Raw genomic sequence first — 60,948 nt, 5'->3', positions numbered from 1 at the left:
ATCTGACAAAGGCAGGGATTAGTAACATTCTGTTCATCCAATGTAATAAAATCAGATAAATAAATAATATTTTTAGCATGAATAACTACAGCAGCTACAGCAGGATTTGTGCTCCTTTTTTTACTCGGATTGTTGCTTGGAAATAAAACATATGAGCAGCAGTTACATGACATTATGTTAGAAAAAAAAATCTCACTTAAAAATGTGTGGTTAACCATAACCTGTGTGGAGAATAAATGGATGGAATGATAAACTGCATGTTGATTGGGCAAATATATATATATATATATGTATATATATATATATATATATAACTTTTCCTAAATAAATTAAGATAGCAAAATATGCAAACAGGAATTCTGTTCATGTTGTCTTACTGTGTTAACAGCTACTTGGTGAGAGCTACATATGTCGAAATAAAAATATAATGTAACATGCTAACTCTAGAGATTGTTATGAATTGCAATAGTGTAACTTAAACTTCTACCATCATACCATCCTAAATCGACACAGTTGTGATTAAGGCTGTCTTTTAAAAGAATGTTTCTAGCAGGATTATATAGATAGACACTAAAATTGTGACCCAGTCTTCTTTGAAAATTGGATTAAGCTCAAAAATAAATAGCTAAGTAACAAATTATTAACTATATCAAGTGTATTCTAAAACATTATCTAAACCATTCATTGCACATACAACTGTTTCCCAGGTTCTTCATCAGTCAAAGCTATAAGGAAGAGTGGCAAAGAGAAAGTCACTGTTAAAGGTAACTTGACTAGAGTTTTCCAAAGGGCATGTAGAAGACTCCATAACTAATAGGAAAAAGGTTCTTTGGTGTGATGAGACTAAAATCGATCATTTTGGCCATCAGACCAAAGGCAAATGCAAGATGCAATGTTTAGTAGACACTAAACACTGCACATCACCCCAAACGCACTACCCCAACTGTGAAGCATGGTGGTGGAGACAATTTTTTCCATCTGCAAGAGAGCTACAGCTTCAGAGAATACTTATTTTCCAGCTACATCATTTTCCAATGACGCAAAGAATAAAGCTAAAGCTCCGAAGAAATGGTTTGAAGACAAAGTGGATGTTCTGGAAAAGCCAAGTCAAAGCCCAGACCTCAATTCAATAGAGAGAAAAAAAAGAGTATTCTACTACAAGTTGCCGTGTCCCTGAATGGCTTGCAGCAAACTAAGGAGACTTATGTTCTCTAACAAATCTCTAAGAGCCTCACACAAGAGCTGTATTTATACTTAGATTTACTATTTCCCTTCTACTTCTAAATTAGGAAAACCTTCATGTTGATCTATCGAAGAAAAAAAAATCCACATAAGACATATTTAAGTTAAGTTTGTGGTAGTGATATGACAAGATTTGGAAGAGGGTAATTAATACTACTTGTTAAAATGACTGAGAGAGATGAAAACAATACATTAAACCAATAATCTAACAATAAATAACTAATAGAAGACTTGCTTATATAAATGCCCTTTCAGCAGATTTTAAATAAGTCCCTGGTGTTTGTGGAGTGAAAGGACAGAGGAAGTGCATTCCAACATCTTGTGCTACTCTAAGCACTTTTCCAAGGCACTGCATAAATATGCTTAACTTACAGCTGGAACAGAAAACTCCAGTGAGTTCTAACATTTATGGAGCAATTTATTTTGTAAATGTCTCTTGTTCTCCCCTTTCAATATTGGGCCAGTCTTTTTTTGTTATCATCTAATGAGCTTATATATTTCAGTATCTTTCAGATACCATCATACAAATATGATTCCTAGTTTTCAGTTAAAAACTTGGAACTTCATTTTGCAGTAAGAAACCTGACTTTATTTAAAAGATTGTTATAATATGTCTGTCAGCTGATTACTCTTTAGACTCTGATTTGTGTCACTGCAGCCAATCATTAAATCAAAGAATCATTAGGAAGCCATAAGGATGGAGCCTATTGGGATGAGTGAGGAAAAGTGGGCATTGATGTGAGCCTGAGTGATCAGGCTGAGTGATCAGGTTCAGGCCGCCAGGCGAAGCAGCGAGGATAAAGACAAACGAAACTTCCTAACATCCTAATACCAGAAAAAGAAGAACTAAATTCCCTGTCTTAGCTTGATAGTAAAACCTCTTTGGAAGATAGTTTGGTGCAGGCTTCATTATTTGGGATTTTGGTGTTTTTCAATATCGTCATTTGATACATGATTAGAGCAAAAAGTAACAAAAAATCTCAAATGCTTTTGAATAATTTATCAGTAGAAAACCTACTGCATGAAGCTTGAAAACAATTTCTGTCACGATGAGTGTAGCAGTTGGACTAACAATGCAGGTAGAGTAGGAGGCAGAGGTGAGTTTGAGCCTTTTTAATATTGATAGGATAAATTTACAGGCAAGCAAACACAAGCAGCAATTCAGGAGGAATAAAGAAACAATGACAGGAACAAACAGGTCCAATGCTGAATAACAGAAAAATAGGAGCTTATAGGCTGAGAACTTGATTAGGTCAGGCTGATTGGGAAAAAGTCTGCAGCCGAGAGTAGAAACCAGAGAGGCAAGCTGAGTGAGAAACAGAGAGATGGGATGGGAGTGGCAACGGAGAAGAATCACTAACTTGCAAGCAGGAAAAAGATAATTCCAACAATAACAAAGAATAAAGTAAATACAACAGAATAAAGTTTCACTGTGAAATTTAAACACAAGTAGATAAACAGCTAGGGAAAAAAAATCAAAAGCAAAGAAAAACTGACAGAAACACAAAAACAAAGAATAAGGATGAGCACAATAAAACAAGAAATTGACACAAAAAAAAACACAAATTCTGAAAAAGACCCAAAACCTAAATAACCTGGGATTCTTCTGACACTTTCAGAATAATGTAAGCCATGTACAGGAATTTGAAAGGGTTTCCCCACAGACTGAACAGCACACGCTGTGGAAGGGAAGGGGCTGGGCTTTGATCAATAGAGCTTGAACCTCAGGAGGGGAAATGATGATGACATCCTCCTTAATCTGAACAGCTCAGTTCCATGATGGGGCTCATCAAACAGAGAATCCATGCAGGTGATGCTTGAATTTTTATTTTTAAGATGGTTAAAGCGTGTGATAATTGACATGAGTGTGATTCTAGCCCAGAGCTCTTATTCCTAAGCCAGTCACAGAGATCATCCTTTTTGCAGCCTTAATACTCGAGGTTCTGTAATCCAGTGTGATCACATCCACAGGGGCTGGAGGCTGATGAAAGAAGAAGCAGATCCCTGCAGTGTCACCGTGCTTTTAGCTGCTGGAGTACATGCAATAGAGAAGAACCCGAGGGAGGACTGCAAAGTCATAAATCACAATCCAGGAAGCACATGAAGCAACTTCTGGTAGTAAACGGTCAAATTGTCTTGTAATCTGACCATTTACTTCATTCATTATCATTTTTATGTATATATTTTTAAACATGTGTCTACCTGCTGAACATTGTTAAGTATCCATGATGCCATCTTATCCATCTACCATATTGCCATACAAAAGAATTCAACATTTTGAAAACAGCTGATTAAATTGAATATATGAAGAATAAATGATCCCACAGAGTCTCTTTTGTTTCTATGCTGGATTAATTTGCTATGAGTTCCATCATAGCTTGGAGAGCATACTCATCATCATCATGATGAATGACTTTATTGTTTTGTGAGGAACTGCAGTTAGAGTTCTGGAAATAATTTGAGATAAACTAACATGGCAGGTGATTTGAGCAAAGCAATTGAGCAATTAGCGCAATGTTCCTCCTTCCTCATATTGAGGAAGATGTAGTCTTCCACTTTCAGGAAGAAAAAAATTCCCTTGAAAGTATTGATAGTACATTCTTCAAACTATAAAAAAATAGTATAGTAAGTGATTAAACAGATTTAAATTTCATTAATAACCCAATTAATAATTAATTTTTGCCTCTAAGCTGTAGATCTCTGAAGTTCCTTCAGTTGTCATGTGACGCTTTACTTCTCTGATCTCGTTGTTTGACTTGTCAGTTTGGGTGCAAATAAGGCCTTCAACTCATGTTCTCATATTTGTAAAATCTAAGTTGTGATGTTTTCTGTACAATAAAGATCTTTCTCTGCCATTGGTTAGTTAATTTCTTGCTGGTTAGGTTTTTATTAATTTCTGGTTTTCTGTTTCTACATTTAGTTTATTTCTAATATTAGAGTTTTTTCTCCTTTGTGTTTAGTTCACCTCCCCTTGCGCCATCTGTGTCAATTAGTCTCTTTTCTCAGTTTCTGTGCTTAGTGGTTTCCCCAGCTGGAGGAGCAGGATGGGAATCCCTTATCGGACTCACCTGGTTCCCATGATCCCATTCAGCAGTTCTCCATGGATATAAGCTTACTTATCATTATTCTTTATTCCTGGTTTCTTCTGTTGTTGCCTGCCCAGTTCAAATCATCATGCTGCTCCCAAGCTCTGGTCTTCATTTCTGTCCTGCTTCAAACTCACAGTAAATCAAAGTGGTAATGGCAGCAGCAGCTCCTTAACTGGCCTCATCTATGTGAGAAACACAGCAAAACAGATCAGCTCTAAGTAGTGAAACCTACTAAATGAAAATGGGCACATATTTGATGGCAGCAGTAGCTGCTTTAGTTTATTTGTCTAGCCAGAGACTTAGGAAGGGGCTGTTGCTGATTTTGCTCATTAACTATTGAAGATGGAAATTTGTGACACAAATAGAGCTGTTGTCAGTACTTTAATAACCCCCATGTGTCCTGAGTTAGATTTTGAAAACAGGCTGTGTCTTTAGAGTTAGAAGAAAATTTGGATTTTTTTTTTTTTTTGTGACATTCACGCAAGAACTTTGCAGTAAACTTATAATATGACATTTTGAATTCGCTTTCCTCTTTTCTTTATGTTTATCCTGTTTCACTTTTTTTCCTCCCCTTCTTCTTTTCTCCGTTTATATATTTTTTTTCACTCTTGCACCCCGGAGGCTTTAATTCAACTGCAGTTTTAGTGCAACTGATTATGCCAGCCTCCTCTTTAACACAGTTTTTTTCCTTTTTTTCCTGTCTGCAGTATCAAAACACACATACATATTCATCCCTTATTCACATCATGAACCATGTACTTGACTTTTTTTTGACAGATTTCTGTAAGCCTTTGCAATAGGAAGAAAAAGGCACACACAAAGTTCAAATCCTGAAAGACAAGGGTGGGAAATGTGAGAATATCAGAGAAAAAAAAAACCAGCTTATAACATCCTTCACATCTTCTCTCCTATCCACTCTCCCTTTCTCACTGTCTCTCTCTTGCTCTCTCTATTACTCTCTCACTCTCCCTCACACACACGAACACAGACCCCCCTCTAGCACAGAAGTAGACAGAGAGCAGTGAAGAGCAGAAGGAGCTGGGTGGCAGGAGGGAGGCAGGAGGGCTGTTGTTGATTGAACAAAGCCAGGGAAGGAGCGCACAGTCGTGGGGTGAAGAGCAGCTTTGAAATGCCTTGAAGGGAGCCTGCCAGTTACTCCTGCAGAGACCTGAAGGTAAGCCTCTACTGTTGAAGGAAAAGAAAGAGGATAAAACAGAAGGGCAATATAAAATACGAAAGGGAAGGTTTTTAAAGCTGCTGATGCATGATATGACTGTGGCACCACATCCAAGCTCCCCCCACCTATACATTTGACTGCAGTTGGCATCGCATGCTGCGTTTCATCTCTCCAATCCCTTCTCCAGTGACTTGTCGGATGAAAAGTGTGCATCTCCTTATGAGGGACCCAAAGCTGTGCGCGCCAAACAAGACGGTGATAAATAGCAAGAGGGAGAATGAGGGATACCAGGTAGTTGTGAAACAGGAGAGCTGGAAAGCAAAAAAAAGTGTTGATGAGAAAAGTACACAAATTCCCCTCCTCCAGCGCTCGTCACATCTTGCCCTTTTTATATTATGCCACTGCAGAGCTACATAGATCATCTCTATGCATCCACTCGCTCTCGTGGCGGGGGCAGGGTAATCAAAAAGGCAATGAATCTCTGACGCAAGCGGAGAGGAGCCTGTCAACAGTCCTGCTGTTTGTTCCTGCTCGGATTCTGCTCTGTAGTTCTTTCAGTGCAATGCAGGAGTTTCACGAGCGCAGCATCAGGAACAAGAGTAAACCCGAAGCGAACGTCGATGTGTGTGTTGCTTCAAATCATTCTGTGTGCCTCTGTGTGATGCAGCAGGAATGGGGGGATCTTCCACTTTCCCATCACAAAGCACAGCATGTTTTATTTATTTTGGTTTTTTTCACCGTGTTTTCATAGATTTTACAAAAGCAGAAAATAAAGTAACACTTTTCATGATAGCTGTTGGCAGTTTTCATGAATATGCCAAACTGCATTTAGAGACATTTTTCATAATTCAAATCAATCTCTTTAGCATGTTGGCTTACAAAATTTCTGCCTCATAAGAGGGGTTGCTTGGAGCATTTGTACATGGTTAATGTCTAACATGCAAAGATATGCATGCAGTCAGAGCAAACAAATTTTTAGAAAACGGTGAAAAGGGAATTGCTGCTCAGAGGTGGGTCAATTCAAATGTTAACTCTTGCCATATAAAACAAAATTAAATCACATGTCTGTGGTTCTGTGAAGAAACTTTTAGAACAAGCTAAAAAGACAGAAAAAGACAACTCCTAGCGCACCCAGCTAATCGTTATGGGGATTCTTCAGCCTCTCTGTGCAGTTAGCATGCAATTAGCATATGGTTCTGCATGTGAGAACATAAATTCTGTCTGGTGTGAAAGTGATGAGGCATAGAAAGAAATAGCATTGCTCTATTTCAAACTGTTTAGAAAATCCGTTATAAGGTGGAAGCTAAATATTGAATGGACCTACTCTAAGTAGCTATTAGTGTACTTACTCCATGATAAGTACATGGAGTAAGTACACTACTGTTTCTATATGGTAAAAATCAGCCCCTTCTTCTAGACTATTTGCTCCATACAGAGTGTCTGGACTCTCGGTTTCAAGAAGCAATTGCTTCCTGAAGGTTTGGCATGTGTTGAAGTTTTAAATGTTATCCAATTACTAATGTTTGCCTGTGACGTATGTAATTCGAAGTTCCACATTATGAAGCTTAGCAGAAATTGCCTGAGCCGCTGCAAAGAGAGAAGCTGAACAAGGCGGCTGTTAATGTTAGTTCAATGTTTGGAAGCGTGTTCAACGTGGACTGAACACTGACGTTGCTAAAACTACAGGCAGTTGAACAGGAAGGCAATGGCCGGGCTACTGTTTCTGCAGTTCAGAAATGGGAAATGTAAATTCAGTGGAACCTATTGATTTATATCTCTCCTAAGTACAGTATGGATTGAAGGAGGAAAAATCAAAGAACTTTAAGGGTTTATGGTTATTATCTATTTGTTTATTCTTGTAGACAAAGCAATGTTTGTAAACTTTGTTTGTAAACGTTTATTTAAACAGGAAGAGAAAAACTCATTGAAAATAAATATATATATATATATTTACAAGAGTGTCCTGGGCTATTCAGCAACAACTTTCTGTAAGGTTAAAACATAAAATTGTTTTGCGCAGAACACGCGCCTCATGTGAAAGGATGTGCTCAGTTCTGTGATAGGAGTATGGGGCTCAGCATTCTTACAAAAACCCCCCCGTACATATGTTACCATCATTGACTATTCTTTTGTGGTTTTAAAAGAAACATTATGCAATAACAGTTTTCCAATTACTGCTGTTCATGCTGTGTTTTTAAAGGGAATGTCAGAGGAGTTTCATTGTTTCACTCACGCTGTGTGGTCTCCTCATCTCTTTCCATCTTTGTCCTCACTATTAAAAACTTGACTTATCCACATTCTCAAACTAATAAAGAAAAGATAGAAGGTCAAACGGGCTGAAGGATTTCTTAATCATCGTCCCTGTCATAAAATCTGTCCATTTCCCAAAGTTACTTTTATCACTTTAATCTCCCCAGAGCCTCCTCACAGCTGGTTGAGCCCTGATTGGGTGTCCCAGGGAAGACAGTGAGTTGGTGAGATCTAATGCTTTTTGATGGATTACCCTTTTAACCTACCAGTCATATAACTGTAGAGATAGCTCATGGTTGTGTACGTAGGTCCAGCTCCTTCTTCCTTGTCTTCCAAGCCCTGATCACCCAAATGGATGAGCAAAACAGGGCAAAAGGCCAGATATAATTCTCGCCTGGGTCAGAGGAGATTCTCAAGAAGGAAGATACCGTGAATAATTAATTGGATCTGTTTTCTTAGTCAACAATATGTGTCTCCAGAGGGTATGCAGAATGCTCTGTTTTTTTAGACAGATCTACATTTTCACATACCGCAGCAGCGTATTTGTGTCAAGAGCTTAGCCAGGCGTGAAGATTTTGTATTTATTTATTTATTTTTGTTTGTTCATAAAGCTCTGGAAAGTGTGTGCGCGTAACAGAGTGCTGCACAAAGAAAGAGTTGTTTTTTTTCTAATACTGTTGAAAAATCTAAATGGTAATCTGTATTTGCAGCTCTAGCATTCTGATAGCAAGAACCCCCAACACTTGATACTTAGCTGAATTTAAAAGTCACAGTCTTGCACTTTGTGGGATGATTGTGTATTTAATTCATTCCTGTGCTGTTTAATAAAACAGGCAGCATAAAATTTCCCTCACAATTTTTTCCCTACCAAAGAAATATTTGAGTGTTTACACTCTCATAAATCTGCAGCAAATACAAGTCTGTCGACTCTATTGTCACCTGTGACGCCAATGCACAAGATTTGTAGTATAAAGCTTTGCTATTTCATATGCAGCCTCACAATACTTCCATAATAACTACAGCTTTATGACGCATAAGGTTTTAACAATATACGGGCCGTCCCTTCAGCCCACACGCAGAACAAAACAAAGCTTCACCTTCTGCCTGGTTAAAAAAACAAACAAAAAAAAAACAACTGCATTAAGGATGATCATTTTCTACTCTGGTTTGCTCTGGACCTCTATTTTAACACAAATATACATTTAAATAGACAGTCGCAAAAATGAGGGTGACATCTGGTTTCTCTTCTTGCCTGGATTCTGCAAGAAAATGTATTTAATGATTATAAGTTGATCTGTGGTACATATTGAAGAGATGGTTGAATTTTTTGTGTGGTATCAGTAATTCCATTGCCTGTAGCACAGACTTCACATTGCAGTGAGATTTTACTAAATCATTTTAGCTGCTGCGAATAATTTCATAAAAGTAAACAGTTCACATCTATCTGATACAATTGCAAGTTATATTTTCTGTTCGTATTTCTGCAGTGAAGGTGGTGCATTTCTTTGTTCCTTGAGGCTTTTTGGGTATGATGCTGGTAAACTCTACGAACATAGTCTTAGCATGGTAAAATGAAAGTTGCTTGTTGCTATCTGTTTCTATCCAATGGTAATGTGGAATTTAAGCTGGCTTGGAGTGAATCAACCAGGCTACACACAGCATTATTCCAGCAGAGTTTGCTGCTATGCAGGAAGTGTTAAACAAGATAAAGTAGTTGCAAACTCCCATGGACTTCAAAAATAGAGAGTGTTCTATAGACTACAATTCTAAAACAGAGCAGAAAATTTACATCATTGTTCACAACTTCACCTTCTGTTCGCTGATTAGCCTCGTAGGAAATTCTACCAGAGGCAATCCTTGTAAACAGGAGAAGGCCCAGGCTCTGCTATAAGCCAGATTTGAATCAAGCAATGGCCAGGCTATCTTCCATGTGACTTTGCTAATGCTGTTTTGGTTGTATCAATCCTATTCAACTCATCTGCCTCGACAGCTGATTGTGAGTCAACCAGAATAATAAGCATCATGTCAAGTCCAGGAAAAGCCCAGTAATGCGATGTCTTGGATGTCATTCTTCAAATGACTCCAAAATCCCAAAGTTTTCTCCTCTAGACAATCTCTGATACAGTTAGCAGTGTTGACCGACTTAAAAGTATAATAAGATCATGAAAGATGCTTGGCTGAAAAAACAGTGACAGCCTTTTTATTGTTACTTGTACAGACTGGTATGCCATGGATAAAACCGCTTTCTGCTTGAGTTCCTTTGAACACGCTCACTTCAATATGACATCTGTTTCAAAAGTAGAGGAACTTTTAGCTACTTATAACATCACAGAATCAAATGGAAATAAGTCTCTTTATGATGAGATTATGGTTAAGCATTGAGCCTGCATTATCCAACTTATCACCGCAGAGTGTTTTTATTTATTTATTTATTTATTTTTAAATTCTGCTGCAGTGATCGATTCACCTACTTAACAGTAGGAGGTGCAACTAAGAAATTCTACAGCTCCTCAACAGGAAGTGCCATAAAATGAATATTACAGGGTAGCTACAGATTTCAACTCTAAGTTGATTTTTTGTGATTTTTGAAGTTTAGGTAACATTTAAAATGAATATAATTTTTTTTACCTTCTTGCAGCCGTACAGCTTCCTGTAGATTACCACTTGTCTGACACTTGTCCACTTGTCCTAGTTAACAGAATAGAATAAGACAGATTCCATCAGACCCTGAATACATTTTCAATCACTGTGTATTTTGTTAGATCAAAAATTATGTTAGCAGTCACTGTTAAAAGGTGTATGACTGTGAGAACAAAGGATCTCTGAATCGCTCAGTCCTGCATCACTGCAACGAGCCTCTCACTTCAGTTGCTCTTCTGTCCAGTCAGAATTATGCACAGAGGATGTTTATTGTTCATTATAAAACATAAAGTAACTTCCTCTTCATTTGCGGCTCAACCACAATTCTCAGAGTCCACCTCCTTGCCTATTACAAAGCACTTTTTACACATTTGTCAAGATACCAAGAGGTTTGTCTTTTACTTTTACTCCAGCAGACATCAGCACAGAACAGTAAACTTTCAATCACAGTGTGACTACAAAAAAAACCAAAAAAAAAACTGCACAGCTTGTCACTGCCATCATTGAAGTACAGGAAGAGACTGAGCCATTTCTTACTGTGATGGCTCAGTTTCTCTTCAGTATTTTGTTGTGAATAAATTGCAAGAAAACATTTATCTCTGAGCTGAAACCAATGACCAGCATGGTCATTGACCAATGGTCAGTGTGACACACTCAGAATTTATGAAAACCAACTTACAACTTTCCACAGCTGTCTAGTTTCATTCATCTTTTAACTTTTTTAGAGTCTAACTGCAATTTTCTTTGTCAGACTGATATTTCTGTCTGTTGCGATTCTCCTATGGTATATTTCATTTTTTAAAATTATATCATGTTGACCTTACACAGTGAGACACGGTCAGGTCCAGCACGAGAATGACCAAGAACAGCTTGCACAAAGCAAACTTTACTATTTGAGAGAGTCAGTGTGACCGATGGTTGCTTTGTTCATGTTTAAAGTGTGGATCCATTTGCAAAAATGCATTCCAGCACTTGAAGCATTTTATGCCTTGGTTAGTGTTTTACGAGACCACATAATTAAAATTTGGTCTTGTTGCTGGCTTTGTGAACAAGAGTGATATATTTAATTTAATGAAAGTGTGATTCCTCTTATTGTTCCCTTTAAACTTTGCAAATTATTGCAAACAATATCACAGAGCCATAATGTGAGCAAATAAGAGTTCAGGTCTGGTCAGTGAGGGTTAGAGTTAGTTCCTCTGGGTATTTGGTTGTTCAATGTTTTATATTCATAGCATGTATGCACTTAAGACATCATCTTATCATTGTTTGCTTTATGTTTATTAAAATGAGACTTCAACTCCTTTAACTGCAACTGTCTGGTATAACAATTGATTGATGCTTTGAAACATCTATCCATTCACACAGTGGCAGCTATATTAATATGTCAGTTTGTAGTGGTTCATACTTAGAAATAATTTTATTCTGTTGTGTTATCAAAAATGCTTATTGATCCACATCATTAAAAATGTGTACGTTCTTCCTCACAAAGCGTGCATCTGGGGAATTTCCATTTCTTTGCGTATAAACAAAAAGTTTTCCTATTGCAGAAGAATCAATAACATTCATAAAGAAGCATATGAAAGTCAAATTGATATAGATACTTCCATATCAAACCTTCTTTCAGAATTGTGAAAACAACAAAAACATTCTAAAGGCACACTGGACTTTTTAATTTACTTTAACTTATTCTTGTAGTAAAACATGACATCTTAGTTGTGGAAAAAAACAAACTATCTTAAATCTAAATAAAGGAATATAACTATTTCTTAATGGGTGAATGACTGAATGTAGTGTGAAGCCCTTTGGAGTCCTATGGATTTGACAAGGCACTATGCAAGTACAAAGTCATTTACTGTTTACCCTAATACAATATTTGGCAACACCTTCATAGCCCATATGCGGGAAAATAAGGAAACACGACCACCTGACATGATACGTGCCCAAAATGTAGCTCTGTAATACTCTCTCTCTGTGATATCTAATTCATCTACAATGCATTGTGGTGAAGTTCCTCGCTGCCATGATTGACTTCAGATGTCTCACTAACTGGTAATTAATGCTTCATATATGAATCAACCCCTTATGTCCTCTGGTAACAGTTCTAAATGTACCAGTATGTAAACAATTGACATAGCCATTGACCATCAAATTATGTCCAAAACAGAACATTTTGCTTGGCACTTCTCTCTTTGCACTGGAGGATGGTTGTTTACAACATAAGCTTCGTAGTGTCAAATTGGCACATTACATACATCACGGGCAAACTTTTGCAATTGGATACAGTTTAAAACTTCAACAAAGTCCACGCTTCCTGGAAGCCATCATTTCCCAAAGTTGAGAGCCCAGACCCTCTGTACAAAGCAAAAAGCATAGAACAAGGGGCTGATTTTTACAAGGCTAGCTTATCACCTACACTTCAGTGGAAAATATGCTGCATTACTCAGCTGAAAAATACAGCAGCTGAAATTGTTCAACACATAAGTGACAGGTCCTAATCTAATTTCATTCTCAGATGATATGTACTGACTATCGGAAGGAGAAGGAGGATGCTCAATGGGACAAGTATGGAAACACAACAACGCAATGAGAATTTTAATAGGGATCAATTGACCTTTGGGTCCCCCAGTATTCAGTGTGTACCACCTGACTCAGCAGCTCCATCCTGTCAGATTTAAACCAAGCCTTTCTGTTCTACTGTTCTCACTTGTCCTTCTGCCCTTTGCAACAAGAAGCATTGGATTTAGCAACTACAAAACTGTACTTTAAATGAGATTAAATCCAGGGTAACTTTCGTCCATTTAAACCTTGACAAGGTGAAATGCAGTTTGCGAAAGTATGTGCACCAACTGAGTTTCACACATTTCAAGTCTTTTTTATCTCCATGTCGTCTCTCACACTACAGGTCAGCGTGGTTGAAGAGGGTGCTATTTGGCTCCTGTAGGTGTTGGAGTTTTAATAATTCTCCTCCCACTTAAGCAGCAATGTAAAATAATCCTTATCTTAAAAGAAGGGCTTTTGCAAGCTGTGGTGCCTAGCCCCACTGATGTATGAAATGTACTGCAAGGAGAGAGAGAGAGATGAAACAGGGAAGAGTGAGGAAGATACATGTCAGTGTGTGCATGAGAAAGAGGAGAGACATAGAGGTATCATTAGGGAGATTGTTTTTTCACTGTGATTCGAGCTTCTTGATGCAGTGTCATGCCATTCAGAAGGTCACCCCATGAGAAGGACACACCACACACTCAGCTCACTATCAGGCATAATAGGAAAATGGTTTAGTGATGTAAGTGTGAGTGTGCATGTGGATCTATGGGTGCATGAGAATTTGATTGTGTGTTTGTTGGGCCAAGAGCCACACTAGCTGGGGATGAATTTAGTCTTTTGACCAAGCGACCTCATAGTGTCATAAGTGAGCAGAGATAGCTGAGGAAATATTCATAGCAGGTCTGGTAACAATGGCTCAAGGGGAGGAATGGAGGAAGGGATAGGGCCGAGTAAGAAAGTTTCATTGCCTCCATGAACATGAAGAACAGAGAAACTATAATGACCCCAATACTGTAGGTAGCTATCACACGCAGTGGCTCTGCAGATACTTACAACCTCAACAGCCACAAAAATATTTCTACTGAACCTACAGTAAAAAAAAAAAAGAATAATGAAAAATGCTGAAGAACTTTTCCACCATCTTTATTGTTATCACAGTGCAACTGCCATTTGGAAGTGTGGATTTTCTTTTTTTTTTACAAGGAGTTGTGTTAAGTACTTATGAGTATTCCACATCTCACCCTCATCAGATTAGCTTTTTGACAAAGAGCCAAGCAAATATAAAGAATACTCAGAAGGCAGCTATGAGTAAAGTCAGTTTTCTTAATCTAAAACAAGTCTGACTTCAAACCTCAGTAGTATTGAATTCTATATTTGAAGTTGCACATTATTGGTAATATTGAGGTCATATTACTATCTTGACAGCAGTAGGGTTTTCCATTCTTTGAATTTCAGAAAATATTACATTAAAATGTAATTTAAGCATTAACCTAAAGATTCTACTTGGAATTCTTCTTACCATTAAAGCATAGAAACGTGGAGTAGGATTTTTTTGTCACACATTAGCAAACTGAACATTTAAACCTCCGTGTAAAATGCTATTTTGTGCAAAACTGATGATGCACATTACAAGGAGAACAACATCTCCAAATGAAACATGAACATGTTGGCGGAAGCATATTGCTATGGGGAAGGCTTTTCTTCAGCAGGGACTGGGTCAGAGTAAAACAGAGGATACAGGTAGCTAAATGCAGGATGGATCTGAGAAAACCTGTTTGAAAGTGCAGAAGACTTGAGACTGGGACAGATTTTACCCTTTCATTGGGAAAAATGCTAAAAATACAACCAGAGTTACAGAATAAAAAAATTAAAAAACATGTTGTACTTTTCAGGTTTTTGTTTCTAAAAGCCATTATGTTCTTCTTTGTTGGTCTATTGTGTAAAACCTAAACAAAAATACATTGAACAGTCCTTATAATATAGTTAATTAATTTTGAATTAAGACTAGAGAAAATATGTTTAAAGAAAAATAAAATATTTTACAGCATCAAATTATGTCCAATTATGCTGATAAAGCAAGGATAATAACTAATGAATGTGTTTCCTAGTGTTTTAGTGTCGTCATAATTAGAAAAATAAATAAAACAAAACTAGCTAGATTAATTATAAAACAGCTCACCATGCACTGGAGTTTTGCTAATGTAAAAAATGTAAATGACCAAGACAGCATTACAGACCCCAGGGAAAAATCATAGCACTTGTCAATGGTTAGAAGGAAGAAAAGGTTTTCTGCTGAAGCATGCTGTTCTCTGTTCAGATGATGGCTTACTGCATGCTCTGTCAGCAAATATGGAAGAAATATGTAGTGAAGTTATCCTTCAAGAAACAAGTTCTGCGATTTGTTTGTACCAACTGGCTTTAAGCACAATGAGTGCTTTTGTTATCAGGATACAAACACAATTCAGCTAAAGCATCCTGTCACCCATCTGGTAACAAGATAAATGCTTGTTACCCTCTTAAGGGGTGGAGATAAAACATCCCATCTGGTATCTCTATACGAACACCTCTCATTTGGGCTTGTCAAGTGTATCTCAAACAGACACAGCAATTACAGCCTTATTGAAAACACACATCAGTTGGAAAGTTCACAAATCCCCCAGTGAGCTATATTTAATTTGTGAGAAGACGTAAAATGAGCTCAATTCAGAGACTCCGCAACCCCGGCGATCTATTCAGGGAGAGTTTTATGATAACTTCTTGCGTGTCTCATGTCTCTGCTGTCCGTTTGTCCCTTTGTCTGTCCCTGCCCTGCTCGGATGCTCGTCACGTCGCTTTGCCCTTTGCTTTGGACCATCAATGTCAACATTACATTCCTGTGTGGAGCTCAGCTGTGACGTGTTTTCTCCCACCTCTGCAAGCTTTTGCATTCACTCTCCTTGCCTGTCGGAGATCAAATAGAATAACATCAAAGAAACATGACAGAGAAATGTCAGAAGTTGTTGAGGTCAGGACACAGCCATGAAAGTATCTATTTGCTTACTTCATCACAAGGTTGCGTGTATCCATCTGTTTGGTTGGCAAATTTGCGAGATGATTTTAACACAGAGTCCAGGAGCTCTCTAAATTAATCACCTCTTGTGGGGCTCCGGAGGTGTTCAGATGCTAAAATTAGGGTTTTATCTGACACCTTCAGACACACACATACTCATACCTCCTCACTTTATTTTAGTTTAATTTATTAAAAAAAAAAAAAAATCACATGAATGAGATGACCCTTTTTACTTCTGCTTTTACACATGAAAGGTGCCTAAAAATACACTTTAGAAAAAAAAAAATAGAAAAGAGAAATAATCCCACTACAGAGCAAATTGTCAGCACATCATCTCATCGCTCCATCGGAGCTAAAAACAACCACAAAGACGAATATCCAGACTCATGATTTCATGCAACTCTAAATGTAAAGCACCTGAATTCTCAGCAAGAGAGATTATTAATATTTACGTCAACAGTAATTGCTGTCGCTGAGTTGAGAAACATATGGGAGCTGAGTGAGAGGTGTGCAGAGACTTGTGCATCTGTATCTGTACATGTGTGCACATGTACTTGAAAGGACTGACAAGGCTGCCAATGAGGAGCCAGTGCTTTGGGAATATTACATCATTAAAAACAGTGCAGCTGAGCCTGCCTCATCATCCCAGCAAATTAGCCAGCAGTGGATGCCAGGTCATCTCCCATGTGATGCAATACTTAGGTTATGCAGAGTATTGTGATAAGATGGTCATAACAAGCTTAACTTTGGACATCTTTGGTTCATCATTTTCATGTTGTGTGGGTGTTTTACTACAAAGATTTTGAGGTAAATCCTTTTTTTTCCCCTTGTGAGGTTAGGATCTGATAACAAAAGTCCTAACCGTGTCTAATGAGACATCCAAACACTAGAAGGATAATTCCAGAGCTTGTTAGGGAACTAGTGCATTCCAAATGTAGGCAAGTACAGCAAATTGTCAGTGATTATTTTGACATTTTCAGTGTAAACATTTTGTAACTTATGTGTGAAGCTCATTAACAAGACTAGCAGCATAGCACACTTTGGTAATTGCTCTGTCAGGGTAGAGGGGCATTATGAAGAATATGTTTGAGGTACTATTTTCTAACACTGTCGATTCATTCATCCTCCATATGCCATTTAACATGATCAAGTCTTCTTGATGTTTAAGGGTGATTTTATTTCTAGTGAAACAATTGCTTCAACTAAACAAAAAATACAGTCCAAGGTAAACTCTCTGCCTAAATACTTAGTTTTTCATATAACTGCATAGACCTACTAATTGGCAACAAAGTCTTTTGACATTAAAGTGTTTTGTAGGAAGCTAAAGTAAACAGAGGCATAGTGCATAATTCCAGTGAGTGTGGCAAAGGAGTGTCAGTACATACAGAGATTAATTTAAAATTTGGTGTTTATCCCAAATGAGTGGACCAATATAATCATCAATCACCTGAAACCTAGCATACCTGTGTTCTGTCAACAGAGGTTCTCATAGATAATCTAATCTAGCTAACAATTGTAGTTTTTTGGCTAATTCTAGCTAACAAACTCAGTATTCCTTTATAAGAGTATGTTTAAATTGGGACACAATATTCTCTGGGAGATTCTTAAATCTGTGCATAAGGTGGATCAAAATCATTGGTCTTCAGAGGACATTATTGCAGATCCTCAACTCCTCTGTTCTCCAGTTTGAAGGTGGTAATTGAGAACACAGCACTTACAACTTTTTTTGATAAATACAGATTATGTCTGTGGTTAATGGCATTTCAAGAATCAAAAACAAATCCATCTGGAAACTTTGTTGAAACTGTTTTATGCCAAAGCAACTTGTTTTCATAAAAGTACTTTCACTTTCTTTTGAAATAATGAAAATAATGAAATAATGTCAAACCTCACTTATTCTCACACCTGCTGAGAATAAATAAATTCCTGTAACTTGCTGTTACAAATATAGCTCATCTTTGGACAGATGTTTAAGACTAGGTGGCTTAGTTTGTTTGTACTGTACGGTGCATAAATGACACATCAAGTTGATTGTGTTATACAAGCACACATAGATCTCAAACTATGTATGCCTCCATTTGTGTTTGAGAACAAAAATGGAGGCATTGCTAGTTATGGAGATTTGAGAGGTGGAGCTCAAGAAAATAGGTTATGTATGTGATGGTGGGTGGTAGTTTCCTGGCCCACATGCAAAGTTACCCTAGAGATATCAGAGGAAAGTTTTAGTCACAAACAAAATGTAATGGGCAACAGTTGGGGTCACTCTGGAGAAGTTGGGGTCATCCAGAGAGAAGAGAGGGAAGTTAGGAAGTTATTTTAGGAATCATGAACAGAGCGTTGGGAAGGGCAAGTCAGGTTATGGTGTGAGAAAGCATGCATTCCTGAGGGGAGTTTGGAAGGTGCTGTGGTCGTCTGATGGTAGAGCGCTTGTTGCCGGACTGTCAGGCGAGGGGCTGAAGGCATCAAAGCTGCTGCGGATTGTTCAACAGGAGAATCTTGAGATGGCAGGAGAACATAATTAAACCTTTACAGCATAAAGACTGAATGACTCAAGAATCATATACTCTCACAAAAAGATCCACTAGAGAAACTCACAGGAAAAAAAATGCATAAGGTCACAAGAACTTTCTGAAGAGCTACATTCTACCATCGAGATTAATCATCGAGCAAGGAGTGAAGGTCCTGCAGCTCCTTTATTCACCAGAGTCCTGATGAGGTGATTAACCCCAGGTGTGCAGGCCAGTATAGCTCTCCAGCAAAGATCCTCTCCAAAAGGCTACATTCACACAGTATTGATGCTCAATTACAATTTTTTTGCTGAAATCCGTTTTGGTTTGTTTGGTTTTTTATGTGGTCGTTCACACTGCTAATTAAACCAAATGGCAACGAGACTTCTGTGTGAAAGGTTTTTGTCCCCAAAGTGACCCAGTATGAGCAGCAGAAAAATGTTGATGTCACACACCAACATGTTTAGTAAAGTAATAATGGATGCAGCCATTTATGGATCAATTTTAAAGTTTATTCAGCAATGGAAGCCATCAGTATTGTCAGAGGACTATAACAACACAAAGAAAAGTAATAAAAAGGAAGCAAAGCTAATAACGATTACCACATATGGAAGTGGCACAGATTGGATGTTTTTGGTTGGTGAAAAGATCAGGATTGGGTAACTGTTCTAACAGCCAGATATACATGTAGGTCGCATATGGGCAAAGATGGTGGATTTGGGTCACATTTGCTTTCTTTGTAAATGTAGCCAAAGTGAAGTCACACTCTCAGAAAAATGCACAACAGAATCCTGTCAGGGTGTGTCAGAGGTGGCTTGTTACTCAATATTTTCTAAACACTGCAGATTTTTTTTACATATTTAATAAATCCAACCCTAATTATTCAATTGACTCTATAGCGACTTGGTTTTCACTGAAATATGTAAACATGTTTAATGTCTTATAGTAAGGATACTAAGGTTTGGGACAAAATAATAACCTATAAGTTATACAAACAAGTAAAATGAATATTCTGGCTTATCCCTTACAAGTGCAGTGGTGCCAACTTCCATTGGAGGGAGATACAAAGATCACCCTTATGCAAAATGCATTAAGGATGCCAAAGAGACAGATTTTGCTAAATTTGTCTCTTGTCTGTCCTCCAACACATTGACATTTTTTGGGTTATTTATAGTCACCAATTAACCTAATGTGTTTGGTTTTGGACTGTGGGAAGAATCTGGGGAGAACCTGTGCAAATACAGACAAAATCTTCAAATGCCACAAACAAAACAAAAAAAAAGTTACTCATGGAAACTAGACCCATCTTTTTGTAAGGCAACAAATGAAATGTGTTGGCTAATTGGCAAAAAGGTCAAAGGGATAAATATCCAGTCAGAAAATTATTTGATAAGACTTAAGTTCTTTGTGTTGGTTTAAATAGAATTAAGCAAAAAACTTATAAAAGTAATTACACACACACACACACACACACACGCCGTACAGACCAAAAGTTTGGACACACAGTTGTGTCCAAACCTTTGGTCTGTACTGTATATATATATTCAGTAATTATATCTTCAGAAATACTACAAACTAGAAAAGTTTATGTCTAAGGTAATTAACCTATTTGATGTTCCACAGGTGTGCTTCAGCTGAGGATGGCAGGAGATTCACGAGTCCTCATGGACCACAACATGGAGATAGGGGTAACACCTGCACAGGTAAACTGCAAATCCACCATTTTTCGCTGAAAAGTTGATGTTTGCTAAACTGCAGTAAATACGATGGAGAAGAATAAGAGGAAAGGAAACCAGGCTGGCAATCGTTGCAGAAGCTTAACAGTAGGCAAAATAAAACAGCTATTAAATATGCAACTGGTGTGCTGTAAAGATTTGTTTCTGTTTTTGAGAAGTGCTGACAAACAAAATATAATTAAATTTCCTCAATACTCAGATCAATGCATAATTCAGTTTTGCTAGCACTGAGAATGATAAAGAAAAGACATCCAACACTTGCTCATAACAGATGGTGGAGTCATGCTTGTTATCTGCACTCATTCCCCAGCTGACTGGAACTTTTGGCGGTTACTCAAGCCTGACTAAAAAAGGCTCAATAAGGAAAAGAAAAAAAAAAAATCTTCCACTTACTGCTGCCATTCTGAGGCTGCTAATTAATTTGTTTATGGACCATCAACCCCAGGTACTGACTACAAAAGGCAGTACTGGTTGAGACAGCTACTTCTATGACTCAATTAGACCATACAAGATAAAATGAATGAGCTTGTTTTCATGAGCGATGTAAAAGAATGGCTTTCTACACAAGCTACAAGCTTTAAAAATTGACTACTAAAGAAACACTTTAAATTGTGGGGCATGCTGCTTGTACATTGCCATAATAGGCTATATAAAAGTGTGGCAGATGCATCTTAAGGTTGGAGCGTATAAGGTTAACTGATTGTTTACTGTAATATCAGCACATGCTGCCACAGTTCAAAATCTCCTGCCCCCTCTTAGGGTAAGTTAAAAAGTTGCAAGTAGTGAACTCATTGGCCCTGAATTTATAACTTTTACCTTGTGTTAACATGCTTTAATAACATTTCATCCAAACTGGTCAAGTTGCTACAGGTCAATAAGCATCGTCTCTCAGTTCTTCATTGATATGTTCCTTAAACAAGGATGACCTCAAATCAATATGAAGAAAGTCATTACAGTACACCCACATCTGACTAAAAGTGCATAATTAAACATAGGAGAGCAGTGAAAGTTCCCCTGACACATCAATGATACTACCTTTAATAAACCTCTCTGGCAGACTTTAATTGTAGGCTCTGTAATCAAAGGCACTGCAAGGACATTGTAGTGCTTTTGATTCATTTCTTAGCCAGCTAAACTGAGTGGAAAGCTCATAAAGGCGAGCATGAACACAACAGGATGAAAATCTCTCAATGATATCTGCATAATACTGGACAACTATAGACTACAGGTGTTCAATTAGCAGCAATGTATATTGAGACAACTACACATCATATTTGAAAATTCCACTTTGTCACAAGTCATAGGTTTGTTTGAAAGCTGGACATGGCTTTGTCTTGATGTATGTTTGTTATTACTTCACTGCTATATGCTTGTGTGACTCAAAAGCAAAATAAGGTCAGCCTTTGTTGAAATACATCACCGAAGTGTGAAGCTGTAGTGCTATTTTCATTAACCCTTGTGGAAAATGACATTCAATTCAACCACAATAAAACAATAAAACAACAATAAAAGAAGCTTGTGTCAATGATAACATAAGGATCTGTTAGAAAATGATGGAACATCTGCTCAAGCTAGCATCCCTTAGCGTGCAAAAGTAGAGAACACGAGGGACATAGAGGGAGACAGGACATAGCTGTGGAGCCAGACCGCCTTGCTGGAGCAGGGCCAGCACAGACAAAGACCCCGTTGTCCTTGTGCTCTTTTGTCCTTAGTCTCTGTTTCTGTTCGGGTCTGGTCCATATGCACACATAGACTGGCACCTGCAATGTCAGTGGCAACCAGAGCACAGGAGGCAACGTTATGATGCAGCTATTGATTGCATTGGTGTTGCTGCCAGACAGTCAGATGTAATGTGTGTTGGTCTTTCTAGTATCTGAGCAAATTCCATAAAACAAGTTCACTTCTAAAACTTTACCCCAATAATTCTAAAACCTTTTTACTAGAAAAAGTACGTTAATCTGTATGCATTTTCAGGAATTTCATTATCTTGAGAGACATTTTTGAAATATAGACTGAACCATGTAACATTTGTTGTGCCACAAAGAGAACATTAGCTACATTTAATTATGTTTCCATTTTTACTTGAAGGTTGAGATTTCAGGCAGCACAACAACTACCCATAGTGCATGTACTATACTTTGACAACCAAATACTTACAAAACATAAAGGATGTAAAGTAAATTTGAAACGGAAAATAAGTAAATGTTCAGTAAGAACTTCTTTCAAGCTGTTTGTGCATGCTTATTTTGTTTTACCCTCTGTTTTTTTCTCTCTGTTTTTGTCCATCCTAGGTTAAGAAACTCCCAAAACATCTGCGGGAGCCTCAGATCTCAACCGAGCGAACCCACTTGATTTCAGAACCTGTAAAAAAGCCACGTCAGCGGTATGTGCAGAAGGATGGCAAGTGCAACGTTCATCACGGAAATGTGCAAGAGACCTATCGTTACCTCAGTGACTTATTTACAACTCTGGTGGATCTGCGGTGGCGCTTCAGTCTATTAATTTTTACCTTGGTTTATGTGGTCAACTGGCTTTTCTTTGGGTTTCTCTGGTGGCTTATTGCACTGGTCCGTGGAGATCTGGTGCATGGAGATGAAGAGGGCTGGACCCCATGTGTGGAAAACCTCAACAGTTTTGTCTCAGCTTTCCTCTTCTCTATTGAGACAGAGACCACCATTGGGTATGGCTATCGCGTCATTACAGAACGATGCCCTGAAGGTATTGTACTGCTCTTGGTGCAAGCCATCTTGGGATCCATTGTTAACGCAATTATGGTGGGGTGCATGTTTGTCAAGATTTCACAGCCAAAGAACCGCGCCGAGACCCTCATGTTTTCAACCAATGCTGTCATTTCGGTGCGGGACAACAAGATGTGCCTGATGTTTCGAGTGGGGGACTTGAGGAACTCTCACATTGTGGAGGCGTCAATTAGAGCAAAGCTCATCCGCTCACAGCAGACCAAAGAGGGGGAGTTCATCCCACTCAACCAGACTGACATAAACATCGGCTTTGACACAGGGGATGATCGGTTGTTCCTGGTGTCACCACTCATCATTTCCCATGAGATCAATGAAAAGAGCCCTTTCTGGGAAATGTCCATGGCACAAATGGAGAAAGAGGAATTCGAAATCGTCGTTATCCTTGAGGGCATGGTTGAAGCCACAGGTATGAAGAAGGAAACAAATGAAAAAGTAGAATTGGAGGATATGCCAAGATTTAATAATATATTTTGTTTACAAAGATTAAGAGTACGAAGTGACATTAATAATGGATGGATGAATAGAGGGAATGGAGAGGAAATAATGAGAGGAAAACGTTAAATCTGTTCTACAGATTTAATGTTGTAATTTATAAAATGATGAAAGGCTAATTGACTTTTCTTGGAGCCTCAAAAATACTAAGACATTTAGATCAGTAACAATAAAAGTTTTAATGAGGATTTGGTATTTCATAAGCTGATGACTGCTCTTCAATCAAAAGGGTTCCGTGTAATTTTCTTAAATGGGACGTAAAACTAAAACCTACAAAAGCATTTCAACTGTTTCCTTCTGCTCTCAGCAGCCCTTATCCCCATTATTGCTACTTAAAGGTTTTGTCTTTGATATTGTTTATTTCAAAATGAATAAAGTGTAGCTACCCACACTACAGGTTTTTGTTTTGGGTAAATTCTGAGGTCCTGGTTGGTTACATTTACAAGGCACGTATGACCAGGAGCTGTTGCTGTGAGTAGTTAGAGGACTAGCATAACTGGCATAAAATTCCAGTGCCAGTTAATGATCTGCAGAGAGAAGCTATTGGAAGAATTGTAGTTGATATTCTGTAACATGGTAATATGCTTTGAATGTTGTCATTTTTAATGATTTGTGTTTCAGTTGCCCTCTCCCACATGGACAGCTGTCTAAACGCAGAATGCTCAAGCAGTCCATTTGATTATCTTTTGTGTTATTCAAATTTTTAAGGTGTATTGAACACAATGCAGAGATATGTCAAGTTTTCAGCTCATAGCTCTGCAAAAAAAATAACTGTTCTTGGATATCCAACTAAAAACTGAAAACACATATGTTGTTGCAACATCATAGCAAGGAGCACAACACAGTTGCTAATAACTCATTTGCTCATTTGTTTGTTGTGTGTAGAATCAACAATCGTAAACTCATTTAGTCCTGTTCCTTCTTTTGTTTGTCTTTTGAAGGATTCATAGGTCAATGCTAAGATAGTAAGAAAATAAAACATTTCTCTGAAAGATAGTTTAGTACAAGAAAGTATAATTTATGAATCAGTAATAAAAAAATGTTGCAGCCTTCCCAAAAAAAAACTATGAAAGCTCTTCAGAATCACTTGATAAATACCTCATAGAATATTACAGTGTTAGTGTGACACTTGTGACCCTTTAGTTAGCTTGATATAAACCAGCCCCTTATTCTACTCTTTGCTTCGTACAGAGGGTCTGGATGCTTACTGGAAATTGCTTGCACCTCCCAACGCAAAGAGAATTGCAGAGCCACAACATATTCCTATTGCTCCAACTTTAATTTCTCAATATTTGAATTGTGGCCAATACAGACTGAATGGCCTCTACTGCCATTGCCAAACTACAACCACAGGCAGACCACAGTTCAAAAATAGCACAGAAATTGACATCATAATGGTTGAAATTTATTCTGAGAACTCAAGCTAATTGGGAAACGGTTCCAAGAGACTTTTTTGTAGATCATAAAATGCTACGTGTGTTCCAAATTTCATAATACTCAATCAAAGTACGACTTGGAGCTGATTATTTTAATGCTTCGATCAGGTACTGTAGAGGAATTCGTCCCTGCCCACGGAATATTTGCATAAATATGCCGAATTTGGTGCAGATCACATGATATACAGTATGTGTAAATTAAAACTAAACGTATGGCTACAGTGTGGCACCTGCCTTCACTATTCCGCCAAGCCATGCCGCCCATTGAAAAGTCTCTGTTTTGGATATCGGGTGAGATCGACTGTTTTCCATTTGACTTAATCTCAAGTGGGTAGGTAAATGGGACCAGCAAGGGACCTTTCCAAGTGAAAAATGTGACTTTAGATATCTTCCGGATCATACCTGTCAAGTTTTTGACTTGAGAATATGGGAAATGTCGCCGGTGCTACTGTCAGACCGGGAGATGCAGAACAGGAGATTTGACAGGTATGCTCAGGATATGACTACATATTGTTGTTGGACACCCCATACTGATCAATCAACATAGTTCAGATTTTCTATGCCAAGGATCTTGTGGCAAGAATGCAAAGTCTGAGGTCTGGTCTCTTTGTTCGCTGTAATATTTTGATTGAATTATGTCCTCCTTTCTTTTTCTGCTTTGTCATGCCATTGAGCACTTGACTCAGGCATGCTCTCACCTTTCATTTTACTGTGACATCACGCTGAGGTTATGCTATCACTGTTCTTGACCGCAAGGCAACAGACAAACATGAATTCCTAAATACCAAATTTTTCCACTGTTATATGGAACTTAGTATTTAAAGCATATGCCATAAAAATGTAAACTTGGTTAAAATTGAGTTTAAGAGATTAAGAGTTTTCCATCACAACTATTTTGTTATAGAGTTGTTAAAGTATTAGACATTCACCTGACCCAAATATATATTTCTGTATACTCATTCCTAAACTGCCCTTGGGTATGAGTGTGTACGTGCTGGGTTGTTTGTCTTCTGAGTCTCTGTTTTGCTCGGTGAAGTACTATTGACCTATTCAGGGTCTCGCTCAGTGACCCCTGATGATGGATGCCAGCCCAAAACAAGACAGGATAATTAATTGTTAACATTGTTAACACCCTTTAGACCTTCTTTAAGTGAATGATGGCCACTTTTGCAGTGGCAATAGTGATTTGCTCTCACTGTACATAATGTCAGTTAACAATGGATGTGGTCTCAATTAAATATTTTCAATTCCATCTTTGGTTCCATCTAAGGAAGATGGTAGTCTATGAGGTAAAAAATGAAAGAGAATAAACTTTCAAAATTCTTCTACAATAAAGAAGCAAAAATGTTTTAAATAACAACGATAGAAAATGAATGTATTTCTTTTTTATTTTATATCTGGAAATTGACTAAAACAAATCAGTGCAAAAATATTGCTATAAAATTGCAGGCATTTTTATACAAGACGCAAAAGATCCCACCAATCTAAATCCATGAATCTCACACTAACAATTTCCCTTTTGGTCTTCAGGGTTTGCAAAACAAACTTTGCTATCTGCCGACCATTTATTTCACTAACACACTTTCGCAGCAAATGTTTGCATTTAGAGAGTAAAAGATTTTTCTTTATTTCATAGTAAAACATTCATTTCTTACATATTTTATTGTGTTGCTGCTATATTCCTAACTCCTCTTCATTTTATTAAATCAAATGAAAAACAATACATCTCCACAGTTGATTCACGGATCTCCAGTGCAGCAGTGTGTCTCATCCAATGTGTGTTATTATTTTAACAAGTCAAATACGGTACAGCATTTGTTTAACAGAAAACACAGTCACCTTTAGGGTTGAAGAAAGAAGTTGTTTAACTGCAGTGAAACTAACACTATGTTCTGAAAAATATGTGACTAGGCTGCAGTTTGTTGTAGAAGTACTATGTTCTGCCAGCGGCCAAGTTATATGTGTTGCCGGCAACAGTTTTTTTGTTTTCATTATTTGATGCTTCCAAACTTGAGATGGAGGGTTTAGGTTTTTGCCCGTAGTAAAATTATTTATACAGAAAATAAGACTTCTTTTAACCCATTTCTCAGAATTCATAAACCATCCATGCTATTGTTGCGAAAACAAGAGGCTGTTTTCTTTTGTTTTGTAAGTTAGAATGCTTTGCCATCTTTTCATGGAATAGAACACCTTGAGAAGAGACAAAAAGCTAGGTTTTCAAAAAGTATTTTACTGAAATATAACTGTAATGTATCAATCCCGTGATGGAAAAACTTTGATTTTATTATTCGCTTATGAACTCTGTGCTACAATCTGATCTTAATTGTTTCAGCATTATGAATGCATTAAGTGTGAATTCTATTGCAATTAGTTTTCTTTTGGGAATTATATAATTTGAAATCACATTATGTGTTGCTTTTTTGGAAAATACATAATTGAATCCTTCATATACTGTAACCAATAGTTGTGAAAAAATTCTAGTGTACTCTATTTTTAACATTACTTGGACAAATGATGGCATACAGGCCTCTAGGTATGCAAAGCTGGCATGCCCTGAAAGAAGTGAAGCTGTCACCATAGAAAAAGGTAATTCCACAAAATATTGACTCATGGAGGCTGAATACAGACAGCACAGTTGTTATCTTTCTCTCTTGCAGTCTGAATTAGACGTGTCTCAAAATGCTGTAGAAAATATCTCTTTTTATCAGACATCCTTTTTAGTTACCTCACTAATACTGAAAACAGCTAACTTTAAGATTTCTTTACACATGTAATGTGTAGTTCATTGTATGGTGCATTCACTGGAACTATATTGGAATTATATTTTTGAACTGAGCGATCAAATCTGAAAATAAAATCCTCTCCAGTCAACAGCCGATTCCGTAGTGGAGCTCTATATAAAAATTTGGAATAAATACATAAAAGTTTCTTGATGGAGCATAACAACATGTGGGACCCCTTTAACTCACCTAAGTTGCACTTAGGTGTGAGTCTGTACATGCATAAGTGGTGGCAATAGCTACTAGTCCTTCGTGGCATTGCAAGGATTAAGTGTGGAAAATTGTAATATGCGCATGCGAATACACTCATTCCTGTCCATATCTGTTGCAGGAATGACATGTCAGGCTCGGAGTTCCTACCTGGATACAGAGGTGTTATGGGGCTACCGCTTCACACCTGTTTTATCTTTGGAAAAGGGCTTCTACGAAGTAGACTACAACAACTTCCATGACGTCTATGAGACCAACACTCCCGCCTGCAGCGCCAAGGAGCTAGCCACCAAGCTTCGGGACGAACCACTTTTGCCTCAGCTCCCGCTTCTAAGTCCCGAACCTAAAACACAAACTTTTGACCCCCTCGACTGCCTGTCTGAGTTGAATCCACTAAGTCAGGATGAAAAGATGGAGGAAAGAGTTTCAAGTGATAGGGGAGAGAACAATGGCTTAGCTGCTGCTCTCGAGGAGCCTCCAATCACTGATTGACTTCCGGACTGAAGTGGTACATCAGCCAAGAAGTCCAGCAAAGACTGGAGCAGACAATGCTTCTTTTAATCAATGGCCATTTATTTACTCTGCAGTAATTTGAGACAACAGACTTTGTCTCCAGATTCCAACACATGCAATATTTCTCCATAAGAGCATCAATCTATGGTATAGATTGGTTTTGTAGACAAATATATTACTCATACAGAGGCACACATTTAAAATAACTATAACTACTCTTAGAGTTTGGGGGCTTTTTATAACCACAAGGATCACCAAACTGTTATTTCACATGAGTTCAAGTTTTATGGTTTAAAGTAAACTAAAGCTGGAAGCCCTGAAAGCACACCATGAGTTTATTGTGGATGCACCAATATTCTCATTTTAAGATGCTGTAAGTCTGCATTTTTTAAACTTCCAGTCACTCCCATTGAGAAAACCTGTCTAAACAGTCACTTTAAAAAGCTCAAATGTTTGAGAGCAGCTTGCATGTGATAATAAAATCTTGCTTGCATTTCTTTTATTTTAAAATAAGATATATTTTTGTTTCCTGTTTCTGTCAGTATTAATACAACATCTCTGCCACATAAAGGTAAAGACATAGTGCTTCTAGTTTGCAAAAGAAGAGCTTGGAAGCCACTGAAATGTTACATCTACTGGCAAACATAGCGCAGTTCTGTGTTTCTTTGTTCAACTCTTTTCTCATTGCTGTGCTGTCCTAAATACAGTCACAGTGCATTTCTGTGTGTAACGTCTTTGAACCACTGGGAGAGCTGACCCAAAAGAATCTTCATAGTACCTCATTTGGTATGCCTTTTTTGAGTTTTAAAGGAGCTATTAAAACAAGCAAAAGCTGACAAATGCTATATTTGCTACCAACTTTACTCTTCTGTCAACTACTTGGTTTGGTAAAGAGTTTATTCTAATTGCCATAGTAACAGAATAAATCCCTAAATTCAAGCCACTTTTTTAGTACAAAAAAAGCACAATTTTATGTAAGGGGATTTAACACTGACTCAACAAACCACAGAACTTCTGCTGTTGCCTGATGCCTGCCATTCCTAATTAGAAATGGCATTTAGAATGTTTCAAAAAGAAAAAAATTATGCTCATCTTCAGTTTGAAAGGTTTCTAAATTGTATACACAGTGTGTATACATTAATGTTGCTTGTGAAACATTAATGTTTCAAATGTTTCACAAGCAAATTAAAGTACTATATGATTCCTCTTAGACATATACTGTAATACTTATAAATCAATGTATATATATATTTCTGCCATGCAACAAAACTTTAAAAAGGTGCCCAAACACTATGAAAAAGTGTTCTAAGATTTATTGAGATTATGGACAACTCAATGTTTGATTTTTTTTAATACGTTTTTGTCTTGTGACTGGACCTGTAAACATGCTGGTTGAATGTCCTTTTTTCTGGTTTTTACTTGTTATGTCACACCAAAATTAACACGTCAAATATTGCTCGGGTTAGAAGTTTGCATACACTCATGTTCATGAATGTCACGTTAGTTATTCTGAATGGGCTGTAATCCTGTAGCGCTTTTTCTAGTCAAGAGAATCCCAAAACACTTCACTCTACACTTCGTAGTGTGAAGTGCACACATTCACACACTGATGGTTGATTGCTGAAAATAACAGATACATTTTCAGTTATCCATACATTGTGAAAATTGTAGAGATGGGCTATAATATACATATTAATAATTTGTTAAACATTCCACTGCAGTGTGCAACAGCACCATCAACAAGGTTTTATTCAAGGCGATATTCTGGTAGGATATTTGTGGATTTGGGCTTTTAGAGTAATTTCCTACTCTAAAGGGGGTGTTAGCCTAATGTCCTTTCCAAAAGAGGTTTTGATGTGTGTTCATTGTTCTGTCAGCACTCCCAAAAGTAGGGTTAAATTGACAGTGAAGTGTTAAACTCTGACCCAAACTATGACCATTAGATAAAATAAAATTTGCATTAGTGTATGATGTTCAGGACCAACCTGCCAGCTTTAAACCGGGCATTTCTGAAACACTGTCCACAGTGAAGCCAGTTTAAACATCAATACTATCTCAGAGGGAGCCAACGAAGAAAAAGGCACTTTTCCCTCAAAGTGATACTCTTAAGTTTCACAACAAGACAAAAATTTAACTATGTGCCAAAATGCACAACACGAAATAACTTCGCCTAGAATCAGAACTCAAACCCATATTTGAATACAACAGGTTATTCCAAAGGGTCAAAACACATTTACAAAAAACAACTTACCGTTACAGGAAAACTGTTTATCTGCTGTCATTGGCGGCTATGCTAACTAGCTTTAGCATTGGTGGCAGGCTATGTTGTGGTGAACCAGCTGTAGCCTAGCAAAGAGCAAGCGATTCTTTAACATGTAATGGATGGCCGCGCTGCCGCCGTAGAATAATTCCGTTAACTCAATCAAACTTGGACATGTAGATATTATTCATTTTGTGCTGTGCTCCACAGCAAAGGGAAAAACCTTGAAAGTACAATTCCACTTTTTTTCTCGCTCTCTGTATCACCACAGCCACGAGCAGGCTCGTTGCATAGCAACTGACAACAACGAAACAAAAAAAGACACTCAAATATTTCCCACACAAAGAGCAGAACATTCAGTCTGATGCAGTAGTATGGTTTTAGGCTTAGTGTTTATTTTGCGATTATTGATAAGTGACTGGTGTGGTAAGAGGAGAAAACTATAAATATATCGCTGCACTTGACTTTACTGTATGCCTAGCTTGCTGTTTAGGGTCTCTTACTCTGCAGTTGTGGAGTCACAATGTCTGGGATCATGAGCGCCCCCTGCCATGAGGCAAGAGAACTGCCTGACTCACCTCGAATCTGTTCTCTGCCGTTTCTGATCGCTTCTCAGCACACAAAACACGTTACACACACAATTGGTGACAAAAAACACTGTACATTATATACATAAGCTAAATTATGGAAAATCAGCTTATATATTAAGTGTTTTTTAACCATTTTATTGGCGACGTACAGACAGGAGGAGCATGCTCCAGTGAAATGGCAGCCAGTGCAGTTAGCGAGAGGTTGCGCAATCCCAGGTGAGGCTCAGCTCGCTGCTGCCTCACCAGCTGCGCTTCCGAGCATTTGAATGGGAAATTTCGAAAATTCAGCGATTTTGAAAGAAAAAATAATCAAAATTGGTTAAGCTAAATGAAAAATAAATACTTCATAGTACAGGGTGAAAATATCAATATAAATTACTTTATCATTATATATTATTCTTCCATGTTGACAGGTGAGGCTCTGCCTCACCTGCCTCCCCTGACCTCACCACTGATATATACCTATACGTACTGCAGCTTTGAGGCAAAGTCAACCAAATGTTAGAGAATATGAATTTATGCACATGTTCAAACATGTAAGCCTGTATGATAAAGATGGAGCCATGTGTGGATGCAAGCGATTATTGCTTAAAATTGTATAACCATTCAACTTTTAGACATTAACTCCTTGAAAAATTCATCAAAAGTTGAAAGGTAATATGACATTTGTTCCAATGAGTGTATGTAAACCTTTCACCAGAAACGCAGTTGATTATTTGCTCTCTGAAGGGGCGGTTACGTCTCCCACAATTTGAAAACCTCTGACCTTTAACATTAGTGTTTTATTAATTGTCATTAGAAGTCAACACGTGCAGGCATAAAGCATTACTCTCCCTCTTTTAAATGATCTATTATAAGAAATACAGGGTACTTTTTAGGCATGCAAGTTCTGTGATTTCTACAACATGATGCAGTGCTATCTAATATATTTAGAAGACAAGATTTCCAATGCTTAAATCACCTCCTCTCAAATCAGTGTTATTTTTCCAGAAATATATTTGTCCATTAAGTGTCTTTCTTTTCACAGTGACCTTTTAAGTACTTGTTTCTATGTATGTTAAAAGGCATTTGTTGAACAATACATTGGTTGATATTGAGGGATCGACCTGTCCAGGGTGTACCCTGCCTCTAGCCCGGAACATTAGCTGGAGATAGGCACCAGCACCCCTCCCAACCCCACTAGGGACAAGGGTGTTAGAAAATGGATGGATGGATATTGAGGGATCATCTTAATTTTCTTAAATGTCATCTGTTTTCTGTGTGTTCTCATGGGATTAAACATGTTATGGCCAAAAGAAGAAAAACTGTATTCAGCATTTGCTTGCATAAAGAACTGGAAAAGTGTGTGACTGATTTTTTTTACACATGACTTTGCAACTATACGCAGAGTAATTTGCTTCACTTTGTCAGCTGTCTGGTCATGCAACCCACATGTCTGTGGGTAACACAACTGTCTCTTCAACATATGCTACCTGAAAACTGGATTAGATCTGCATTTTCTCATGAAGAGGAATTTGCTTGTGTTGAAAGATCTTTGCCTGGTCTAAAGCTTCGGGTAGAAGTGCTTTCACTCATCCTGCGAAGAGATAGCATTGATTCTCACAATGAAATAATTGTGTTGACTATGAAAAGAAATTCTATGTCGCAGCCTAATCAAGTGCTGCTGCTGACTGAGTTGTCCAACATACAGTCATTAACATCCTTCTCAGGAAGAAGCTAGCTTTTCTCAGGGTGCTGTATTTAAACATGTAAAGGTTAAGTGGAAAGTGCAACATCAACATGGATATCTACGCCCTTATGAGGACTGTGAAGCAAACTCCACTAAAAAATTTTGTGAGAGTGGCACAAGGAGTGGACTGAAACTGGAATCAGGGCATCAAGAGCCACATTCGCTCTGTGAAAGTAAAGGTAATTTTATTTTATAAATAAAATAACTTTTATTTTATAAATAAGAATAAAGGTTATTTATCATAAAGGTTATAGTTATTGTTGCTATACAACATATAACAATGGACAAAGTGCTTTACAGGAATTAAAAGGAAATACAAACAAAATAAACGAAAGGAAAGAGCAAAAGAAGAAAAAGAATCTAATGTTGATCTAAAGTATGTAAGCTAGGTGCTCCTGTTCAGGGTTGCTTGATAAGTATATTCTGGTCTAATTCCGTTTCTGGGTTGGAAGAACAGGAGTCTAGTTGCTAAGGTAGTTTTTCTGGATTCTAAGGTAGTTGTTCTAATCCCTGTTCTGGGTAGCTAAATAAGTGTAAGTAACAGGAGTGAATCCACTCCTGTACCTGAGCAGCCTCTTACCTGAGCTAAAGAAAAAAAGACAAGGTCTGTTACTTAATGGTCCAAAGTCCTTCTTCCAGATTATTTTACTGTTTGCAAATGTAGCCACACAGAAAGAAGCAGAACAAGTGCTACACACATTTTATTAACCATAATATAATCTCTTTGGTTTAGATCTGTTTTTGAATAAGGAAGATAGCTTTGTACAAAAGATTGCAATAAGAGGTCCATTGCTGGGCTTGCATAAAGGAAGAACATAATATTGCAAGTTTAGGTAAGAGATACATTGTTCTGAAGACTACACAATACAAACTGTAAAAAAACATTAATTCTGATATTACTTTTGGCATTGACAGTGTGCCAAAAAAGTTCACTGAATCCCGGCAGTGTGCAGTCGAGGCTATTCTTGTCCAAGCTATTAAACTTTGGAGCTGGATCGTCAGCAGGATGACAGTCGCCGATTCAGATCTGAATAATGTACGATGATGAATCTAACGCATCCACAGACGCAGTACACTGAAATAGGTACATTGAGGTGCTTGTAACTGAGTGTGTGTGAGGGCCAGTGAAAAAAAAAGAGAGCAAGAAGTGGGTGATAAATAAACATAATTACTCATTAGTTTGTCATTATAGCCTTAAGCCAACAGTAAATTTATCTGCAATAATACATGAGAAATTTATGAATCATCTCATACATTCGTGCTTTAACCCAGCAATTTAAGAATGTTCTTACAGAAAATTAGGTTAAGGGCAAAGAGCAGAAATAAATCCAATTACCCAGCAAATTACCAAGCTACTCATGGGTTGATATCAGATTCTTACACAATGAAAAACATAAATAAAGATACCACAGTTTCATGGTATAACAGTGTCAATGTGAAAAATTAAGTATATGATCTAATATCTGTTAAACCAAAAAGGAATAGTTATCATGCTGATCCAGGTAAAAAACACACAAAAAAACACACAACTTATTACAGAAATAGAAATGGGACATATATTTATAATTGTTATTGAGAGCACAAGTTAGAGTGTTTACATTAGTGTTTAAATTATCTGTTCTCAGAAGGTGAGCAAAACATCCCCTTGGCGAGTAAGGCATGATCTGTAAAATATACAGCTGGTCTTCATTCATTAAAAAAAAACGAACAAAAATATTATAGGCTTTTAATAATTGCTAGAATACAAAAATCTGCACCAGAGGAACATAGATAAAGAAAAATGGTAATAACAAAGAATTACTATGGTAAATCCATTACTGGCCTACACAGTCATTTGTTCCTTATTCCACGGAGGAGCATGAGCAGGGACAACGTGACTGAACATTTTCTTGTAAAGGAATGCGATTTTTGATGCAGTGCCATCAAAAGCTGTATTTCTGAACCCAACTGTACTCTTTTTTGGCCATGGGGTCTCCCTGCTGTAATTATATCATATTAATTCAAAACATTTTTTACAAGGTGCCATTACTCTTCTTCTGCCCTCATTCACTTAGAACTGCTACTGCCAGAGGAGAATGTCTACGTATCCAATTAATCTATGTGATCTCTCTTTATTAGAACTTGCAGTTTAACCTCCTCTCTTTTTCTTGCAAGGTGCATATTAACTGATGACAATTCTCCACATTCTTCTTTCAAGACAAGCTGTGCAAAAAACAAAAAAAAGCAGTGGCAGTCCCTTAAAGCGATTCTCTGCAGCATTCGTCAGTACAAAACCAAAGTGCCCCCTGAATCCGTCATGTTTCAGAACCTTATGTAACACAGCTCCCACCCAGCAAAAAGAACCAATCACCAACCATAGTGACAGAGTGTTTTAGTCTGCTGTTTGTTCATGGTGAACATTTGTTGGAGTTGAAGCGTTACACGGCGTGATAGATCTGAGAGCAGCAATGATATTTGCACATTTCAATGCAGGAACACCACAGTTAGCTATGAAAAGAATGAAAACATTGCAAACTATAAAACACATGCACATCCTCTATTGCCTTGAGTGGATTTAACAAATGATTAAAGATAATGGATGGATTAAAGATAAGTATGAGAGAAACTTTCAACTTTAATGAGCATGATAAAGTGCTTCTTTCTTGACTTTGGGTTTTAATGCAGGCACAGGAAAGGTGAGAGAAACGTGCACCTTTCCACATTAAACAGACAGAGCTCTGCTCTTTGATCTCTTTTTTTAATATGGCACCTTTTGATGAGAATTTTTATGCTTGAAGGAAGACTACATCTTCACACTGAGGAGAGCAGGTGTCACCTGCTTATAAAAATAGTTAGGAGTGCATTTTACAGAATAGCCTGTTTTTTTTCCCAAAGGTAAACAAAAAAGGTATAACTGATGATGCTAATAGACAGCTTTAATCTAACACTTTATCCACTGATTCTGTCAATTGAGTCCTCGTTTAAAATAACAAAACCCAGCAGAGCATGCAAAGTAGATTTCATTAGTGCTGTATTTTTAGTATAAAATTCTGTTATAAATTCAACATTAAAACTGCAGCAAAGGAAAATGCCACAGTATGAGGCAGTAGCTTTCTGCAACCACTTTGAAAACTGGCTTGTCCCAGGGAAGGAAAAGAGAACTGCAGCAGAAACCTGTTTTTTGGGTTTTTTTATTTAGCATGCTTTTTCTTTGTATTTTTCTTAATTAGACCAAAAATATCTTATTGTCAGGAAAACAAACAGCATGCAATATTTATTGTCAGCCTCTTTCAAACACAGAAGGCTGTCCTTAAAGTGTTTTGGACTGCGTATTATTATTACTCATAACTGCATATTTGTATTACTCTATGCTATACAAAGGTTGTTGTGTAGAGTACAAATCTTTGTATTTTTCAGTACACTGTCAGTCATAGCATTATGGAATATACAGTATTACAAGCAGTGTGAGCTTCACACATTTAGATTCACTTGAAAAGTATTTAAAGGAGAAATTAAATGTGTTTTTCAACTAACTTCAGGTGAAAAAAAATCATAAATTATGCTTGTAAAATTTTTGAAAAAAGAAAAGTCTACCACTTTTTTTAACCCTGAGTATTGAAAGAGCCATTCAGGTGCTTTGGGCATTTTACATGACACTCCTCTTATGGGTGACATACATTATGCCGCCATGGATTACAAGCATTCAGCATTTCAACAGTGAGTGAATGAATAGGGCGCAACATGGTTTTGCTCTTTAAGTCAAAAACTCAGTAATAAAGAATAACTTTCAGAGGCTTAAAGTTGTCTTTGAATGAAGGGGGTGCCCAAAATATGCATAAATCTAGTTAGCCTGTAATTTATTCTGGTCAGGCAGGGCCTGGACAGAGTAACAGGAGGTCCAGATGATGACCATGAGTAGCATGTAGCAGGGGTGGGCACTCCTGGTCCTCGAGGGCCGGTGTCCTGCAACTTTTAGATGCATCTCTACTTCAACACACCTGAGTCAAATAATGAGGTCGTTAGCAGGACTCTGGAGAACTTGACTGCACTTAGGAGGTGATTCAGCTGTTGGATTCAGGTGTGTTGGACCAGGGAGACATCTAAGAGTTGCAGGACACCGGCCCTCGAGGACCAGGATTGCCCACCCCTGATGTAGAGGATGTATTGTATGTGAATGGAAATGGTTATGGGGATGTATTGCCGATCTGACATTCGTGCTTTTATGTATTTTGTTTGTTTTGTTTTTATGTACAGGTATTTAATCATGGTTACTGTCCTTTTGGAAGGGCTTTTATTGTTGTATTGCAGTTTTGCCAAGATAAATTTCCAAGATAAATTTCTCCTATGGGAGACTAATACAATTATCTTATCTTATCTTATAAGAGCTACCTAAAATTATAGTTATTTATTACATATGTTTGTGAGGCTTCATGTTTAACTTTGCACCAATATTTGTGCAAAAAGGACTGTTGTGCAAGTAAAATCTATAACACAGCACGTGAAGAAAACTAGTGCTTTAGAAATACTAAAAGTGGAACATCTTTCAATTTTACAACTGTGTAAGAAAGAATTGTGATGTTAGAAAAAAAGAACTACCTCATGCAATCATTTTTTGCGCATATATTTTTGTCCTTTTGTATTTCTGTCTATTTCTCTTGCTTATTAAATGGGTAACACTTTTGACTCTTCTGCCTCCTACGCACCAAAACAATACCAGAACAGGAAAGAACGCTGTCCAGCTCTTACCTGAATGTGTATGACTAACACTGTTCAGGGTACAAGTGTGGACACAAGTACAAAATGAGCACTCAAAGTAATATGTTACAGGTTTTCACTCAGATTTAAACAAAATTTGGATATACAGAATGCTTTGTAATTATCCAGTGCAATATGACCAGAAACAACAAAGAACAACAATCCCTCTACCTTTATGTTGTCCAGATCATCCCACTGGATTAAGAATTATGGTTTATTTTACATTTCTGCTCACCACAAGTACATATCAAATGCATAACCCTGAACCATTTCTTTTATTTCACAATTGCTTGGTCTGAGAGCAGGTTTTGGATTTCAGCTAATAAGCTAGCTTTATTTTGCCATTTAGGGAAACCATTTTGGATTACGTAAGGCTCAGATCACATTACTATGCACCTATGCACGATGCATAGGTTGTATTATTTACTTGTTGAAAAGTTCTGAATTGGACAAAAAATTAATGAATAAAAGATAAATAGAGGTGGCCATCCAGGGTGTGGCCCCAGAGGATGAAAAAAAATAAATGAATATACAGATCCATTCCCATTCAATAACTCAGAATATTACTGAAGAGTCAGTTTATTTTAGGAACTTCATCACTGAGAGAAACATATCATATAGATTATTTATGCAAAGCCCTTTTTCTGTGAATTATGATGATTCCCCACTTATACGTAACAATAACATGAAATTCAAAATTAGAACGCCACATCAGACCAATAAAAACACAATTCTTAAAAAGAGAAATGTGGGCTTAATTAAAAATATGTTTAATACATGCTTAAATGTTGTTATTTTCAAGTGGCATTTTTTAAATTGTACAAATGGGCTTCATGTGAATGCTGACGAGGAGGGGCTACAAATTATGCAGTGTGCTGGCAGACAGAGCCTGAGTAACAGAATGTTCTTGTTTTAATATAAAACAACTACAGCATTACTTTTCCTAGCTCAAGTTCAACCCTTTATAAACAATATTATTGAATTATTTGCAGATTTAATTACATGTACTATGATTTAGACTATGCTTTTGTTTTTGACTAACTCCATAAGAAACACAATCACTGTAACATTTGCCATCATTAATTATTCTTACTGTAATATAAATCGTGATTTGTCCTAAGGATTTGTGATTTGTCTCAACAACACTATTAATTACACTGGAGTTCACTCCAGTGTAATTAGAGTAATTACACTGTACTACTGTTACTCAACAACAATAGTAACAATAGTTACTATTGTTGTTGAGTAACTTTCTCAACAACAATAGTGTTGTTGAGATTATTACTTTTACAGCTTACACACACTGAATGGAAAACTCCGCTAAAATGAGAAATGTATTAAAGATTTGTAGATTTGACTAGACTGTCTAATTTTGAGTTGTTAAAAGCTGTAGCATTTTTATCGCATGCTTTTGTCTCCTTTGGGTTTTGGCGTCAACATACACCTGGGAACTCCTTTCTACCATGATTCCTGATGCATAAAGCAGCCATCCTTACAAAGGCATAATAACATCGTGTAAAGAAAAGACTGCACAACCCACATATAAATTCTCAGAATTGAACACAGAAACTACCTCTAGGGGAAAATCTTCCCACATTGGATTGCGTTCATGCAAACTCAGCCAGTAAGTCTCAACAACTCTTGAGGTCCCAAAGCCTTCATGCATCTTCATCACGTGAAGCTTCCTTGTCACTGCATATCGCCCCTCTAGCCAGTTTTGTCTCTGACCTTTTACCAAATCCCCTGGCATCGCTGAGGCCTGCAGTCATTTTGACAGCTCTTTGTCACAGGCAGCGTAGTAAATGTTTCCAAAAGGGTCATAAACTGTATGTCAACTAGGCAGCTGATGATTGTTTTACAAATTGCAAATGTTCTTGTCATCATGAAGCATTTCAGGGTTGAAGAATCAGCAATACCCCCACCTCACCACAACAAAAACATGCATACTCACACATTGTGATTTGTTTGTCCTTCAGCATCGGAATAGCACTATTTTTAGACGAATGAAGTATGCTAATGAGCACCTAGTTTCTGGAAGGCATATCTGACGGCCTCCAACACACGCTCTGCCAAGTCCATAATCTTTGCCCACAATCCCTATTTTTTCTGCTCCTGCTTTCTACTTTATTCTGCTTTGTAAAAATGGTTATTGAGCTCCATAACCTTGTGGTTCACATGGGTATGTGCTCGACAGCGTTACTGGAAGCATAACTGGAAGCATAACTGGAGTACTTGAAGTTACGAGCTTCCGAACTGTTCTTTGTTGAGAGCTATAACAAACCTCCTGAGACAGAATATATTCATCATATCTGCACTAACTCAAATGTGCTCCCCAGCCCCCGTCCATGTCGTCAGGATTACTCTGACTGTCCTGGTGAATCACCCTCACACGCCGGTGCCTTTTTTGCTAATTCCGTCATCCACATCATGCTGTGAAGTCATGTTTCTTTCATGTAATCCACTTATTGTGGGAGAAAGTGGAGTGTACAGCTTTACTATGAGTGCAAGTTTCCCCGGATGGATGTGTATAAATCTTGTTTCACCTGAAAATATTTGACCTGATTTTTGTGAGTACTTTTCACAAAATGGTTAGGGGTTGTGCAGGCTAACTAGGAAAGACAAGGGCAACCAGTCACCTGACGAACTACACACAGTAATGTTAGAATCTGATGAAGATTTGGTTAGTGCAACAAAAAAGTCTGTTCACTCTTTCCAATTAAGCGCATGTGGCGTTTTTTTTTTTTTCTTTTTTCTCAAATCAATACAAATCCTATCTACAGGAAGCCTTTAAGCCTCTGATACTGATTGCAAGCACCCAAATTAGTCTGAAAATGTAATCTAGGGGTGAATACTCTCTTAAATTGGAACCCTTTTCCATGAGCAAAGGGGATCGGATTGTTCTTTTGAAACATAAATTAACTGCTGTGTTTAACATTTTTACTCATGACTCTAGTCACTTCTTAACAATTTTGTAAACTACACAAAATATATTATAAATATCTTGTGTTATGTCCATAGAGTACATTCAGTACTTTAGTAAAAAAATTAGAGGAATAAAATGTGAATCATAATGTCCTCAGAAGTCCTCTGGCTGTTTGCTCGTGACTCAGTGAATTAGTGCAAAGGTAGGCTCATCAAGCTCTGCCGTTCCTGTTTGCAGATTTCTGCATAATGATACCTCAACTCCCGTAGCGCATGTGTCCACTCCTTACATCACCTAATCAAGCAAAAAAAAAAAAAAAAAATCTCATGATAGTAATGGCTCTCAGAAGACAATGAATATTTTGTGCTGGACCTTCTGTCCACTCATGTGCCTTTTATGCTTGCTGCAAAATGATAATGGCCTGGAAATTCTTCTTTTTTTTTTTTGCTTCCACTGTCAATGTAATATGTTGCCATTTTGATTAAAATGTTTGAAGCTACTCAAATTGCACTTGTTAGCATTATTGCCACAGATGTAGATATTAGTCCCCTAAACAATTTTAGCTAAAACTTTACCCAACATGTCATTACCCAATTTTGTTGTGCTAATTCAATCCAGGACTGGATCAGTCCGTACTTGGCCCAACAAAGTGTTGGCAAAATAGCTAAAACTGTGCTTTTCTTAATACATTGCTTGTTAGAGTGCCAATTTTGATTGTCCCTGTATGAATAGTGGGTCAATGGATCACATAAAAGAACACGGTGTTGCCCGATCTAAAATAATTCAAGACCAGTTGATAAATTAAGTTTACTGAAATCTTTTAGTCTTGAAATGGTCACACAGTTATTTCTAATGTTTTATATTACAGGAAACTACAGTGGTGAACCTCCAAGGAGTGGGAGACACTTCACAATTTCTCCAAAAGTGGATCAACGAATCCAGACATAAGCTGGGCAAAGCCTTGTCACTGAGGCAAAAACCACTGCTAATCTAGAAGAGCACTCAGGAATGACACCGCTTTCCAAAACAGAATTAGAAAAATTTGGGAGGATTTATGGAATATTCTATGAAACAATGAGATTAAAGTGGACAACATATTGTACTTGATGGAACTACCAGGGGGAAAAAATGCTATGTGTGTATGCAAATGTTTTGGAAACTACTGTTTTTGTCACTATTTGCATGCATTGTGTGTAGATTCAGCTGTAAAGGGTCTTTAATTAGACTTGAATAGCTGTTTGTATTTGGGGTGTCTTCCACATATTACAAGGGCAGACTTCCTAACTTGTAAGCTTTCCAAGATTAGAAATGAAGTGCGGCTCATAAAGTTTATTCATCCTTCAAAAATCAGGAAGATGACTCGGAGTACAGGATGCATTTAATAAAAAAGCAGCAAGGAAAATAATAGATATACTGTATGTCTTTAAAGGGAGTATTTGGTATTTTCCAGGCACATATGCCATTTTATACCACTGTCATGTGACCATGTTACTCTTAGTTGTTATGAACTTTACATCAAGAAATCCAGGGGTGTGCCTTACACATTTTATGAGCAGGGGTAAGGTACCCCTGAATGGCTTCCACAGGAGATTCAGGACTTTTCAAGCATGCACAAATTAGGCAAAGCAAAACTTTGGATATGTGTTTGATGAGAAAATTGTATTATATTATAAAGCTCATAAAAGTTGATTTTGCATAATATCATCCCTTTAAAAACAAAAATGCTTTCTGACATAATCACAGTGATGCTACCTATTGGGCACTGAACCCTCAGAGAATGATGACAAAATGTCATATAACTTGATGTGCTTGAGACAGTAAGGGGCATTTATTGTCTATCATTCTGTAAAACTGCAGTAGATTTGAAATGTAAAACTTAGTTATCCTTTTCTAAAGAAAACAGGATAGGTAAATTAGGTTATTCTTATGTATTTTACACTGTTGGTTTCTGCTTATTTGTCTTTCACTGATGCTTTGTTTTTTATAGAAAAGCTTTTAACATGCCATGCTAGTTATAAAGATATGAAAGACTGTGTATAAGATAATTATTCTTACTGCAGTAAACGCTGAATTTGTAAGAAAACTTAACACAAAGTGTGTTCTTGTCAGTTTTGGAACTCTTTTTGTGCTGATCAAAGTCTGCAATAGACATTTTTTTGCAGACACTGACAGAATCTTTAAACAGCTGTCAAGGCTAATTCTATTTGAAGAACTAATTTTCCCCTTCGCCATCTATTTTGCTCATTGTGATACTTCTAAATTTTTGAAAATCATTTCCAAATATAGTGCAGTTTTGATCAGCTTTAGGCAGCCTTTTAGGTCCAGGAAGAACATTCTGTCAGTTTATTTAGACATTTTGTCACACTAAATATAAAAACAGATTTTCTTTTCCTTCTCCCTGGGCCCTAGACCAGGGATCTTCAAATCCAGGCCTCAAAAGCTGGCAACCTGCAAATTTTCGATGTATGTCTGGTTCTGGATGATGTGTGTTGGTCTGTCACTCTTGGGAAGAACCACACTTCCTTCTTTCTGTGGAAAATGTGCTAAATTGTGGATGTACAACATTGAAACTCTTTAGGTATGAATGAAATTTATGGCTCAATGACCATTATGCTAATCCTCTGTAACAGGATGCCCCACTCACACCTGATTGTGATTCTGAAGAATGGAAACATCTAACTCTTATGTTCACCTTCAAATGCATTGCAAATTAGTATGTAAAAATCCTCCAGCTGTTTTCATATTTTACTGCTCACCGCTCACATTTTTACTTGTTACACACACTAATTGGCCTCTTTTTTTTTCTGAATACCGTGCAAGTGCTGGGTCGAACCCCTTTCTGCCTTCAGCACTGCTTCATTATGCAAATCTCCTGTTCCACCTCTTCTTCTGTTTTCGATTGAGATCTAGCAACTTCTTAAGCCACTGGAATAATACAGTGAACTCATTGTCATGTTCACAAACAAAGGTGTTTCAAGAATGTTGCTGACATCAAATGCTAACACCTCTCTGAATGTTGCAGCTGAAATCCAAATGCATTATGTTGGCAAACGCTTTTTACAATCTGTCATTGTCCAGTTTTGATGAACTTGTGTAAACGACAGCCTAAGATGCCTGCTGTTAGCTGGCAAGAATGGCAACCGATGTGAAATTCTGCTACATATTTATTTATCGGTACTAAATGAAATATCAGGTTTAGTCTTAAGAATATTGAAATTCAAAAAATTAATTCCAACAAAGAATATATATATATAAGGTAACAAAATATTATATATATATATATATATATATATATATATATATATATATATATATATATATATATATATATATATATATATATAATATTTTGTTACTTTGCACATCCAACTGCAAATAATCTACCATAGTTTTATAACAGAGATCTGATTTTTTTTTTTTTTTTTTAAAGAAGAAAAACAGCACAGTGAAGAAATTTTAACCATTGTCTGGTGCAGGTTGTTTTTTTTTCTATTTCTATTTCCTTGCATACTAAAATGGAATATAGTGCTACAAAGACTACAATGAACTGCTTCTGTCTCTGCTGAGACTCTCCTCTAGACAGATGGACAGCTCATCAACATGAGTGACACAGGCTTCCCTCAAGCGTTTCTCCAATGAACCTGTTAAGTTTGGCATAAGGATGCGTTCATTGCCTCCAGCATTATCGACATTCCTTTTCTTTCGTAGAGATAATTCCATAGTCATGTTTAATATACTTTTCCTAAGTAAAAAGTGAGCTTTGTTAACAGGAAGTGTCAGACTTTTCAGTTTAAAGCCAAATATTGACACTTTTTACTTTTGATTCACGGAGTCATGTCTCAGTGTGACAGTTCTATGTTAGCATCTGTCAAGCTACATCAAGTATTTATTTAACAACGAAGAGCTGTTGTCTGTATTATGTAAGCATGTTTTTGAACAATAAATCCCTATTATATCCTCAATCAGTGCTTGATCCACTGCTTAGCTTCCATGTACTGTATATGCAGATGTACATGCAGATGTCCAGGACATCTAATAATGCCACCGAACATTTAGCAATCTGTGGAGTCATTGTCTGTCCTTGAAATCCATCTTGTTCCTACTTTTAATTCTGTGTTTTTTGGGGGGGTGAGGGGGTTTACACTGTCATCCTTCTAACAAAATCCAAAAGCAGAAAAGAAAGAGACAGCCTGTCTCTATTTTGCTAATGTGAGCCTTTGATTCTTGCACTAATTACCGGATAAAAAAAGTTGCAGATGATAGCAATTCTTTGATGTCCGACTAAAAGAATGTAATATACCCCTGTGGCTACATTTCTAATAAATCATGTTCCATATAGTAAGCTGAGCTGTAGTTACAAGAGCTCCTTTGGTTCTGCATCCTTCCCTGGGGCACATGGCACTGATATCCCTTTACTACTTCAGCAAGAGTCACATATTTCTTTATATTTATTGCATAGTTTCTCTCTCTGCAGTCTCTCCTTATTCTGACTGCTGTCAGTCACAACCAGACAGATGGTAGCTTTTACAGAGCCTTCATAAATGGGACCAAAATGGTGCATCAATGCAAATTTGTTTCTCCACCTGTTCTAGTTGGCTTCCTCTGAAAAGCATACTCTAAAATTGTAAATTAGTTGCAGGTTTAGGTAAGTGAACAAGTTAGTGTTCATAATGAATTAAACAACTGCTAAATTTCAACAGTAAAAAATGCAAATGAATTTATATCTACAGTTAAGTGTTTAAATAGAAATTCAATGTGTTTGCTGTCTTAATGGCTTAGAATACTCCCACCTCCATAAACTTATATGCTTGTATCCAAGCATAAAATTGAAATCTGGTAGTAATAATTTCTCTCTGCCAAGCTTCATCCGCCCACCTGCTGGAGAACTGTTTGAGAAAATATTTATCTCATTCTCTCAGCTTTGAATGGAGTTGCTTTTTTTAATAGCAGTCTGAATTTAAGGCTTAGGAAGCTCTCCAAAACACATTAAAAGGATACAGATATGAACGCGAAGCAAATTGTTATCATAGCTTCAGCTGCTGGCACATTGTTTTTTTCTATCTTTCTAGTTGAGTTAAGATATTTACAAGTTCTGATAAAAATAAAATGCAATGTGTTCTCACTGAAATTGACTAAAGTTGTAATTACATGACCTTGTTTAGGTCACCTAAAATTTCAAAAAATTCCTTTTGACAGGCAAATGCAAGAATAAGAAGCATTTTTTTTAAATGTTTAAACTTCTTCAGATTTAGAAAATGTTAAACATTGCATGCATTGGCAGAGTTGTTTTTTAAAGTGTATAATCAGGTCAAGCATTTTGCTGATCCTTTCCCAAAGCTCTGCACCCTGTAGTTTTCTGGCATAAATCGAGTCAGACTTGTTTATTTGAGCACACCTATTCACCACTGCTCACATTTTTTTTTTATAGTATTGAATATACTGTATTTTATTTTATTCTGGAGTAACCTCATAACATTGGAACCTCAAAACATTGTCCTGAGCCGTATGCAACGAAATTTCGTTCTGTATACACCCTGTGCATGCAAAATGACAATAAAGTCAGTCTAAGTCTAAGTCTAAGAACTTTGTAACAGCCACCAAAACAATGACTTTGTTGTCTTTAAGCCACATTATAACAAATTACTTTGTAATTACAAATTACAACAAATTAAATATCATAACTCAACTCCAGTAGTCTAATTATAATAATTGTTAGCTTTTTATATTTAGTAATCAAACTTTAAAGAAAGCAATAAAAATGCAAGAAAGATATTTCTGTAATTATTTTTGGCATTTAACAATTCCAACAAGTACCAGTGGCCTAAAATGGTCATTTTACACACTCTGTGTAATTATGCGTTTTCAAACTGTATTTTTTCCATCTTTAAAAGCAGAAATTGAGTATATGCAGTGAAAAAATCAATTATGTCTATGATGTACAGTATCATGTTTGATTTTCCAAATGACTGAAAAGTATGTTGAAGTTCATTTCTTTACTTTATTAATATTTTATTCTTCTCTCACCTCTGCCAATGTGACACTAGATGATGGCCCAATAGTATAATCCTTTGTTTTATTACTATCCACTTTTTATGTCATTTGCACATTGTCGTTTTACTCAATTCTACTAAAAGTATGTTACACGTTTACTGAGAGAAAAAAAAAGTGTTTCCTACAGAAGATTATAGGTGTAGATGCTTATTGATAATTGAATGTTTTCTAGTTAGCACTGGAAAATGCCTACATGACAATAAACCATTTAATGGTTGACATATTTGCTTACTTTTAGCTGAAGGGTATAATCTGTCCCTCCATCCCCCATAGAATTCACAAGCCGTCGTTTCATAGCTCGAGGCCAGGCCTAGTTTTGCCTTGAAGGTCATCAATATTTTAACAATGGTTCTAAATTGAATTAGTGTCCAGTGAAAGGAGGCTAATATAGGCGTCACGAATATAGCGCTTCCCCAACTGGCCCCCTTAGTGGAGATAAGTATGTTTAGAGCCTAATGAAATAAAGTCCTCTAAGAGTGACTGAGATGTCTCAAACACTAAAGTGATTAGCCATGATCCAGGTGCATCTCAAAGCAAATGAAAGCAAACTCTCACCTGATTTATTGAGCTAGATTTGCAAACATTTATACTTTTAGAATCCCTGTGGTCAGACCATAGACTCTTTACTGTAGCATACTGTACATGTGATGCTCATGTATATGTGCATGCATAGACCGACGTCCATTTTAATTAATTGGGGCAGGAACCAAGGGAGAGTAGATCTCCAGCTGCTTCTCCCTGCTTCTGCACCCCTGGGTTTACACATTCCCTTTGGGACCACTGCACACTCTGGCACATGCACACACACTGTGAAGTCTCAAACAATTATGCAAGATCTAAAGAAACCGAGAACCTGATAGTGTCAGAAGAAACACAATATCTTCATGCTAAACGAGGTCTTTTTTCTACCCTTTATTGCAGCTAAAGCTGATGTGAGGAAATTATAGCAGCAATTGTAGCAGTTTTCTTTTACATAGTAAGGGTTTATTATTGTAATTATATAAAAGTGAAGTTATTACTTCTCAAATGGATTAATTATACTGAAAGGGAACATGAAGTCAAAAAATGTGAACTTTTTAGTCAACGGTTCATTTAGGACCTGTTGAAAAGTGAAACATCTAACACAACAAAACAAAACGTAGCTTGATTTTGTGAACAATTTAACATCAGCTCGTACGTTGTGTCTCATAATTATATGTGATGTTCAACAAAGATGAAGAACATCTTCTGCTCAACATAAGGTGCCGAACAGAAGATGAAGAAAATCTTCACGAGATGATGTTCATCTCGTGAAGACTTTCTTCATCTTCTAATGCTGAACAGGTTCTTATGCTGAACATCCTCAACACAAGATGAAGAACATCTTCTGTACAACATAAGGTGTATAAGATGTTCTTATGATGAACATCTTCAACATAAGCCAAAGAACATCCTATCCTTCCCACCCCACATTGAACATAAAAAATGAAGAACATCCCCATGAGGTGGAGATGTTCATCTTATAGAGATGCTTTCATGATGAACATCTTCAACATAAGATGAAGATAATTCTTGCCTTCCCACTCCACGTTGAACAAAAGATGAACATTCCACATTGAACACAAATGTTCAACACAAGATGTTCAAGAAAATTTTCATAACATGAAGATGTTCAAGAAAATCTTCATAACATGAAGATGTTCTTCACTCTATGAAGACGCTCCTTCGCTCCTTCTGCACAAGAATTTGTTCAACATCTTATGCTGAAGATCCCATTTAGGACAATATGTGCAAAGGTAGGACCTGCTGAAAAGTGAAACGTCTACTCATGGCGTCAGCAAGGAACCATCTAAGGGAACTCAGATCCAGCATACCTTCATATCCTCTATACCTAATTTGTTTTTATTTTGTCTGAGATTGTTTTTTGTTGTGTTTGGGATCTTGTGTGATATGGGAGGTTAGCTGCAGATTGAGAGTGCAGGTCAATCAATCAATCAAATTTTATTTGTATAGCACATTTCAAAGTGCTTTACATCATTACAAACACAGAAATACAATGCAACATAGAATCAATAATCAAAACAAAGCATTAAGTCAAGTTCCATCAATAAATTTGTAATTGATTACATTTCAAATACAATTCTAAACAGGTGGGTTTTTAGTTGAGATTTAAAAGAAGTCAGTGTTTCAGCTGTTTTACAGTTTTCTGGAAGTCTGTTCCAAATTTGTGGTGCATAGATGCTGAAAGCTGCTTCTCCTCGTTTGGTTCTGGTTCTGGGGATGCAGAGCAGACCAGAACCGGAAGACCTGAGAGGTCTGGAAGATTCATACAACAACAGCAGATCTTTAATGTATTGTGGTGCTAAGCCGTTCAGTGATTTATAAACTAACAACAGTATTTTAAAGTCTATTCTTTGAGCTACAGGGAGCCAGTGTAGGGACTTTAAAACTGGTGTTATGTGCTCTGTCTTCCTGGTTTTAGTGAGAACGCGAGCAGCAGCATTCTGGATCAGCTGCAGCTGTTTGATTGATTTGTTGGACAGACCTGTGAAGACGCTGTTGCAGTAATCAATACGACTGAAGATGAACGCATGGATGAGTTTCTCTAGATCTGGCTGAGACATTAGTCCTTTAATCCTGGAAATGTTCTTCAGGTGATAGAAGGCCGACTTTGTAACTGTCTTTATGTGGCTCTGGAGGTTCAGGTCAGAGTCCATCACTACTCCCAGGTTTCGGGCCTGATCGCTGGTTTTCAGTTGTAATAACTGAAGCTGTGCATTGACTCTAGATCGTTCCTCTTTAGGTCCAAAAGTAATAACTTCAGTTTTGTTTCTGTTCAATTGGAGAAATGCAGGTCAAATGCAAGTTCAATTCGTACATCAATCCAGTTTCTTTGATATTTGTGTAGGGAATTTGGGGGAGAAGGGCAGGGGAAGGAGGGAATGCAGGTGTGTGGGGGTGGGTTGGCGTGTGTGTGTATGTATTAGAGAGAGTTTGTGTATGGCCTGTGAAATTTTTTTCTGGTGCTTAAATGCTTTTACAATTCACGGGTCAAAAATGACCCATAAGACAATCCTTGTACCCTAGTGGTGTACAGCCCACATGGAAACATAAACAAAAACCAAGTATCACTTTTTCTAAAGACGGGGTCAATTTAGGAAAGGTCATAAAATTTCAAGCTGGAAAAACATAGTTCAGGGTATTTTTTCTACAGGTAAACATGGTAATAAGGGTCACTTTTGACCTGCAAGACAACAAAAGGGTTAAAGGAAGGAAAATGGTCCTAAACATAGAGGCAAAGAAACTAGTCAGATTGAGGGGCAAATAGATAAAGATAAATTCAGAAAATACTGAAATTCTTGGCATGGCATTGATCCTGCACATTGTCTTTTTTTTTTAATAGCTTCATGAAAACTCCAGGCCCAAACCCAAGTCAGAATCTGTGGCATGACCTAAAAATTACTATTCACAGACACTCTCCATCAAATCTGACTAAGTTCGAGCAACGGTATTTAGAAAAAAAGTATATCATGTTTAATTTTCCTTCTACTTGATAAAACACTTATTTGTATCTGTCTTTTAAAATCCTAATAAAATATATGTAATCTGGTTGTGATATAGCAAAATGTGAAAGTCAAGAGGGTTTAAACACTCATAAGCAATTGCTATTAACTCATGACAAAATATTCTAGTAACTGAAAAGCATTTTTTGTTAATTTTTGTACGTTTGACCTCATCACACCTTGACACAGCATGGTAAACATTTTCTGTGTGCTGTAGCTTATACTGTTTCCACTGACACTTAAAGGTCTGTATGGAAACGCAGCTTTACTGAAAATACTACTTCATGCTTCTTGTGTGTTTTGCTGGGTACTCTCCATAGAAATAAAGAAACATTTCCACAACATTCTCTTTCCACTTTCACCTGACAGACATTGTACACTTTTCACGTGTAGCATGACCCAGAATCATACTGTCAACAATGTTGCTTTGGTGACAAAAACAGCTTTATTTGTTGCTACAAACACTACCATGCGTCTGACCATGCCTACAAGGGACGCTGCATATAGCTTTGCCATAGAGAGCTTACTAACGTAATGAGGTTTCGTTTTGAGGTGGTGTAAAGTTTAGGTTTACATACAGTTTAAGACCATAAGATAGGGCTGCATAAGAAATTCAACGGCAGCTTTTATGAGAATTAGGTTCCCATAAAAAATCAAAAGGGTAAATCTTACACCAAGGTTCTTTTGATAGCCGCGTGGCAGCTCTAGCACAAGGGCATGTAATCAAGGTCTTCTCCATTTCTCTGTTTACCATCACATTTTATCTCCTTTGTGTGTCAGGTCTGACGTGTTTTTGAATAGAACAGAAAAAAAAAACGTGTTGATGTGACACTTTGAAACAAAGTGATTTTTCTTCAACAAATTTTATCTTTTAGCCTTGCTGCTGATCAAAAAGGGAAAATTTGCAGCATTTAGGTGATAAATTTGGCCTCCATCAATTTTCTGCATTCAGGGACATGTTGAAACTGTTCTGTCTTCGGAATGGAGAGATTGTACAACAAATTACTTTAATGATTTTAATATCAAGAATTAGGTGCACAATATAAAATTCATTGGTGTCAAAACAGTTCTGAATATTTTCTTTGACATATTGAAAGTTCATGAGGATTATTGTTAAGACTATTTTAGATCATTTAGCCCAGATAATTGTATGAAGTATGACTTATTTACCCAATAGGTCTCTTAAGAAAGCTTTAGAAAGATGCTAAACATCACACTTCGTTATCCCAATTGATCAACACCGACTGCTTTTCAGTCTTAGTTCAACTTCAACAACCACCGCTTGCATTATTTAGACATAAACTACAGTTATTTCTTAAAACTTTAATAAAAAAATTTGCTTGTGGGGTTTTGTATTTTGAACACATATGTGTAATTTAACAAATAAATACATTTTTATGAAATTTTAAACATGGGAGTATTTTACATACACCAATTTAAAATATTGTGAACTAGAAGCATCAAGTCAAAGTAATGTAGCAGTGGTTCGCTGAGGTCGCAATTTGCAGGGATGGATGATTGCCGGGATTGAATACATGAACATGATTAGAAAAGCTACAAAAAAGTTGCACAAAATTAAAAGCACCAACGACAAGAAATTATGTGAAATTCTATCAAAGACATTTTACAGAGGATTTAAAGATGTTGGCTGAATGATTAAACTCCTGTGGATGCTATTAATTAAGAAGAGGGATGAATTAAGCTCTGTAATTATAGCTGTTACAAAGCTATAATTATAATTAAGCTGTTTACCATGAAGGATGATGGTGAAGTTAAAGTTTCCCGTTATCTTTCTGTTAACGTTTTTCTATTTTTCTATTTCTATTTTTCTATTAACTCACCAACTCACTAACAAATTATGTTTAAATGTTTATATTGTGTGGATCATAATAATGCTTTATTCAATAATCTGGAAAAAATGCTGTGCTTGAAAGCAAAAAGTCCTCAAAGCTGACTTGCCTTGATAACAGGAGCTGTGTGTCATCTGCCAATTCCTTTACGAAATAGGCTAAAAAAGGGATAAGGGTTCACAGAAATCAGCAAGTATTGCCAGTAAATGAGCTCCCCGGCTTCTAATGGCAGCGTCATCTATCACTGTCGCTTTGGGGCTCAAGGAGAAGAGGATTTAAACCTCTCTGAAGGTATCCCACATGGCTGAACCTGAGCTCACAGAATAGCAAGATTCTTGTTTTCAAGTGAGTAGTAAGATGCAAAGGAAAGAAAAACTTAAACTGGATATTCAGATGCAGTCAACATTTTACCAGGAGAAAATAATGGAGTTGTATCCAGATTGCACAGCCATGCATTTTAAACTTTTTATGTTTATAGTATAGATATGTCAATTCCCTTGCAACAAGATGATTTTGGGTTAAAATCAACATCGCATTACTTGAGGCAGGATTGAGTTGTATTAAACTCCATGTTTCCGCATGGAGTTTATAGTATGTTCTCCATTTGTGTGTTTGGGTTCCTCCCAAGGTGGTCAATTGGTTGGTCTAAACTGCCCTAATACTGCTTATACTGATGAGTTTGTATAAGCAAGATATGTTGTCCTGTGTCTCTATGTTGCCCTGTGATGGGCTATTACTTTTCCAGAAACCAGTAGAGATAGTCACAACATCCCCCACATCCCTGCATGACAAAGCAGGATGGACTGATAGTCTTAGTCAGGGTTTAGTACATTTTCAGTACACCTCAATCAAGAGAAACAAGCCAAAATATTTTTGTTACCTTATTCAAGAGTAATCAAAGAATGTTTAAATTTTCCTGACACTAATTTGATTTTATTAATGTTTTTAGCTCTGTGACAATTATAGAAGTCAGTGGAGATCTAGTTTAATTTTGTTTCGTAATAAAGGATAAATAGGTTTAAACAATATGAAATAAAATCAGACTAGTGCCTTTCAATCCTCAAAGGGTTCTCAAAGATGCTTTACAATGAAATCAGTTATTCCCATTCACACACACATCTATAAGCTGATGAAGGCTACTGGATAGTAGCCACGGTCCTGCAGCAGTCTGATAGAAGTGAGGCTGCCATATCGTGCCCCGTTTCTGCTTTCTAATCTATTCTGGTTACTATGTATTTGCTTCCTTGGATCCCTTAAATTTCTATTAGCCATTATTCCCATTTCCTCAGATCAACTTTAGCTACTTGTCTTCTCTCAAAGCTGCACCCTGTTTCTAATGAACCACCTGCTCCATGTTAAGTAATCAGTCGTCAGTATTTAGGTCTCTTGGTTTCTATCAGTCTCTATTGTTCCCTCTCTGGTTCCTGTGAGTTTCAACATATTCCCTAAGTATTTCAGTTTCATAATTAAATACTATATTTACATACAGTATTAAATATAGTAAGATATTTACTGCACTTTGGGACCTCAAAAAATAAACTTAGCAATTTTGTTAACTTAGAATCTTCCTTGAACTTTCCAGATGGACAACTGCAAGTCAAATATTTATCATGAGAAATGTTCTTGGTTTTAATTTCTCATCCAGAAACTTGAATCATAAATCTATGTAGCATTTGAATGACTCAGTAAATTTCATAAGAGCAATGACTGCAATACCACAAAGTGATACAGTTTATTCTTCAATATTCCGGAAACACTGAAACGAGTGTCTATTTTGTGATGGTTTTGTCTGCTTAGAAACTAATATTCTTGGATGCATTTGTTTGTCAGTTTGCTTTTTGTTTATTTTTAATATCGACCAATTTGTCTAACATTCAGGTGAATGAACATACAGTGGTGTGAAAGTGTTTGCCCCATCCTGAGTTCCTATTTTGGTTACAAGTCAAACACAAATGCAGTTTTTAAATGAAAGTGTTTAATTTTAAGGGAGAAAAAAATCCAAACCTATATGGCCCGATGCAAAGACAAAGGAAATGAGGAAGAGGTAAAACACTTTTTCACACCACTTTACATGCACACACCATTTCATTTGGGAAAGTGTGCAAATCCTGCATAATAACTGGTATTTGCACTCTATATCACTAAAAGAGTACAAAGCCTCCGACTAAATAGAAACTCCCACTTTTGTGACAGTGCTGTCAAGTGGACATCATAAAGGGCCTGTTTTATCCCACTCAAAAAAATACTTTAGACCAGACCGGGGAAGTCATTTTTAGGCATTATGAAACACTCCACTTCAGAGTGGCTGTAAATTATTTTGTGTGGTCATTATTCCTGCCATTAAATTACACACAGACACAAAGGCAGGGGGAAAAAAAGAAAATTGACCTTTTGGTATCGTAGGTGGGCATTGCCACATTTTGAGTAGGTTGACGGGTACAAACGGCTTCAGCTTACTCCAAGAATATTTTTTTAGAGACAGCAAAAAGGGATATTACATCATTATGTAAAGTGTAACATCTTTTCATAAAAGTACAATTGACTGTGCAAATATAATCAACACCCCTGAGCCACTTTCTAAGAAAAAAGCCTTGAACTTACAATGTTAGCACTAATGCACACTTTTATTTATCTGTATATAACAAAAACATCAAGATTTCATGCAGCATGACTGATCCGGTCACTACCTCCTCTATGGCCACTTGTGTGGATTTACAGTCAACATGACCTGCTGATGAAATGCCCTCATGTGTCAGCAAACAATTTTATTAGGGAACAAATACACATGGTGTGTCATTAACGAACAAGAAAACATAAGGGACTGTCCCCAGTGATCCCTGCTGTCATCACGTACCATTAATGTGGTGTGGATTAACTGATTGTATGGGTAAATACAGGAAGCTTTGATGGTGCTTTCTAAATGTTGCTGAAGCAGCTCTTCTGATAAGCTGTAAGATGAGTTGTATTAAACTGAAAACAAAACATGAAGTGCTATAAATCCCTGTCAGTGCTTCAAAATGTCTCCACTTACACATGTCAAGAGTTTCTGGAGATGTGTGCAAAAACGTGGTCTTTGGGTTATCTTTAGAATGTGTTGCAAAGAGGCACATCCTCAATTCTGTCAAATGCAGAATGCAGGTATTCCTGACCCTGCTGAACACATTACAAATTACATCACAGAAACGTTTCCTGGATGACAGGAACTTTAAGCTTGCACCAAAAAAATATTTCAGTTTTTGCATCCTTGGGCAACATCAGATAAGAAGTCCACAGCTGTCTCTTCTTGTCTTAGTGTCATGGAGGGGCAAATCCACAGTTCCACAACAGACGTGTTTTATAAATCAACCTTTATCTGCATTTCCTCAAAACTTTGTTTCCAACATGTATTTGCAAATGTCTTGGTTTTCTTTGAAACACTTGTATTGTATTTTTCCATTCTAGAACCTTCCACAGGTACCACATGCATACAGTGAATGGTTCATGTGATGCTCTGGGACCTAACTGAGCAAATGTCATTAGGCATAGAAATGTATGAATATTCTACCTATGTGATAGGGTGTTTGCTCTTGGACAAGCTGTTAGCTTTAGCCTCCAGAACCAATAAATTTGGATTTATATCAAATAAAAATACCAACAGAGTTATCTACTGCAGGCAAGAAATTAACTCTTTATAACTGTAAAGCAGTAAACAATGTGAATTTCCTTCTGAAGTATTTCATTTCATTCAGGGCTTTACAAATGTATGAAGAAGTTTAAACTATACCCAACGGGAAGACTATTTCTGTTCTCATTGGACTTTTTTACCATTGCATTATTTGATAAGATACTTACAACTTATATTAAAAAGAAGCATATGCATATGTATGCAGAAACTATGAGAATGCAAACCTACTGTATTTACAACTCTATTCTGCCATTTGCTCATTTCTTTGATCATACTGTCCCACAATGCCAAACAAAAATGCATTTCTGTTTATCAGCTTCACTCCACCAGTGTTGTCTAGAGATTACTATTGCAGCATTCAGGTTATGCAGCACATGTGAATTCCTCTTCAGTGACAAAATAAAATAAATGACGAGATCCTGTTTTACCGAGGGACTGAACGCTCTACCACCTCCAGTCGAGTGATGCGGGTCTAAACTCAACCTAATCATTATTACTCATTATATGTTGAGCAACATGAACATACATAACAACATAACCTTGCAGTCCAGACACAAAAGCCAAGCTTTTTTTCACACCATATTCACAATCATATCTAATCTGGTGTGTGTCTGTCATAAAATCCTAATACAACACATTACTGGTGGTGGCTGCAGCCAGCAAAATGTGCAGAGCATCGCATTACTTGAGGCAGGATTGACCATAACCACAGACCAGATGGCTGTCTAACAAATTGTGCATCCATAACTGGCCAAAATGCAACACAAGGGGTGCTTTACAGTGAATGGATCAGTGTACGAGATTATGCCGCCTTAATGTTGACACCATATTATCTGTGAGGCAGGTTTTTGTGGACACTTTGCAGTAGTAACAAACTGGAAGCTTTTATTTGATCAAATTGTCGGCTGTTGTGAAGCTGCGTATCAGAATGAAAAATCTCCCTCCTCACAATTTGCTTTGGGCCACTTGAGAAGAGTTGACCTTTCTTGATTTTTTTCTCAACACATGCCATTATTCTTTGTATTTCAAGTTCAAATGTTTGCTCTACTGTTGACAACATTTGTAACAGGAGACTTTGAGGACATTCTGATACTTTTCTGCATGTTTTATTTCTACTCATGAAATCAATAAAGGCTAGAACAAGGCACTGTGATGAATCAAACTGGATTTTTTTATTGAAAATTTAAACAGCTGTTGTCCGTCTAGCCAAAGGGACCTGTAAAAAAAAACTGACAATAATTTCTCAGTTTTTTTATGTTCAATGCATTCATATTACAAAAAGGCATCTGTGTTAAGTGTTCCTTTAGCTAGCCTTAAGGAAACTATTGTGGTATTTTAAGCTTTTCAATGAGCTCAACTGGCTGGCCTTTTAGTCTGTGCAGCAGATGCAAGAAGTCACTCAGCATTAAGTGCTGTGGCAGTCTCTTTTCCTATTTCCATGGTTCCAAAGTATTTCTATCTCAAAATTCCATAATCTTCACACTAAAATATCTATATATATTTCTACAGTTTTTACAACATTCTGAACCTTTGAGTACAAAATATTAGCCTTGAATTGACTTGAATAGTAGTCAAGCATTATCTGTGCTACCGATTGAGCTAATGTGTGTATCTATCTATCTATCTATCTATCTATCTATCTATCTATGATAGATAGATATCTATCATAGATAGATAGATAGATAGATAGATAGATAGATAGATAGATAGATAGATAGATAGATAGATAGATAGATAGATAGATAGATAGATAGATAGATAGATAGATAGATAGATAGATAGATAGATAGATAGATAGACTATGTACTGAGTATATATATATATACTCAGTACATCAAAAAAATAGAATGCTGGTTAACTGTTTAGCTGGAATTTAAAATCAAAGACCGAACACCTCAATGTAATTTGAACTTAATGTGAAAATAGTGGCATGTATTATGCAGTCATGTTCTTTATAAAATGAAAGAAGGAAAAAAGATTGAGTATAAAAATTGTCTAATCTTGTTTTTTTCCCATATTTAATCAAGACAATGCAAGTTTTACATCACCTTATCAGATGAAAGTCTCTCAAAAAGGGTTAAAAAAAACAATCTTACAAGAAATACATGATCATATGAAGGCAGTACCCACATGGTAGCCAGGAAGTCTACACTAGAAAACAATAGAGCTAGTAAAATCCTTCTATATCTTTTTTTTCCTGACTCATACTTCTTAATTCTTATTCACAGAGCGGTTTCCCAGGGAGCAGCGTTGTGTTTGCACAAGCACCTGACCCACAGTGGCTCTCTGGGCTGTGGGGGTGTTATTCTGCAAGGCAAACCAGATGCCCTCTCACTAGGTAGCCGGATACATACTGTACCTTCCCACACAACCCAGCCTTCTTACACAGACATGCAGTAATACTGCATTGTGTGTCTTCATTGGCTTCATTTTTTGACAATGTTGCGGAAGGCCTCAGGTGTTGTGTTTCTGGCATCGTAAGGTCAGGGAGTTAAGGTTGGAAACTTACACCAACCTTGTTGTCATTTGTTTTGTGATCTAAATAATTGCAATGTTTCATATTCGGATATCTCTGAGCTAACAGTTAGCAGAATGTGAATGGCACAAGCTATTCTTGTAGATTATTGATAATTAACCTTGTGTATCCACATTCTTTCTTTCACATTTTGTCATGTTACAACTAAGAACCTCAATACATTTTCAGTGGATCCTCAGTTTGCAATGGTTAGTGACCACAGCTACCCATAAAAAGCTAAAATCCATGAATACTTGAGACGCCCTCTAAAAACATATGTGCCTTTTTAGTGATTCTTGAGAAGTGGGACAAAATGGGTTCAAATTTTCCCAAAAGTTTTTTTTTTTTTAAATTATTCCTCAAGCTTATGTATACACATATGACAAAAAATGTTTTGGAAATGTAAAGGTGCAGGCTCCCAGTTGAAACATTTTTTTGAAAATTACATTTTTAATGGACCTGACCTAGAACTTTGTCATCATCATCTGACAAAAATAAATATAAAATTATTTTTTAATGACCCTATTGGTGATATTTTTACTCAGTTTAACAGACAAATGCTTCTCAAGAAACAAAAGAAATATTATTTAAAATAAAAAACAACATAAAGTCCATCTGACGGAGTTGACAGTGCATGATAGAGCTGACACAGAACAAGTGGTGACAAACTAGTGAGTAAAAAGAAATACTTGATACATGTGAAGTAATGCCATTTATGTAAAATACATTACAATGAATTAACTGCACATTTAAGTGAGATTTGTCAACACTATCACTGAAAGAGTCACACCGTCAGTTAAAAACTCTGACGGAATTGACAAATATCACAGTGCACCAAACACAGCTAGCATTGGGCTAATTAGCGCTAGCAAATTCAGCAAGCTCACGCTTAGAACAGATAACAAAACTCATCTCCCCACAGCTTATAGCATTAATATAACTCACCACGTTGGGCAACACTCATGGACGCCAGTAGAATATGATTTTATTGTATATTCAGCTTGTTAGCTTCAGCTAACGGCAGTCTCGGTGTATTACTGGCCTGCCGTAAGTTTCTTCTCTTGTTTCACCTCCCCTCCACTACCAATGCAAAACAACTACAGAGCCCCCTAGCGGAATGGGAGGAGTGAATCCAACAGGTGTGTTCGCGCAGATTTATAAGGTTATATTACATAACATACAGTGTGTTACATGTAGGCCAAAAAGTTACATTTTGGTCTCATCTGACCGTAACATCTTCCACACATTTGTTGTGTCTTCTGTAGGACTTTTGGTGAACATCAAACTTGATCTCTTCTGATGTTCGTTCAATGCAGACTTTCTTCTTGCCATTCTTCCACAATAGGCAGTTGTGAGGAGTGTGCAACCAATAGTTTCCTGTCAACAGAAATTCTCCACAACTTTATATCTATGATCATGATGCTTTTTGCTCACGTTGGTTCTCTAACAAACCTCCAAGGCAGGGGTGTCAAGCTCATTTTCATTTCAGACCACATCAAGATCCTGAATGTCCTCAAAGGGCTGGTTGTGGCAGAAAAAAGACAAGACTACACATTAACCAACTGTTGAAATATTACTGAATAGTTATCACTGCATTTGATGAGTACTTGTGAAAATTTAATAATATTGAAAATTTTTCATACTGATGTAATTTGTTCCGATACAAATAAAAACACATTTTATTTTATTTATTGATAAAAAAAAAATATATTTATTTAGGCATGCAACTGGAAGGTATCTGGGCGAGGAGGAGATAAAAAACGCCATGTATCTTGTACCTACTTCACAATTATGCACTATTTTCTAGGGGTTGTTCAAGATACAAGGTGTACGAACAAATTTGAATAATCAAAAAATGAATTTGGACTCCTGGAGATAGAAATAAGAGAATAAGATAATAGATGGATGGATGGAAAAAACTAATTTGATGTAAAGGTGGTACACTCTCTAATATTAAACTACACCATGAGAGATTTGGGCCATTTTAAAAGCAACTACTTTGAAATGAGATGTTGCACTGACAGACTGGGGATGCTGTGCAGATCAGATGGGGTAATGAAATATATGTTCTGCAGCAACTTTCACTTACACAGCTACTGACAGGATTAGCCTCAGCAATCATTATGGACCATGTACCTTTCTATGATATATTTGTATTTTAAATTGTATGTTTATGCATTTAGGGTCATGTCATTGGGGGGAGGGGAGACTAAAAGTGCAAAGCTATGCATTTCAAATGAATATTTTTGTATAAAGTAGCATCAGACTCATTGGATCATCTGCATATCTCTTGCATATACAGTATATGCTAATATAGAGTTCAGTTGATGGAGCACAGTGTGATGAGTACCAAGGTTAAAGCCTTGTTTCCCCAAAGGGACTGCTTTTAGCCTAAAATATGCAAACGTTCTCTCCAGAAGATTGTATGGGCAAAAACACCGACAGAGCTGCAGTCCTCCGAAACACACAAGTTTCAGGTTCAAAGGTGTGCTTACAGTACAATAGATTCCCCTGAAAACACCTGACCTGATTCACTGTTGTCACCTAAACACACCTCTGGTTCACACAAATCCTGTTCTGTTGTGTAATTCCCTCTTGCCAAAAAGGAAGTTACCACAGGCTGCTGAGCATGATGAGACAGGGTTCCTCCAGAATGTCCTGTGTTG

The 60,948-nt window shown here is 37.0% G+C and overlaps 1 protein-coding gene across 1 annotated transcript; it reads left to right on the top strand.

Moving 5' to 3' along the window:
* Nucleotides 1–5,301: 5,301 nt before the first annotated feature.
* kcnj5 (potassium inwardly rectifying channel subfamily J member 5) lies at nucleotides 5,302–30,488 on the top strand. The gene is made up of 4 exons (XM_032546067.1): nucleotides 5,302–5,505; nucleotides 20,122–20,201; nucleotides 22,526–23,399; nucleotides 28,033–30,488. Exons 2-4 carry the CDS (start codon nucleotides 20,139–20,141, stop codon nucleotides 28,401–28,403), a joined length of 1,308 nt encoding a protein of 435 aa, XP_032401958.1. The 5' UTR covers nucleotides 5,302–5,505; nucleotides 20,122–20,138; the 3' UTR covers nucleotides 28,404–30,488.
* The last annotated feature ends 30,460 nt before the right edge of the window (nucleotides 30,489–60,948 follow it).

The sequence above is a fragment of the Xiphophorus hellerii genome, chromosome 18 (assembly GCF_003331165.1).
Source record: "Xiphophorus hellerii strain 12219 chromosome 18, Xiphophorus_hellerii-4.1, whole genome shotgun sequence".
Taxonomy (NCBI): Eukaryota; Metazoa; Chordata; class Actinopteri; order Cyprinodontiformes; family Poeciliidae; genus Xiphophorus; species Xiphophorus hellerii.
Note: the sequence above shows the minus strand (reverse complement) of the source record. Positions and strands in the feature narration are given on the sequence as shown.

What these genes read in the sequence shown, in the direction of transcription:
- kcnj5 (XM_032546067.1), top strand. Translation starts at nt 20,139, where the DNA reads ATGGCAGGAGATTCACGAGTCCTCATGGACCACAACATGGAGATAGGG. An exon ending in TAGGGGTAACACCTGCACAG is followed by an intron (nt 20,202 to 22,525) that starts GTAAACTGCAAA and finishes TGTCCATCCTAG; the next exon opens with GTTAAGAAACTCCCAAAACA. An exon ending in GGGCATGGTTGAAGCCACAG is followed by an intron (nt 23,400 to 28,032) that starts GTATGAAGAAGG and finishes TATCTGTTGCAG; the next exon opens with GAATGACATGTCAGGCTCGG.